General features: G+C 41.6%; 1 protein-coding gene, 1 non-coding gene and 1 pseudogene across 2 annotated transcripts; 1 reads left to right on the top strand and 2 right to left on the bottom strand.

Annotated features, from left to right (window-relative positions):
* Positions 1-4719: 4719 nt before the first annotated feature.
* On the bottom strand, positions 4720-4826 carry LOC111756723 (U6 spliceosomal RNA). The gene has a single exon (XR_002791137.1). It is a non-coding gene; the product is annotated as a U6 spliceosomal RNA (small nuclear RNA).
* A 5552-nt stretch (positions 4827-10378) lies between these two features.
* On the bottom strand, positions 10379-16628 carry Spp1 (secreted phosphoprotein 1). Its single transcript, XM_023564932.2, has 7 exons — positions 16506-16628; positions 15424-15491; positions 15286-15324; positions 13541-13621; positions 13240-13281; positions 11949-12242; positions 10379-11308 (listed from the first exon to the last, which is right to left on the bottom strand). The coding sequence occupies exons 2-7, from the start codon at positions 15475-15477 to the stop codon at positions 10799-10801; spliced, it is 1020 nt and encodes a 339-aa protein (XP_023420700.2). The 5' UTR covers positions 15478-15491; positions 16506-16628; the 3' UTR covers positions 10379-10798.
* Positions 16629-26406: 9778 nt separating this feature from the next.
* Positions 26407-26576, top strand: LOC111756712 (U4 spliceosomal RNA; annotated as a pseudogene).
* The last annotated feature ends 44546 nt before the right edge of the window (positions 26577-71122 follow it).

Below are 71122 nucleotides of genomic sequence, written 5' to 3'. Positions count from 1 at the left end.
TCCAAGGCTTCCCAGGGTTTGTTTGAAACCCTCTTCTATGCCCTCAGCTCCTGGGACTCTGGCCACTCAGTTCCCCAGATTGAGAGAGGATCACTGGGGGTGGGGCAGGCCAGCTTAAGACCCACCAAGCTGGTCCAGTGCAACAGGAAGCCACGAAGTTCCCTGTTCGGGACTGAGCGAGGGTCCCAAGCTAGCTGGGCTAGGGGTAAGATGTGGGGGACACTCATCCCAGGCTTCCCAGCCTCTGGAATGGATCAGTTCACTAACTTTTAATAACCCTGTGTCTTTTTCAGTTGAGAAAGCAATAGAAGTTCATTGATGGATTATGTTCATTTAAACTTTGAATATAGAATTCTAACTCCTCCCTTGACATTTCTCTTTAAATAAGTCTTTTTGTAGGACTGACCAATTAAAAATAAAAATGAATGACACTCGGTTAATTTGAGTTTCAGGTAAGCAAGGAGTCACCTTTTAGTGTGACATGCTCTATAGTTATGCTAAAACATGATCTGTTGTATTTTGAAATTCAAATTTAACTGAACACTTATATTTTATCTGGTAAGCTTACAGTTTAGAAACTCAAGCCCGTCATCTTATGGAGTAAGTTGCTAAAGTCCTGGATTTGTTGCTTTCCAACTGATTTGATTCTTAAAATATTTTTTACAGAAATATTTCATCTTTGATGTTTTATATTCTATCACATTAAGAGAGCCATATCTTGTGCCCTAATTAGTAAGTTAAATTGGGTGATTACATCAAGATGGTGATTACCAAATCTCTCTGATAAAACCTCCTTTCTCCTGCTCTCTTTTCTTGTTTTGTTTGTTTTTGCAGTGTTCAAGGTAAGCAAGGCTCATGGGTGCTAGGCAAGTGCTCTACCCCAGAACCACACCCCCATCCCTTCCTTTTGAGTCACTTGTGGGATGACCAAGACCAGGCTGGCACCTGTTCCCAATCACTTTTTGTGTGGTAATTTTAACATCTATCAGTGATTCAATCAATGACACTATAGCTTGGGAAAAGGTTTTTTAATTTCACCATTGCTTCTGCACTATTAGTTCCTAATCATCTATGAAGAATTCCCTTTCTTTTATTCTGTCTTACAGTATCACTATATACTAATGGAATTAAATAATTTGATTTGTTATAATTTATTACTTTTGTTGCTTTTATCTATTTATTTGTTTATTAGTACATGTTTGCAGTTTGTGCAGTTTACAATCTTACATATACATACCACAGCTTTTTTTTTTACAATCCCTTTACCCTTCCCTCTGTCTCCTTTCTCTCCCAATTCCCCCATCCCATTTTTGATTCCTAACAATATTATTAATTTTTAAAAATATATTTTTATTTTAAAGAGAAAAATAAAACAAAATTACAAAACACAATAACGGGTGGGGGGAATAACAATGGTCTATGCATTGTATGTTGTTTTCAAATCAGTACTCAGAGCACAGGCTAGCTGCAGTTAACTGTCTGAACAATACCAGCACGGACCTTTCTAATCTTAGCTCCTCTTATGGCCCATACCGTGTTGCACTCGTTGAAGTTGTTAGGCTCCTGTACATGGCATATGTTTATTCTACTTATTTACCTTTTACATCCTCCTCACGCCTTGTGATTTTCCCTTGAACTACTTCCTTATTGCGAGAGATCCATCTCCTCATCCACTTCTATCCAGCCTGTTACTATTGTCTTTGTTTGTACATTGCTTCACTCAAACGAGAGCTACCATATGTTATTTAAGGTTTGTGTCTGATTTATTTCACTTAACACTATGTTTTCGAGGCGTATCCATTTTCCTACAAATGTCTCCGATTTGTCATTCTTAATCATAGCAAAGTGGCAGTCTATTGTACATAAACAGCATATGTGTTTACCCGATCATCTGCTGATGGGTAAACAGGCTGTTTCCAGGACTTAGCTGTTATGAATTGCACTCTATAAACATTGGTATCACTGTAGGATGTTTTTTAAGCTCTATTGGGATATCTCGCAGTGGGTAGCTGGGCTGTATGGTATATTTAATCTCAGTTCGTTGAGAAATACCAATATTGATTTCCATCATAGCAGTCCTAGTTTACATTTCCATTGACCATGAAGAAGGGTTCTTTTTCACCACAATCATGCCAGTATTTGCTATTGTTTGATTTCCTAACAATTGCCGTTCATCAGGAGTAAGATGGAATCTTAGCGCTGTTTCCATTTGCATTTTTTTTAATGACTGGAAATGTTGAATGTTTTTTCATTTACTTGTACCATGCCGTTTTTATCACTATTGCTTTGTAACATGGCTTGAAGCGAGACACTGTAATGCCTCTTGCTTTGCTCTTGTTGCCTGGAATTGCCTTTGCTTTTGTGGGTCTCTTCTGACTCCATGAATTTTAGTATTATTTTCTCCAGATCTGTAAAGTATGCTGTTGGTATTTTAACTAGAACCGCAATGAATGTGTGCAACAGTTTTGGGTGTATGGCCATTTGATAATATTGATTTGAACTGTCCAGGAGTGAAGGACATCTTTCCATTTTCTGGTGTCCTCTGTAAATCTCCTTCTGGGTACTGTAGTCTTCCTGGTAGGGGTCTTTCATTTCTTTGGTTGGGCTAATTCCTAAGTATTTCATTTTTCTCAAAGCAGTTATAAATGGTATTATTTTCATAACTTCTCATCCTTTTAATTATAGGTGTAAACAGAGGCTAATGATTATTCATGTGTTGCTCTTGTATTCTGCTACTTTTTTAAAGTTGATTATTAATTCTATGAGTATTTTTTGTGAGTCTCCTGTGACAGGTATCATGTCATCTGCAAATAATGATAATTTAAGTTCTTCCTTTTCTGTATATATCCCTTTTATTTCTTTCTCTTTACTAATTGTTCTGGCTAATGTTTCAAGTACTATGTTAAATAGCAGAGGTGATAGTGGGTATCCTTATCATTTCCTGATTTTAGGGAGAATTCTTTAATTTTTCCCCATTTAGTATGATGCTGCTTATTTGTGTGTCTCAGACAGCTTTTATCATATTCAGGTATGGTCTTTCTCTATCAGTTTTCTTCATGGTCTTTTTCTTATCCTGAAGGGTGTAGAATTTTGTTGAAAGCCTCTTCTGCATCTATTGAAGTGATCATTTAAAAATTAACCTTTCTTCTAACTTATGTGATGTATTACATTTGTTGACTTACACATACTGAAACATCCTTGCATGTCAGAGGACACCTACTTGATTGTGCTGTACAATCTTTTTGATAATGTCCTGCATTTTATTTGCTAGTATCTTGTTGAAGATTTTTGGGTCTCTGTTCATTAAGGAGATTGGCCTGTGGTTTTCTGTCTTAGTTGTGTCTTTCTGAGTTGTTTCTTTTCTTAGTTGTCTGGTTGGGGATCAAGGTGATATTGGTGTCCTAGTTATTTTCCTCATTGCTGAGTGTGCAGAGGCTTCTGTTCACAGTTGGCTGCTCCAAGGCAGGCTGTGGTGGCAGAGGGCGCTGCTGAGGGAAATCAGCTCATGGCAAGCGGAAGACGGAGAAGAGTGAGTCAGCAAGTAGTACAGGTGCGAAGCGGTGGCATCCGCAGCAGTCTGCTCTCCTTTTATCCCCTCCAGGCCGTCTGCCCTTTGAACGGTGCCGCACACATCCAGGGTGCGCCTTCCCATTATCCATACTCAGCACTACGCTGAACCAGTCAGAGGGTTAAGTTAGTCATCACACTCCGAGCTCCAGCACTGTGCACTGTAGATCCAGTCACCTCTGAAAAGCCCACCTCTGCTGACTGCATGAGGCTTTGGGGCGACAGATGTTTTTAACCCAGTCTGCCAATCTGTGCCTTTTACTTGGACAGCTGAGGCGTTAACACTGAGAAATAGCACTGAAATATGCTGCTTGTTTACATCATTGCCTACTTTACCTGTTGGTATATCCTTTGTTTTCTTTTTCTGATTTGTTTTTTGCTGCTTAGGCACTGAGCTCACTAGATTCCTCTGTTTTTAGCTGTGTCTGATTTGTTTTGCTTTCGAGAATAGAATACTTTTGTTTTCTGAATAGCTAGTTTAGCACTCATGCATCTTTTTCATGGAAATACCTTGTTTCTCCATCTGTTTTAAAGGATAGCATTGCTGAATAAGTAAATCTGGTTTGGAAGCTATTTGCTGCTTACTCCAAGTTCTTCTGACCTTTAGGGCTTGTCTTGAGAAATCTGTTGTGATTCTAATTGGTTTATCTTTGTATTTTTTTTTTCTCTGACTGCTTTTAAAATTCCATTTTCTTTCTGGATATCTGGTAATTTAATAAAGCTATGCCTCAGTGAAATTCTTCTTTAATCATATTTGCTTCATGCTTTATTGCTTAATGTATTTCAAATTCTTTTATATTTACATTTATATTTGGGAAATTTTTTTCTATGATTGTTTAGCACATACTTAGTACTTACTTAGTACATACATCTGTGCTAGCTTCTAGTTTTCTTCAGCTCCACTTAGGCTTAGATTGGTTTTCTCATTGTTTCCAAGTTGCTGCTGGATTGTCTTCTCTTTTTCTTATTTTCCCTTTGGCACCTTGAGCTCTTTATTGGAAATCATATTTTGTCCTCAGTATCAACCATTGTGTCTTTGCATTGATAATTTCTGCAGTGTGTGAATTCCATTCAGCTTTTATTTCAGGCATTTCTGTCTGACATCATTTCCAAGCTTCCATATTCTCACTGAATCTATCCCTTAAATTTTGAAAAAATGTGACAAGCTTTATGAATTTGCATGTCATCCTTAAGCAGGAGCCATGTAAATCCTTTCTGTATGTTTCTGATTTTAGTCTATGTGCTGCTGAAGTGAGCACTTGGTCTTTTCTGTTGGCCTGCTTTTGGCCGATAGAAGCCCCCCTTCAGGTTTGGTCTTTGGTCCTGCGGAGGTATCCCTCTTTTGTCTCAGTGCTTGTTTGCATTCTATCATAAGAAGATGTCCTAGACGCTTTTGTTGCCTTCCACTCCCAGAGCAGGAGTTAGCCTTTTTTCTGACATGCCTGTCGGGACCTGCCTGCTGCTAAACCATGGCCTCTGGCTGCTTCGGGACCTGGAGAGGAGCCCTGCAAACACGCTTCCACTGGATAGCTGCACAAGGGAGCTCGGCCCCAGAGGGCACTGGAGACACACCGCAGAAGCCCTCTGCAGAAGCCTGCAGGGCCTCTTCCCTCTCCTTACTCCTAAGTCAAGGTGGACTGCACTGTACCCATGTCCAGTGGCTTTCACGTTTCCTGTTCACTCTCTAGCTTGTCCCCTGCTCAACAGTCCTGCCCCAGGGTTTCCTGCATGTCAGCCTGAGTGCTAAGGAAGCCCACCAGCTGTGGCCAGCTCTGACTCAGAGTAACACAGCAAACTTTTCTGCCATTCCCTAGGCTACAGCTGCACTTTCCAGTGAAGCATGAACCTGAGTTTTGAGAAGAGGGCACCTCTTAGCAAACGGTTCCTTATTTGAATACTTCAAGTCCTATGGCATCATCAGAGTTGTCTTTTATTGTCTCTCGTTAACCCCATTTCTAGCTGATAATGCTTTACACTGAAATTTCCCTGTTCAGTTATTGGTGTGTTTTCTGTCTGCTTAGTGAACTCAGCTGGATGGAGAAGTGTTTCCGGGATAGTGTTTGAATCATACCACAGTTCAAAGATGAGAATTCACGTTTAACGTGGTCACATCCTTGAAGTTCAACACCGTGCCAAGCTGCTGCCAGTGGGAAATAGGGTGCCTGGATTCTACGGCATGTGGGGACCACATAATTAACCTGTGGTTGACTGTGAAGAGATTGCACCTGAGGCAGTGTGTTGGGAGCTTGGGGGTCACTGCACTTGACAGATGGTGTCCACAGGGTCAGTGGTGGGGACCATCTCTCCTACTCAGAAGAGCCTTCCTGACATCCAGATTGTGACACAACTCACCCATGTGTTGACTTAATATTTTGATGGTTTCCCTTTGAATTTGGATCTGCGGTCTATTTAGGTTCCTGGGGTGTATGGTGTAAGATACAGATGAAGTTTTGTCTTTGTCCAGATGGATATCCCCTCATTTATTAAAAAGTGCCCAGTGCTCTTAGAGATCACTTTTATTGTGTAGTGACTTCTCATGTGCTTGGAACTATTTCTGGGATCACTGTCTTCTTCTGCCGGACTGTCTGTTCATATGGCTGTACTGCAGTGGTTTTATTGGAGAGTTTTTATTTCTGGTGGCTTTGATATTCATTAGGGCTAGTCTTGCCTTATTGCTGGCTTTTTAAAATATCTCTTCATACACTTGAATGCTTACTTTTCTATATGAGTTTTAGAATTAGCTTGCATAGCTCCAAGGAATGTTTACTTTCTTACTGGAATAATATTACATAATATTACTTAGGGAAATGCTGGCATCTTTATAGTGTTAAATAGTACCTTACAATTTGTTTTTACAAATTCTACTTTTCTATTTGTTCAAATCTTCTTTCTTGGCTCACAGGCGTGTTTTACAGTTTTCTTAGTATAGTTTTTGCACATGTCTTATCAAGTAGTTACTTTTTTTCAATATTAAGAGCACATATCTCCAAATAGTTACAATTTTTAGTGTTTTAGGTAAATTTTACATACCAGTACCTTACCAAACTTAGCATTTGTGATTATCACTATTAATTCTGTTTGAGAAATATAATGCTATATAATTCACATGTACTTTAATTATTCCCAAGTTTTATTCATCTAAAAGTTCCTTTTGTCTTATTATTGTTAGTTTTTATCCCTAGATGGTACCAAAACAGTGGAGATAGAGGACATTCTTCTTCATATTTGAGCTTAATCGGAATACTTCCAATGTTTGTCCACTCAGTATGAGGCTGATTTGGGAGCCAAAGTATAAAGTATTTCACCCAGTTAAGGAACTATCTCCATTTGTTTCATTTTATAAAATTAAGAAGAATGTTGAAATTTGTCACAGGCTGTTATGTTTGATGATTTCCACGTGAGGTCCCTGATTGGCTGAGCTTTGACTTATGCCTTTTCTTTCCAGGAAGACATGAAAATGATACAGAGTATGAAAGCGCTCATGGTGTGAACTTTGATCACCTGCATGACTGGTTAGTGCCACTCTTTCTCCTGAAGCTGGCAGTGCTGAAGCCACAGCAGTGTCCTAGACGCAGAAGGGAATGACTGACTCTGCTGTACACTGTTGCTAAGCTGCGATGTTTGGTATCAAATGTGCGTTGACCTAACAAGGTTTTCAGCTGAGGATGGATTTATCCAAATGCAACCCCACTGTAAGTCAAGGAGCATATATGTTGCATTTTCTAAGAAAATGACCCAACATTTCTAGATTTTTCATTTAATTTGGATAGCAATGTGCAAAGTAGTCTTTTTTTATTTTTTATTTTTATTTTAAGGAGATTAAGACAAAGGAGGACATAACAAAGCAGATCAGAACAGAACAATTTAAGCAACATAGTATTTCACCAGAGGACAACTCGGTATAACAGTAGCTACCATAATGTCTCTTTCTTTGAAATAGTTGAGCATACCTTAATATGCAATAGTTTCATAACAAAATAGTATAAAACCATTCAAGAGAATGAAAGTATTACAGGGCATTCAGAATCAAATAACAGAAAATAAACAATGGCTACTATATTATCTCATTGTCCATAAAAATTTGTTTATACTATCACACATAATAAAATCCAATAAGATACAACATGATAGAACCAACGGAAACAGAAGAACAAAAGCTTGGTAGGACTTCAAAACAAGATGATATTAAATCAGCATTGGCTATTATAATGCTTGTTTTCTTCATAATATCTGTTCAAACCATCACAGACAATAAAATCAAACAACCTAGAATAAAACCATTCCAACTAATGAATGAAAACATTATAAGGCTTCCAAGCAATATAATGGGGAATCGTGATTACTGCACACTTTTATGTATTCTTACCATTTCTTACACTAGGGAGACTATTAGTTTTTTTATACATGTGAGTTTGATTTATTTTGCTTATGAGTATGGTCTCAGGCTGTGTCCATTTATTTATAAATACCTCAATGTGATCATTCTTTATAGCTGAGTAGTACTCCATTGTATAGAAATACCACAACTTTTTTATCCATTCCTCAGTTGATGGACACTTAGGTTGTTTCCAAGATCTGGCTATTACAAATTGTGCTGCTATAAACATGGGTGCACATATATCACTATAGTATGATGTTTTCAGTTCTTCTAGGAATATTCCTAGAAGTGGAATAGTATTTAATAACCTTTAATGTGCCCCAAGTTTCATTGGCAGTTTCCTTGCCTTTATTTTATGATTTATGAAAGAAATCCTTCTACCATTTTTCTTTTCTTTTGGTACCAGGTTGGGCTAGAATCACAACCATGCGCTTGCCAGGTAGGCACTTACACCACTGAGCTAGATCCTCATGCCCCCTTTTTCTTCATTAGATTGGTTAGTGCTTTATCTATTTTGTTGTGATGTTATTTCCTTCCACTTTTTTTCTTTGTAGCACTTTTCTAATTTTTAAGATGGGAAATTCAATTTATTTACTTTTGTTCTTCTTTTTTTTATTGGTACCAGGGATCAAACTCATGACCGCACACTTGCAAAGCAAGTGCTTATGCCGCTGAGCTAAATCCGCAGCCCCCTTACTTTCATTCTTTTACTTATTTTGTTGTTGCAGAAATTTAAGGTTATAAGTTTTCCTTGAATTACTGCAATAACTAATGCTATGTAACTGACAGGAGAGTAAGCAATGAGAAATTTTAAGTCTGTTTGACAAGGGCAGATTGAGCTGGTTATAATGATGCTTCATCATGATGGAAGAATAGAAGGATAAGCTATGGAGTTTACCAGTAATTGTGAAATTCGTATTGTTCCATAGCTTCCTAGATTTAGTAAGTAGCTGCTGAGACTATGGGCTATAGGGGTTTCTATGTGCTTTTGGGAGTTATGGTGGAGGCCATATACTGGTAGCTATGATGCATGGCAGCCGTATTAAATTATTTGCTCGAGTTAAAGAAAATGTGAATTGTTGCAACTGAAACAAGAGATAATGGCAAATTCTAAAATTTCTAAAAGGAATATCTACAAAAAGCAGAAGAGCAAGATACAGGATTGAAGACTGTTCAACTTAAATCTCCAGAGCATCTAGGTTTACATGAGTATTTTATCACCTGAGACAGTTAAATTTTTTCTGCTATACAAGGACAGCTTGTTTCTTATCTGAGAGTGATGGGAACAGGACCTACCCCAGTCTTCATCAAGGGCGGGAAACCAACGTTTACTGAACAAGGTAAATGGGCAGTGATGAGAAACAATAAAATGAATTTGTGATCACATCTAGGTTTTCAGCTATGTTAAAATAGCTATGTTAAAATTAGATAAAAGCACTCCCTCTGGTGGATCCTGAGTGGCTAGAAGCGTTCGAGCCGAATACCAACCCCCACTTCTCCCTTGTTTCATCCATGGAGGATTTCCACTCAGGTGGAAACTGTACACTGGATTCTATAGATACTCCCTTCTCCCTTCTAAGTCCTCCCTGTTGATTGCAGTGGGAGCACTGTGCGCCTTACAACACAACCATGGGCTCTAGGTTGGTTCTCCAGGTTGGGTTAAAATACCTGACGCCTGTAACTTAAGAACAGAGGTTTATCTTGGTTCAGAGGCTCACAAGTTTCAGTTCATGATTGACAGGTTCAAATGCAGAAGCACCATGCAGAGGGGTCTGGCAGAGGGAAGCTGTTCATACCATGATGGGCAGGAAGTGGAGACAGAAGAGGGGTATACCTTTCCAAGTCATACTTCCAAAGACGCCTGTTATGGTTTATGTCAGTGGCCCCTCAAGTCTTATGCAATCATGGATGGGGCTGAATCTAGTGTTTGTGATTGGTTTGTTGTCTAGCACTGTGATTGATGGTATGAGTGCTACACCCGCCCAGGGCTGGAGCCAGCATACACAGTAAGGGCGAGAATAAGGGATATCCCTTTTTCGCTTGCTGGTTGGAGTCTCATTGTTCATAGGGTCTGTGAAAAGCTGCCCCCCAGCCATGCCACCCTGCCTTGCAGCCAGCTGAGTATGGACTGAAACCTCCAAGAACTGTAAGAAATAAACCTTTCCTTCCCTAATTTTAGGTGGCAGGTATTTTTTCTCAGCAAGGAGACAAAAGTAACCAAGACAGCATCCCCAGCCAGGCCTCACCTCCTAACAGCACAGTCGGATCTGAGTGGATCTCCAGATTACCTCGCTAATGGGCACAGTGCCTATGATCCAGTCATCTGGCAAAGGTCTCACCTCTAAGCATAGGAGACCTTTGGGTGACACCCCACATTTAAACCACGGCAAATGAGAACCCAAAAGAGAATCACAATTTGCATCTCAAAACTCATTACATTCCAGATTTGAGATTTATTCATACCAACAAAATAATCAGAACAAAATATACACTAATTTAAAAACGAAAAGATTATAGTGATATAAAATGTTATAATCTCTTGCAATTGTGTGAAAGTGTTTTTGTTTGCCTCTACATACATTTCCAATCATAAAAGAACAGCCAACATTAAAATGCAGTGAGGGCTTGCATTTCTTCCATTGAAAGAACATAGACAAAATGCTAAAGCTTGCAGGCTACAAGGGTATTACCACGAAGCAACAAACTGAACTAACGATTGAAAACATTAATTTCCAAAGCCACACACATATACATTCACCTCCTAAATAAACATTTCATGTTCTTTCTCAATGCTCTATAATGAATTTTTTTTCTTTTTACTAAGAGCAAATTAAGAAATTACTTTCCTCTCTTTTAATTGGCCTCGGAAGACGCACTATCTAACTCATGAGATATTCGGATTTTCAGGTGTTCGTCTTCCTCCTTACTCTTGGGGTCTTCGACGCTGTGGAGCTCCGGGCTGTGCAGCTCCGGGCTGTGGAGCTCCTGGCTGTGATGCTCCTGGCTGCGGAGCTCCTGGCTGCGGAGCTCCTGGCTGTGATGCTCCTGGCTGCGGAGCTCCTGGCTGTGGTGCTCCTGGCTGCGGAGCGCCGGGCTGGCTCTGGCGCCTTCCCGACTGTCCACCGCATCGGAGTGCTCACTGCTGTGGTCTCGGGCCTTCCGTGTGTGCTCTCTGGGATGCTCCTGGCTGTGGGTCTCCACACTCAGGTCGTCCAGCTGACTGGACTCGTGACTGTCCTTGCCATGGCTGTCCCAGTCAGAGGGCACATTCAGGTGCTGGGCAAGGAGCACAGCCTGGTGTGCTTCGTGGGACTCCTGGCTTTTCACATGTGAGGTGAGGTCCTCGTCTGTGACATCGGAGAACTGAAAAACAGGAGATGTATTACATGAACAGCCAGCGACAGGAACGTTACACTTCTTTTTTAACATCTGTTTTAAAGGTCAGATGTTACTGAAGATCGTCTAAATCTGGCTAAGAAAAAATAGCTTTAGCATGTACGGTACTTTTCATTGAAGTGGTCTAGCGTAGTATGTATATTGCTTTTATATGTAATGCAAACTAGGAGACAGGTCTTGTTATGTCTGATTTACATAAAGAGAAAATAAATTAAAATAAGACTAGGCAGAACCCAGACCCTTTACTTCTAGGTTCAGACTAGTCTGTGACTCTGCAAATACTTTAGGTATTTAGCTTCAAATGTGAGCATCATATTTTGCAAATAACTGCTATTTTATCAAAAAAATTTTTTTCTGTAAAATTGTAACTATAATCAATGCTTTAGAGTCAGGGCTTGAAAACCACAATTCTGTCTGAGAGATAAAATTAGGAAGAAATAGGGTGGACTTGAACACCACCAAGCAGAACAAGCTTTTGTAGTTAGTGCTCATAAAGCAGATTGCTGATAAACATTTAGCTTGTTGCTGAATGAGGGATACGCATGAGACTGGTCCCCAGAACCAAGCTCTGGTCATCACCCCTGGGTGTGTCTGCCGAGAGATTTACCTGACTGTCAGAAACGTGGAGCTTCTTTGACCTTGACCTCAGTCCGTAAGCTAGACTATCGCCTCGCCCGTCAAATGTTTCTATAGTGGGGACAATGGGACTGAAAATGGGGGTTTCCGGGCCATTCGTGGGGGCCTCGGTGACCACTTCATCAGATTCATCGGAATGGTCAGACTCGTTGGAATGGTGAGCATCATCCTCGTCATTGGGGTCATCGGTGTCCAGGTCTCCATCATCTTCATCATCCAGGTCGTCCATGTGGTCGTGGCTCTCATTCGAGGTGCTTGGGAGGGTCTGCAATCAGGCTGGCCACAGATTAGTGTCTGGGTCTTATTTTACCTTTTGGATGGCACTAGGCTTTTAGTCTCTGCCTTGTTTACTCTCAGAATCTTTGTGTTCACAGTATAATCCAAGGTTTGGGGAACTGATGTAAGCACTTTCTAATCTCCCTTCCACACAGGGCTGAAGGAAATAACACTGAAGGATTCTTGGTTTCCAATCAAAATCATTTTCATAGATGTTTTTAAAGTCAAATTCATAGTATAAACATTTGTACAACAGCATTTTTTTCTTTGTGTAAACACATATTTCAGCTTACTAAATTTTACTATATAAGATACAAATACATATTTGTGAGGTTGACTTTTCTATTTGAAATGAAAATTCTAAGATACCAGGACATCCATATTTTATGTGTACCAAAACCTGTAACAATTTCCCTATGTTATTATGATAAGCAAAAGGAGACCGCTACGCATGTCTATCCACACTGCAGCTCAAATCTTTCCTTTGAAGTGACCAGTTAAGTTCTATTCAGCTTCAAGCCAGCAAATATAATGGGCCATTTATCTAATTTTTCTAACTATGGGTACATAATCAAATTAAATTGTAAAGAAAATAAATTTATTTCCTTAGCCAACAAATATGCTAATGGTCCTAAGAATAATACTTATTAAATTATTTTGTCTGGAACAAAACTACTCTCATGTCAAAATTTTGGCCTTTGTATGATTAATGATATGCTTATAAGGTATTAGATGCTTTAAAAATATCTTACATGAATTGCACGAGCTTAATGTTTTGAATCAGTAGACATTTACTACAACACTAAACTTCTCCCAAAAGGTCTTGTATTTCTGATATTTAGTAAGTACATGTTTTATTTCTACGCAAGTTTTAGACTGACAATGTGTTGGAAAACTCGCTAATGAGGTTTCATCAGAAGAGAGCTCAAATGATGATTTTCTCCAGCTCTCCCATGTTTAGGATTTGAATTAAAGTAAGAATGTACCTCTTGTTTCAAGTCGTTGGTTTCTTCAGAGGACATGGCATTCTGAAAAAGGAAGGATTCCATCAGTGTGCACCATACATGCTCAGTTTTGGTTCAAAAGTAGGTCATTTAAATTCAAAGCAGGTCTTATTTTTAACGTCATTGGTGGAGAGCTTAACGAGGGAAAAGCCCACAAGACAGATCTACTGGTGTCGTAAACACATTTACCAAGAAGTGGGAAGATTCATGCAACTAACTGGCTTGGCCAGCTTGGTGTCTATCTGTTATGATGGATGTTTCGTTGTAAGAAGTCTGAAAATACCTGTGGTGCTAGGAGATTCTGCTTCTGGGATGGGTCAGATTTTAACCATGAAGATGCAGCTTCTGGGAGTTTGTTGTCGTGCTATGGAAAAAAAAGTCACATATTCTTCACTTTTAAGAAAAGAAATTGATAATTTAAGAGTAATATGAGGAAAATGTAGATAAGAAAACTGAACAGAATGAAACATTTTCAGGAATTCCAGAAGGCCACAGCTCATCTTCAGGTGTGTGTTCTCCTAGACTTTTCCAGATTTCCTACTGCTCTAAATCTCTGGGATTCTAGAAGGGAGAACTTTGAGCTCTTCATATAGCTCCTGAATGGTCTTGCTGTCATGGCCTCATGTGCCTTTTAAGAAACCCAAAGTATAATAAAAAGCAAAATAAAAGATGGATAATGGGAGGTGGTGAGGCAGATCTTTCTCATCAGGGAGGGAGAGCAAGAGATGGAGGGATTGGGAAAGGAGGGGAGGAAAGAGGATGAAAAAGGAGTTAAGATGGGCTTTCTTTACGTACCAACTCCACACATGAAAATGTTTTGCACTACGAACATGCCTGACAAAAAGACATGAAAAATGCACCTCGGCCATACTTTATTCCATTTTAAAGCCCTCATTCTTGCTTCTACTGTGGCCTCTGTCTTCCCTGAGCACGTTGCTTTTTCAGCTTGTTATTGTGATTCCACACCTGTGTTCTAAGTCAAGCAGAAAACATATGCACGTCCACATCCACCCTAGAGACACACAGGCCACACACTGGCTCACAGGATGCCTCTCCGGCTCTGTCACTGGGAAAGATCTCTGCTGCAACCCCAGCAGCCCTGGTCTGGCCTGGACTCTGTGCCTCTGGAATGGGGCTCTGTGAGCCTTTTTGTCTAAGCTCTAGGGACAAGGACTGTTTGTTGTGGGGCTGGCCCGGTTTCATGTATTGTGGAGGGGCAGGTACATCTATGGTGCTGCTTGAATAATTGTAATAAAGAATTCGGTTTGGTCTTATGCTTGGCTAGGAAAATGTGATCTCAAGTCATCTGACAAGCACAATAGATGCAAACAGCATAGATTTCTTTTCACAATGGGCTTGTTAGCAAATATCTTACGCGATATTGTGAGCATTGTGGCCATACAAGCAATTCTGATGGGCAGCTGAGGTGTATTTGAAACTCGGCTTTTCTCTAAATACATTAGAGGATGAAATTTTTGTGATAAATACAGAATAGCATGTTGGTTCATGGACAGAAAAAGTCATACAAGTCATACAACTCATTTTATGTGACAATACTTTGGGGCACTACTTTATTATATTAAAAGGCCTCAATGAGGCTTGGTCATGCACGCCTTTAATCCCAGAATCTGAGAGGTTGAGGCAGGAGGATTGCAAGTTTGAGCCTGACCTAGGCAACTTAGAGACTTAGCAAGCCCCTGTCTCAAAATTAAGAACCCAAAAGGTCTGGGAACATAGCTCACTGTGAATGGCCTGGATTCAATACTCACTCGCACAGACACACACACAAACACACACACACACACACACACACACACACACACACACACACTTTAGCTTCAAGAGACTATATTTGTCAAAAACTATACTGTATCTGGTACTTTCATAGATCTATAACAGGCAGTCAATAAATACTTGGAAATTAACAAGCCTGATTGTGACAGGTAATTAAAATTACAATAGATTTTTATAGCAACTCTTGCAATAAATGCAGAAATAATTTTAACTGGTGAACCAAAAGACACTTACCAGCTTTTCTTCAGAGCTGCCAGAATCAGCCTGCTTAACCTTTAAAAAAGAAAAGAGGAAAAGAATGTGATGTGAGTGTGTTTCAGGCACACAAGTCATTTATTTTCAAGAATTTTTTTATGATTCAGTTGTACTCACTGGGAAAGAGGAGGCGATGCCTAAGAGGCAAAAGCAAATCACAGTAACCCTCATGATGGTGAATTTTCCTGGAAAATATTTGTAAGGGACACTTGTCACCCTCAGAGGTGAAAACATGCCTTTCATACGTGCAGCATTCTGAAAGAATCACGAGCAACACATGCTCTGTGGAATCACTTCTACTTCTTAGAGAAAACTGTTCTTTTTACCATTTTGGTGTTCCAAGTTAATATTTGTATTGCTACCCCTCTCTCATCTTTGTTAGAAAAAGAGAAAAAATTTTAATGGGTCTATGCTTGCTGACTCTAAAATTTAGAGGACCCACTATTATCTAATATCACCAGCTGTCCTAAAACAAGTCAACAGTAACTTTAATAATCAAAATAAACTTGTGTGAGGGTTCTTATTTTTCAGGAAAGAAAAACACATAGAGAAAATTAAATCATGGAAGAAATTTTCCCTCTTCCTTTCTCCAAAATGCATTTCAGTCATGATTTTTGCCTAAAATTATGATGATAGTTCTTAGGCAAAATACAGTTATGTTGGAAGCTGGTTATTTAAGTGAGGTACTTTAGAAATTTGAAATGAAAAAGGGACAATGTCCTTTTGTGGTAGTGAGTCATAAGCAGTGATAGTGAGCAGTGTCACACAGGTTAGCGCTTTGAATCCAGAAGTAAGGTACTGTATTGAGAAAGGGCTTTCCCCCTTGATCATGAGATAAACGATGTCATTCAAAAAATAACATTGTCATTGGCTTATTTTAGCACAAGAGAGCCTTTCAATTGCCTTCACAACCATCCACACACTGGATATGATTCAGGAACGATCACTGCAAAGACGTTTACTTTTCTCTGACCAGAAGCAGTAGTTTTAGTGCTTCAGGACCCAGTGCAAGTATTTTTAAGTTTTGTATTTGACTGGGCCCCAAATGCCTTAGAAACCTGTGACCCGGGAGAGCTGCGCTGAACCTATTCTGCTTACTCATGATGCCACAGTTAAAGCTAACAGTTCTGCAGTGGAAGCTGCTCTCCCCGGGAGCCAGCTGGCTGTGTCAGCCACTGGGCAGCCAGCGGTGGGCTTACCTCTGCGGGTGTCCTGCAGGGAAGGCTGCGGCTGCCCAGGAGTCAGGCGCTGGAGGATGCTGTCTGCGCTCCTGCCTCCTCTCGCTGCTGCTGACAGCCCGGGCCTGCGGAATTTAAATGCTGCTCTGGACGCCTCCGCAGCCCAGGGAGGCGGGGACACAGTCATGAGGTTTCTGCCAGGCCCAGCCCACCTGCTCCCACACTTCCCACTCTGGTTTTGTGGTTGAAAAGGAAAATAACAGCCCCCAGTGTGTGTGCACACATGCATGCACACACACACAGGCACACATATACACATACTTATACTCTACAGTTAAATCATCTCATGGATAGAATCCTTAGCTAGCTTTTTCATGGATGAGGCTGGCGGTCAGCATCCTGGAAGAGCACCTAGGGCTCCTTAAGAAGCAAGAAGAAAGGAGCTTAGAGTCCTCACCAATATTTCAGTGGTGCCTGCGGATGAGGGCAAGATTATTAATGTACATCCCTAAACGCAGATAGGATGAACATTTTTCTGTTCGAGTTGAGATAAAGGTCATATCTGCAGCCACGTCCGCTTCTGTCATTGCCTCTATTGAAGACCACAAGGCTATTGTTCAGCCACACAATGAGTTCACATACCTCCCTCTCCCCTGTGCGGCTCAGCAGCTCAGTTATGCGCTTCCAAGTCTGTGGCCGCTCTCTGATAAGACACATGGCACCAGTGACCTTGAGGCTCCCGCGCTTGCCTGTCCAGATGGCGTTCCATTAACCTTTCAAAGGCAGGGATCTTCCTCATACCCTCTCAGTTGTTTAGAGGTGATGAATCTCGGCACTGTACGGGTAAACTATTCAGCTGTATAAAGCGGTAAGATGGTGGTTTGCTCCAGAAGCTGCAGAGGCAAAAAGTGCCACCTAAGATAAGGAGCCCCACGGGAGGACAAAGCTTCTAGAAGCAGACCTTGGCTTTGTCCTTAATGACCTGTAAGACCTTGGGCAAACCATGTAAACTGCCTGCATTTGTTTCTTCATCTGTAAAATGCACACATGATCATCCAGCTCACAAGACTGTGAAGAAGATTCAGTGAATTAGTATACAGAAAAAAATTATATACTTGGCACGTGTAGTGTTAGATACAAATAACCTGAAAGGCTTGGGGATTGTGTGCATCTGTTAGGGTCTGCTGAAGTTCGTAGCAGGAGCAGATGATCATGATTTGTTATGTCTTTAAATAGAATAGGTTATTAGGAGGCGGGGAGGTGTAAGATCTTTAAATTGTGCATATTAAAGCGTAATTCACACCTCTAAAGGAGTAGACTCGGTTTCTGAATTGTCTTTTTCAAGTTTCTCTCCAAGGATATGTAATTACTCATTGAGAAAAAAGTCAATGTCTACAAAAGAAACACTTTGCTAAGTGTTTAAAAGGCAGGCAAATGAGAGAAAATTGCAGAGGAAGTCTGAATATTAGAGCAGAATTCAGGGGTTACAGCCCTCCAGATCTATTTTAAATGTTTAGTATTACCTGAAGATTATTTACTTGCTTCATTTACCCTTTTCAGGTAGGAGATGGTTGTTACATTATTCATTTGCCTTATGCCTGCATGGTAAGCCTTGCATGTGAATTATGATTAGAGATAATTGATCCTACTATTACACTGGTTCCAAAGTGTCAGTCCTGTTTGCCAAATACTGCTTTTAGCATAAATGCAGAATAAATGATTTCTTACATCGGCAGCAGTATGATTAATCCATACGTTTTATGAACATTGTATGTGAGGAATTTGTCTCTTTTGAGTTGCATGCATTCCAAATGAACTGATCTAACTGTTTCGGGGGTTGTTACTAAAATCGAATCCATTTCTCTTAAGTTTAAAACACGCAGGCTGTAAAGTTCAGAAGCTGACTTCTGCCTTTAAAACCATTCCTTTTCCTCCAAACACATTCGCCCCATAAACTTGTCATGGCTTTAAGTAAGTGGAGGGAAGCCCCCCCAGAACTAGAAACAAGGTTTCCGAGGTGTCACTGGCGCTCGCCCTGCGCCCACCGGGATGGCTCAGCGTGGACGCAGAGCTTGGGAGGAGACCTGGCTGGAGCCCCTCGGTGCTGAGAACCCTGCCCCTGCCCTGAGCCCCTCTGGTCATAGCTCCGAAGCGCCACTGGGTGGCAGCGTTTCTGAAAGGGATTTCAGACTATCTACACGGAGACGTGCTCCGATTCCGGTGGGGGGGAACTTGGGTGTATGCAAGGCCAGACCTCTGACCCGCGGTGGAGCCCTCCCTCGGTTCTCGAAATTCCAGGTGAGGACGCGTTTCTCGGCGATGACCGCGGAGACCACGCTAGCAAAGCGTTCTGTTCAGCTCTGTCCACGCCCTCAGCAGTCCCAGGGGGACACCATGGTCTGCTTCTGGGCTTCCTGCACCCACGCAGAAGGTTAGGGACACCGAGGCCTCAGGCAGAGTCAAGCCTGGTCAATTCATGCTTGAAGAATGTGTCTGGGACGCTTCAGAGCTGAGTAGATGCAGCGATTTGTAAGGGACGCGGTTCTGCAAGGTGAGGACAGGACGGTGTGTCCTGCCTGAGCAGGAGGCCCCTGCTTCTCGCCTTTTGTCCTCATGCAAGCTGCTGACATGTTTTCTGCCTAAGCTTTTCCAGTTGTCAGAACCCGTGCGTTAAACAGTTTAAACCAGAGACTCTCCTGAGCTGCAATATTTCCGCTGTTTCCGTTCCTGATCAGGCTGGAATAAAAAAGTCAAAATGTCCCCATTCCTTGTAAATTTTGAACGTGAAAATACTTTAGTTGTTAAACCGGAATACAGGAAGTGATTTGTGATCTTAAAACACAGACACCCCTAAAAAGATGGGTGGAAACATAAAAATGACATTTAAAATTGTATATAACAAAATTTCAGTGTCCAAATGTGACTTAAGTTTTGGACAATTCTATTATATTGACCTCAAGTTTATTTGGACTTTTATATTACAGTTTACTTAGCAAGATGTAACTATTTCAACTTTTTTAGCTCTATAATTATTTTCCCCCAGATTCAAGGTTCAGACATGCCTCTGAGCACCTTGACAATACCACTAATCTGATTAAGCTCCCCAGAAGCTGCATGTGATACTGGTCATGGCAAGCCTCAGGAAAGGTGTTACTGATCAGAGGGAAAGAACAAAAGTGAGGCTCAGAGGGACTGTTGTCAACTTCAGGCATGAAACTGGAACATTTCAGAAATGCAAAAAAGGAAATATCACTGGACCTTTCATTCCATTACTCAACAATTTTGACAACAACATCCATCTTCTGAAAAAGTGATCTTATCATTGGCAAACACTGACTGAAATGAAAAAAAAATTTTCACTTTAGACCCAAAGAATTGTTACAAAGTAAATAACAACTATTCCTGGTTTAGGAGTTATGCGTCTGCAACTAGTTAACTGAATTGGTTGCTAAATGAGGAATTGTATATAATATATACATCACAATATTCAGAACAAAAGAATTCCAACTCCATAACTTTGCTATTATTTGCATAACACTTGCATGCAGTACTGTAATGTGCAACAGAACGTAAAACTACCCTAGAGTACAGTACCATTTACAGAATGACAACACTGTATAGACAAGGTAAGTCCAGTCAGTAAACAGGTAGGTTGTTAAACAAAAAACAGTTGTTTCAATAGATTGTTGGTTACCCACTCAGCTCTCCATGTATTACAACAATTTCTATACGTATAGTTTTGGTTTATGAATACAACATGTAGACACCGTGCTTGAGTTTATTGTGTATTGATATCTAATGCTTGCCAGTACTCAAGACTCCATTCTTTTCCTTTGTTTTCTCTTTCTTTTCCCCTCTCCTTCCGTCCTTCCCTTGCTAGGGATGGAGTCTAGGGCCTCATGTATACATGAGATAAGCATCCAGCCTCTAGCATCTTTTCTTTAAAAAAGCATTGCTACTATCTCTGAGGGTATTCCAACACACTTTAAATGATAAATTCTTTAAAGTGGACTTAAATTATTAACTTTCAAAAATGTCACCATTCTTAATCTTGAAGAGTTCATATGAAAATCAGTTAAGAAATTTGAAGCTTATGTAGCCAGTGAGGTGAAGCCAGTGAGTTTCCCGGGTAAGCAGGAAACTGTGGGTGTGGGCAGAGAAGACAGTGGCGGAGACCCTGAGTCTGCACTGGAGCTGAACAGCATCATGGGATTGGGCTCAGGTAGGAAGGCCCCCTTCCATGCTGTAACCATGGCAGCAGCATAGAACTCCACCCCTGCAGCATCCAGGGGAATAATACAATGCCTCCTGACAATGACCGGCATTTTGCAGAATGTCTTGAGGAGAAAGAAGAGACATTCTTTGAAATTAATTTGCATTATTGAAAATCTCATATGTGGGTCATTTTTGGTAGAGGAACCATGATAAAGTTGTTATAAAAAGGGGAAGATTGGACCAGGATGTGGCTCAGCAGTGTCGCATTCGCCTAGATGGGAGCCTGTGCCAACAAGAAAAGGTACAAAATAAAAAAGAAAAACAAAAGAAAGAAGTCAAAAACTAGATAACACACAAGGCAGCCAAATTAAACATTTTACTGGCCATACTTAGCTAAGGTGATTCATTTGTTTGGCAATTCTTAGTAAGGAATAATTTATATTAATGTTCCTATTCCACAGCATAACATTCATGCTTTAAAATACATAATCTGAAATTGTCTATAAATGAAATTAAATCAGTTTTTAGTCTCTGAATTTCTCAACAGAATATGACATGTGTGGTGCATTCTTCCCAAGGTATTTTTTGTGCCAACAAATACTTATTCAGTGAATGAAGAAAATGTATATAATTATCATAAATGCATATAATTATCATAAAATGTATATAATTCTTATGTGAGCTGAGTCAATCCTGATTACCTTCTGTTGTTTTCTTTTTGTTTTCCTTTGAGACAGGGTCTTGCTGTAGAGTTGGAGCTTCCTCTAACTCACTATGTAGTCCAGGCTGGCCTTGGACATGCAGCAATCCTCTTGCCTCAGCCTTCCAAGTCCTGGGATTGCAGGTGTGCACCACTGCAAAGTGTGCACCACCCAGTTTTTGTTGTTTTCATAAAGACCTAAATTGAGCTTCTCCTCCAGCTGCCATTAAAAGGAGCGTTCAGGCTGAATGGGTCACACCTGAGAAGTTTAGGCAAGATTCCTGGGCCAGAAGGGGAGCAACTGGGTGAAGCCATTTCTTACGGGACAGGAGGGCTTTGGGTGCTGGTGTCTGCCCTGACTCCAGCCTTAGTTTTCACCAGCTTCTTATCTTAGAAACCCTACAACACACATGCAGTCACCATTCTAGTTCAAGTCTCTGTGCCTTGGGTCACACTGAGTGTTCCTCATGTCTAGACTGTCCCTCTGGTCCCTCCACAACTGCCCTTGAAATGTAGACCTCCCCTCTCCGGGGTGAGTACCAAGCATCAAACCAGCCCTTCAACAGCCCTTACCAACCTAACTAAATAGAAATAACCACTCCTATCTTTTGCCTGTGGTATATACTGCACTTGGTCTAGCCAGCACCTGCAGTACTTCCCTTGTCTTAAATGTTTATCCCTTTGTACTAAAGAGTAAGCACCCTGCAGGCAGGGAATAGGGTACCCATGCTTGCACCAACAGTTTCCAGATAGGCACTCAAGAAATACCTGGGGGACAAGTGAATGGAGTACTTCTCTAACAATGTATCTGTTCCATGATACCTACATGTAAATTTGCAATTAGTACCAATTCCTAGGACCTGGAGGTACTCTTGGTTCTTGAAACAATATATACATACACTGTTTAAAAATGTTATTAAAGAATTTGAAGAGTCTGGATTTTCCTCATTTAAAAAAATTTTCTTTCTACAGGGTTCTGGTAATTCCTTTCACTTCTCTGAGTTTAAGTTTCCTTGATAGAATAAACTTGGATTATTTCTAAAGCCTGTTTTAGCCGTAAAATTCTGTAATGTTATGTTTTTTGGTTTGTTTGTTTTGGGTTTCTTTTTTTTTTTTTAGTTCATGAGGAATAAAATGTTGACATTACAACAGGAAGAGCAAATGGATGGTCAAAATAGAGATGACCTCCAGAGTACGAGAAGTTCAAATTAACCAGAAAGAGGAGATTTTGACAAACACAAACAAACCTCTAATTGACTAGCAGACAGTAAAGGTGAACAGTTAGATACTTTTTAGTGAAAAACGTGTGTGTTTTGCTATCTTTTAATCATCCATAAAAAGGTAGTGAACATTATTGTAATATTGTTAGTAAAGAATACTAATATTTTAAAAAGCAGGGCAATCGCTTCCCTCATGTAACTTTAAGGTCCATCTGTCATGTGCTGAGAATTTTTGTCCTTATCTGTTGCAATATAAGTTTTCTTGTGATCTCAAATAGGGTTCAGAGTGTGCTACACTAAGAGTGGCAGACTGAGGAGAAACCAACCAGTTTGGCTTGTTTCTTTCCTGGAAAATGACTCCTGTGGTTTCAGGGGCAGTTTCCCTGCCAAGTGGATCAAGCATGTCAGTCCTGGCCATAACCCGGAGATGTTTTTAGCCTTTTCTTTCCCGCATGCCCATCCTCTTCATTTCCAAGCACTGTGGGCACCACTGGCCTAGACAACCTATTCATTTCAGTTCGTGTCTGATGGAATTGTTTAAGAGTTATTTAGAACCCAAGTGTGTGATCAAATTCTGGGCTTGTCATCCATTCCACACACAGAATCTCCTGCTTGTTTTTACCATAGGAAATATTTCCTTGTAATTATTATCCCTTCCATGCTTACTCTTTCTGTGTGAGAATGCAAACCCAAGCCACCTGAATTAAGTTCATGGGCCCAGGTATCACAGTTCATGAGAATTTGTTCGGTGCCCGCACCAGGTGCTGAGCAGATAAACTTTGGCCATGAACCTGGGTCTTGGTATATAGCTTTTGGGGATGGGGTTTACCAACTGACAGAGAGCTCCAAGAAGGAAAGTGACTGGGTCCAACCCAGTTAACCTGAGTAAAAGTGGTAGACTGTAACTACTGACAAATAAAGCCAGGATCTCATCACTAGAAAACAGAACCTAATCAAAGACATTTTCATACTAACCATAAAAACTCTTTACTCTATTTGACTACAATCCTCAATGAGTGCACATATTAAAAACAAAACAAGACAAAACAAAACAACAACAACAAACCAGGGCAACAAAATGCTTCCCCCAAAGCAGATCCAAAGGGCACTAATGGAGAGGAAACCATATACTAAATGGCCGAGTTATACAAAAGCATCAAAGAGGAGGCAAAGAAACTTGATCTCAAAAATGGAATAAACAAACAGAGGAATTAATAAACAAACTTTTCTGACTCTTTAAAGAAGAATCAGATAAGAATTTAGAAGAGTTAACCCAAACTAATCAAAATATGAATGGAAAATTTACCAAAGAAATAGAGTAAATTTCCCAGCATAGACAATGCATCTAACCATGTACTTTGATTTAATATAATTGCCTTATGTGTTGTTCATCATACAGATAAGCGAGGCATATTGAACTCAGAATAACTGCAATAAAAGAAGAAGCTCCACATGACACATCAAGTCAAAATCACAGAAGTCCAGTACAAGGAAAGAATCTTAAAAGCTATCAAAGGAAAACATCTCTAAGTGGAAATCCCATTAGGATTATAGTAGACTTTTGAACATACATTTTAAAGGTCAGGAGCAAATTATTTCAAGCTCTAAAAGAAAACAACATTCAACTTAGACTAATATGTTCTGCAAAGCTATCTTTTCAAATTGATGGGCAAATTAGGACATTTCATTGCAAAGAATACCTTAATAAAGTTTATGACCATCAAACCAACACTCCAAAAACTTCTCAAGGGTATCCTAGACAGAGCTAATAAAGCCCAAAATACCAAAAAGTCTGATGCAATGAATACATCAAGCATGGTGAGCAGTTAAACAAAAGGCAAAAATAAAGAAATCAAGAACAAAATTATGACAGGAACCAAGTCAATAGTTCTAGTAATAACTCAAATGACCTCAATGCCCCAGTGATGAACCTACTGAAAAAGAAATTAGCAAAACAGTATTAAATTAAATACTGAGGGAGTTAACCTAACCAAGAGGATTAAACACTGAGGAATTAACGTAGTCTCTGTAACAAAAGCTATAGCACAATGTAAAAGGAGATTGAAAAAACATCAGAAAACAGAAAGATATCCCTTGTCCAGGAAAGCAGAACCAATATTGCCAAACTGTCATCCAATACTACCAAAAATGATATATAATTAATGCAATCCCAATCAAAAAACTAATAGCATTCCTCACAGAACTAGAAAAAATGACCCTAAAACAGATACAGAATCCAAATAGAATAGCAAAAGCAATCCTGGGCAACAAAAACAAAGCAAGAGACATCACAATCTCTCATTCCAAGTTATATTACAAAGCTACAGTGATAAAAACATCATGATAAAATAGACATGTGGTTCAGGGGAAAGAGTAGAAAATAGACATAAAAATAGACATGTGGTTCAGGGGAAAGAGTAGAAAATATAGAAACAACTTTAAAGGCACAGTAAGTCATCTGATCGTTGACAGAAGATCCAGAAGCATGTGCTGAAGGACAGATATCCTCTTTAACAATTGCTGCTGGGAGAAACCAGCTACCCACACGTGGAAGATTGCATCTAGATCCATATCTGTCATCACACTCCAGAGTAGAAACAAAATAGAAATAGACATTAATATCTAGATATTAAAACAGAAACACATAACCTGCTGGAAGATAAAACAGGTAAAACTCTTCGAAGACATAGGCACAGGTAGGGACTGATTGTAGAAGGCATAACATCAATAATCAACAAGTGGGATTATGTCAGATTCGAAAGTTTCTGCACAGCAAAGGGAACAACCAATTCAGTGAAGAGACAGACCACACAGTAGGAAACACTGCCGAGCTACCTACCTCTCTGACAGAGGACTAATATCTAGAATCTATAAAGAAGTCAAATAAATCAAATGACTGAAAATGAAAGACCCGTCTGAAAAGTTGGTGAAATGAATACACGGTTATAAAAAACAGAAGTACAAATGTCAAAACATACATAAAAATGCTCAGTGTCTTTGCAAATTACGACAACATTTAGATGTTGAATGGGTAAGAAGAATGGGTAAAGAAAATACAATATTTATAGATAATGGAGTACTATTCTGTCATGATGAAGGATCAATTTAAGCCGTATTTTGGAAAGTGAATGCATCTTGAGACCCTAATGTTAAGTGAAATATATCAGAGAAAGAAGCTTAAATATCATATCACTGTTCTTATATGAGAGATCAAAAATATGTCATTTAAAGTATCAATAACTTAAAGTACAAATACTATAAAAATTTAAAATATAAATAATGAAAATGTTTAAGTATAATTTTAAAAATTAAAGTCTAAATAATTTTAAAAATTCAAAATATAATTTAAAAGTTTAAAGTATAAATAATTTAAAGTATAAATAATTTAACTAGTAAACAATAGGAAATAGGGAGATCTTTTTTAAATAGGAAGAGGATGCTGAATGGAGGGATGAGAAGAAGGGAGGAGGAGATACAATAATTAAGATATATTATGTGCATGTATCTGCTTCCCACAAATATAACCAGTACATACTATAAACACGTACAATGAGAATATAATTAAAAACCATGCTGCAAAGGCAGTGAGTTTCAGTGGTGGTAATGAAAGAAACCTTCAAACAGAGTGAATCATTTTGCCTCTAACAAGTTAAAAATCCAATAAAACATAAAGCTTTCTTTCCCCCCCTCTGTCGCCCACTCAGTTAATGTCCTGAGAGGGCCAGGAGGCATCCGCTGTAGAATGTCCGTGATGTACTGACATCTTGCTCTTTTCAAACAGCTCTGCAGCTTTGCCCTGTGGCAGTGTTGGAGCCAGTGAGGTTTATCTGAGGCACGATTATTGCTAATTACAAACTGTCCTCAAATGGCCCTGAGACACCAGTTCAAATATACCTACCCATGGGTGAATATCATTTGTGTCTTCCTGAATATGTAAAATGCATAGATCTTAAATACTGGCTTACTCGATTCTCTGGACTCTGAGTGCGTTGATCATTGTGTTTTAATTGGCACTATCTTCCTAGAGAAAGGCACGTTTCATAGCCCTACGTTTTACTAAATTTGAGTTCCCTACAGTATCTACCATGATAATTATGGCAGTTGCTGCTGGCTACACACCAAAGGCTCATCCTATTGAGAATTGGTTTCTGAGGCAGCTGCCCAGCTGAGGCTCCATTGCTTAGCCACCCTCACCCGCAGATGCAGCTGTGCAGCCAGCTGTGATCATGGAACATACCGGCTTGAGTCGTCTGTGGACCAGAACTCTGATGCTGTATATTACATGAACTAGCAACACGCTTGTTCATGTACTATTCACAGCCCCTTTGCTTTTATTTCGTAATTAAGCTTCCCGTTGGGGCAGCACTTTAATTTTCTGGCTTGCTTGGCGACAGGGAAGGTATTGATGAAGTTAGGATTAAGCCATCTAGCTATATTTGGTAGCTTAAATGTCATGTTCTTTGCAGCTTTGGGGTGACTTTTGATTACTCGTAGGGAGGGCTATGCTTACAAATTAATTTTAGTCTTTATTGCCTTTCACCGGGCCAAGTAATCCATGTGTGACAAATTCTAGGAAATTTGCAGAATTTTAACACACTCTGCATTCCCAGTATAGGGATGACCATAATTAGAGGAAGCAGTTTATGGCTGGGAGCTGGAGTTTTGACCCTTTCCCGTGGATTTCCTTGATATTCCTGAACCCCAGAGGACTTTAGGTCTGTGGTCATCGCTTGGCCAGGGGTGAGCCAAGGCTCTCTCTTGTCAAGCAGCCCAGAGGCTCTGTGTGGCTCACCAGCACAGCTGGCACACCCACTTGGCTGGATTGAGGAGGCAGTGGAGTCTAGGGTCAAAAAGCATCCTCTTCTTGTTTTAGACATTTCCAACACACCTCAGATTGGGGTTTCAGCTATGTTTTTGTTTATGTGGAGTTGGTTCAAACCTAAGGAAAGTTGTGGTGTTCTAACCTCTTCCAAGATTTGAAACATACATCTTCTCTCATCAAGCTTGGTCTCTTAAAAATAGTTATGTCTCAGAGATGATGGAATTCTAGATAGAGAAAAAAGTAACAACTTTTCATTTAAATCTTGTATTCCTTGATGTTTAAATGAATAAAAAATATTTTTCTCTTTTAACAAGAAAGAAAATAAACATACTGTCACAGTGTTTTTGTAAAATTGAGCAACCGATTTTCTTCTTGTGGTCGTGTCTTCCATCCTGAGTGTCTGCCTGGTGAGTAGGAGGATTAGGAACAGGAAACAAAATCAGTTAAACTTCCGTCCTAGTGTTCCAGGAACCAGTGAATGTGTGGTTATTTTGTTTATAGATCTTTTGGTCAGAGGGTTTGAGTGCTTTCCACAAGAATGTATGAGACATAAAAGTATATAATGAACAGTTAAAAATCATTGAAAAAATAAAAAAAGTTTTGTAGAATTCATTCCAAAGCATCAATAAAATTTATGTGTAGATATTGAACAACAACATGAAACATCTAGGTCTGTATATTAGGCTTTAAGTACTTATTTTATTCATTCTGAAATAGCATAATTTAGTATGCAATGCTAAAACACCAGTTCTAAGTTGTTATAATTTAAAAATATGCATTTATATATCTTTTCATGTATTTGGGAGCATCTTTGAAAAAAGAGACTTCCATTTAAAATCGCACTTCCAAACCATGTGTTACCCTTCCTAGATTCCTTTTAAAGATCCACTATCTGAACACTGGGGACCATGGACCGTGGACTCTCGGGGGCCTAACCAACTCCAAGCCGAATCCTTGTCGGGACATGGGCATAGTTTCAGTTTATAGACCACCAGTACCTGTGTTAGTGCTCCCCAAGTGGAGCTGAGTAATTGGGATAGGTACCATCAGCCTTCGAAGCCTAAAATAGTAACTACCCAGCTCTTCACTGGAAGTGTGCTCACATTTCTTCCGGGTGACATAGTCTTCTTAGTTCAATTTATTCTTTAACCCACGTATGTGAGACAATCCTCCAGCCTGGCTCTGACCCTGTCGTTTTTGGTTGTATCCAGTCACCTCTGAGGTGTGGTTGCAGTATCCCATGTGGTGCATAGGTGCACGAGGTGAGTTCGAACCATGCCATCTGACACTTTCTTTTTTATTTTTACTCATCTTGATAATGCTTTGCATTTCAGTCTGGATAAGACACTAAATCAATGGTAGAGTGGGTGACTAAGAAATTTCTCATTTTCATTAACTCAAACATCTCCATATCATTAGGGTACTAATAACAATATCAATATCTTATATGTGTATTTATCTTTAAAAATTTTAAATGCTTCCTGATTAACTGTCAGAATAAATGCTTGTAACAGTGGTTGCTTCTGGGAACCAGATCTGCTTGGGTAGGGACACGATGGGAGGGAGACTTAAATTCCACAGGAATAACTGAAGTTTTCACACCATGTACCATGAGTGTGTGGCTTATCTATTGTTGAGTAGCAAATTAGCGTGAGCTTAGCAGCTTAAAGCAGCATGATATTGTCTGAGTGTCTGTAGGTCAGGGTGGAGGCCTGGGTCCTCTGTATCTGCACCTCACAAAGCTGCTGTTGAGGTGTCACCCAGGCCTGGGTCTACTGCGAAAGCATACATAGCGTCTTAGCATTGTGTTGTCTTCAGGATTTGGTTTCTTGAGAATTATTAATCTGATGGCTTACGTTCCAGTGAACTAGAGTCCCCCTTGCTCACAGCATGCAAGCCAGGAAGGCAGGAGGGAGTCTGATACGGAACAGAGGCAGAGTTACAGACACCCTGATCATGGAAGTGCCTTCTACTGTCTGTGCCCTGTGCTGCCCCCTGGAACAAGCAGGTAGGCATCCCAGACTCAAGAGGAGGGAATAGAAGTGGCAGACTGTTGAGGGCCATAGTTAGAACTCACCACCATGAGGTGCACATGCTATATGTTTAGTGAAATTAAGTAAGCAAAAGCACTTTCAGAAATCCAACCTCCTTAAATGAAAACACAGGTCTCAGTGTAATATGTGAGAAGTGGGTTCTGCCCTCGTGAGCGGAGCCAGTGTCCTAACCAGGGCCTGACAGGAGCACTCTGCCCCCTTGCTGCCCTTCTGCCTTCTGCCGTGCAAGGACAGAATCTGCCTCCCTTGAGGAGAGGTTGCCCATGGTGCCACTCTGGGGCAGGGCCAGCTGTCACCAGATACTGAACCTTTGGTGTGCCTTAATCTTGGACTTCATGCCTCCAGAATTGTAATAAAACAAATTTATGTTCTTTATACAATGCTCAGTTTCTAGTATCTTGTTACAGTTACACAAATGGGTCAAAACATCAGGGCTGTCAGTTGTAACAAATAAAATTTAAGACGGTCAGTTAAATTTGAATTTCAGACATATGATGAACAATGTTTTAATACAAATAGGTCCTAGGTGTACAAATGTTTTTGTACTACACTATTTGAGACATATGCATAACATATGGTTATTATTTGATTGAAACTGATTCTTAACTAGGTGTTATCTAGCTGCAGTCCTATTCCATGGGCAATGGCAAGGGTAGTGCAGGCTTTCTGCGTACGAGGATTGCATGATAAAATTAAACTTAAAAAGTACCAGCCCCTACTTCACTAATTTCCACGGTATCTCCAGATCCTCATTCTTCCTCTCCACTCCAAGCGTTAATCCGTTAAAAATCTGTTCCAATATCTGTTTGGTGTGAGGTACAATGTCAGCTGGTAGAGACAGAAAATCACACAAGGGTCTAGCCTCATGCTCAAGAAGCACAATACATTTTTGTCAGTTTTGTCATAAGAGGTTTCAAGGGTGACTAAAAGTGAGAAAGAGCCAAACTTGGTGAAAGACAGAGATTCTTAGAAATGTCTCTTAGTTCTGAACTTTAGTGCTTTTGTGAAAGGTGGTTTTTAACACATCTTCAGGTTTTAAAAAAATAACAAGATGTAATGAATGCTTAAAACAAGAGTGTTTTCTAAAATTAAGAAATTTTTAACAATGTTTAAGAGTTTGAAGATTGCATTGTTTTAAAATCCCCATCATTTTTCCTGTTAGTTTGAAATAATCTTCAAAATAACTTTGCAGAATATAAAGAAATAATGTGATTTTGTAGAATGTGATTTACCAGTATGAAATTTCCAAATTTGGCTTTATAATTACCAGGAAAGCAGAAGGACCCCAGGCGCTAGGTTCCAGTGCTGCCCCTTTCCCGGCTCTGCCTGAGCAAGGTGGCTGTGGCTTCTTGGTATTGTTGTTCCCCTGAACCTATTTGACTTCCAGGGGCTTTCTTGGTCCACAGGGTCAATACCCTGTGTTCAATTTTTCCTGTCTTATGTACTTGAAATGTTTTTTTAATTTCCCAGTTAGATTTTAATTGATAAAGGGAGCATGAGAATTTTTAAGACAATATTAGGAAACCAAGGATCCATATTCCTCTGTCCTGGACATCTTCTTCACAGACTGTCAAGCAAACAAACTGATGACTTCTCTTAGCATCAGTGCTTTCTCTGTGCCCCAGACTAGAGGCTGTGCAGCTGCTTCCAGTTTCCTAGGACTGATTGGCCAGTGGAGCAGGATCCGGAAACACCAAGCTTTTCAAAACTTGTTCCTTTGATCACAAGCAACCTGCTGGTTTTTCATGGAAGGAAGGTGCTGTACTTTCTAGATCAATCACTCATAATGAAAATGTGGAGAAAAGAGAATAAAGAAAGGTACAAGGAGAAGAATAGATTTGGACGGTATGGTAAGAACACAAGAAGCCAGTGCAGGTTCAGATAATGTAACTGTGTCCTTTGAGAGGAGCAGTAAAGAGGGCGAAAGTAATCTCATGTTCTCAGACACTGCTGGTAACACTGAAGTTTGTTAATACAGCTCCGAGATTTGCATTAAATCACAAACCATTAATAAGCACAGGAAATTGTGGTTGATCCACTGTAAATGTCAGTAATCCCAACAACTCAATGAACTCTTTGCAGTGAAGGAGAGGAAATAGTTTACAGCGAAAGCAGTGATCCTAAGAAATGGACAGACCTGGTGGCAGGGAAGAGGCAACTCCTGTGGCCTGAATGAGGCAGGTGCAACATGCCTGGCTCCAGGAAATCGCCTACAACCTCCTTAGCTGACCTGGTAGCAAAGTCAAACCCTAATTCTGGCGTCAAATGCAAATATTAAACATTCCAGGTCCAAATGCTTAATGCAGTGCTTTCTTTCACACATGAAGTTGTATGATATTACCTCTCAGGAACTATGCCTGCGGTTCTAGAATGTGTGCGAATCACGGGAAAAGGTATCTTAGATAAATTAGTAAAGCTATCTACCCATTAAATACAGGTGTCTGTGCCGCCTTCTAACTTGCTTTATCTTACAGACAAACATAAGGAAAAGTAGTGGCAACAGAGAAACTGACAAATAGGCAGGAATAGAAAACATTTTAAAATGGAATTCCTGCTGGCAGGCCCAGCCAGCAGATGCTTGATGGGGAAAAATTCAAGTGCCTGTCAGAGTGGCGGGAACAGGGGGTAACTATGCTGCGGGGAGCTGTGCTGCAAAATAAAATCACTGCCTTCAGATGAGCAACCCCTGGGAAATGTTGGGTGGTGCTGTGTTGACAGTCACCTCTGTTTCTGGAGAGGCTTTTGCTTATCAAAGTCAAATGACTTTTCTTTGCATATGGAAAATTATGAAACATTTGGGGAAATAAGCACCCATCCTAGTTGGGCAACATCACCTTTTCCATAAGAAGTGCAAACAACAGTTTTAAAAATAGTTTAGGATATTTGATAGAGAATTCCTTCTGATAGATGGTGGTCCCAATATGCATGTAAAAAATAACCCAGCCACAAAGGCTGCCAGTTACATTTTTGAGTGGACCCAAGTCTGTCATTTTCGGTGCTGGGACAGCCACTCTGCAGCAGGCTGTAAATCCTGCCCTGATGACTTTGATGAGTGGCAGGGCCCACACGGTATTTCTCATGTGACAGCTCTGGAAATGAGAGACTTAGCTGAAAACAAAAGGCCAGTCAGCATTTATTGGTAACTGTGTTCTATCGTAGGAAAACAAAAATGACCATATGCTTACTTGCTATCACCATGTCCCTCTCAGATCTGAGTTAATGTTTATTGACTCAATTAACTGGTGCTGTTATCTTGTAGGTGCTGTCATCTGGGCAGGAATATGGCAGCTGCATCCTTCTTTCAGGTAGACAAGAAGTACGGCATTATGACTGAGCCAGAAAACACCAAGTGGTAGCTCGTCTTTCTTGAGCTTCTACATAGCAAATTCATAGATCTACCTGTGACACCTGATGCCAACCACAGACTATGTTTTAGCATTAATTCCTCTGCCCAGAATATAGACACAACCCTGGTCTTAGGTTGGTTTAGTACCTCAGCCTTAGATATTCAGTGCTTAGCACAGAACATCTGTTAAAGATTATTATATAGCAATGCTAGAGTGTCATAACAAATGCTAGAACAAGAGCATGAGGTTGAGCGTACAAGCAATGAGGGAGAATGGTCATTATGTGCCTGGTCTAGGGGGAGACGGACTGGGGACCCCCAGAGCTTACACGCTGCCTCTACCCAGCTTTTGCTTGCATAAGCAGCACATTGCTACCATATTACTACCTGGAGATCATGAATACCATTCTGCAAGAACTCAGAGCAATGCAGAGCCCAGGGTAGCTAAGGCCAATCACAGCATTTTAATGAATTCATTAGTTTATGAGTGGAGGAGGGGAGAACGTGGATATAGCCACAGCAGAGAGTTTGACAATGAGGCAGCAATAGCACAGAGCTGGTAGAGGAGAGGAAACTGGGCTCATGTGAGCAGCTCTTCCCTTTCCAGAATGGCCACACGGGCTGCATGAGCTGCCATGGGTAAGCAGGGAAGACGTCTTTTCCATCGTGGTGGGAAGCCACAGCTGTGCCCCCGGCATCCTGGGAGATGTGGTACCTCTCTTAATTACCTAAGAACCTGGGATATGCTCCATTTCATAGGCCTAACAAAACAAAAAGCAAAACAAAGCAAAACACAATTCAAGCCAACAAACTCAATAATTGCAAATAAATTACTGTAGCTAGATAGTGCAATCAAAGAACGCCTAGCTAAGCAGGTGATATGAAAGCTGGCCAAGGAAGTAGCGCAAGAAATGCTCCCAAGACAGTAAGGCCAGCTCTAAGCAAAATCCTCAGAAAACAAAGGGCCTGGGTGTGTTCTGAGGAGCACAGTGCTGCTGTTAGGCTGGGGGCTAGTGAATGTTCCCCAGTGGAAGAGAGCTGCTGGTTCTTAGTGTTTGTGAAAACATTTGCATTCAAATACAGCTGTTGCAAAAAAAAAAATACAGCTGTTGTGAAAATATCTTTTTGCCTATTGCAGATCATGGAAAGCATGCTCCTGTGTGAGATACAGTAGCTATAGCGTGCTGTCTTCGGGGAGAGTAATTTGGAGCTAAAGAAGAAGGTTTTGGTTTAGGCAGTTTTTATTTTCAATACGTAAAGTTTGGTTTGCAAGAAAAGCTTGGCTTTAACTTCCTGTTTGAGTGGCAAAAGGGAAGTCCAGGAAGGTCCCTTATGACTGGGTGATAATGACAGCTTTCCACTGGTGATCTTTATTTTTCCCCAGCCCATAAACATAACCTCAGGAAGATGAAACCCTCAGCACAGCGTATGTATACATTTTGCTGAATTCACAAAAATTGCATAATTTAAATCCCAGTCTTAGAAGTTGGGAATCACACTGGAAAACCCAGTTGGCACCGATGTGGATTGCAACTGTAAAGACAGAAGTATTTGAGATTTTAAGTAGTTTGTTTGGAATAGTGATTGTTAAAGGAAAAATCAAATAATATTCAAAGATTCATTCCTTAAAGTCTGGTTGTGGGATGGGGGTATAGCTCAGTGGCATGGTGCCTGCCTGGTAAGGGTGAGGTCATGAGTTCGATTCCTGGCGTTAAAAAATCTGGTTGCTAGTTGCTATCTGCAAATCCTTGTTGTGTAGGCGGGCAAAGTAAAGCACATGAGTCCCCCTTACCCACAGGGGTGTGCTTTAAGAGCTCCAGTGGCTGTCTGAAGCCGGACAATACTGCAGTTTTCCTATACATATATGCCTATGGCAAAGTTTAACTTATGAACAGGCACTATAATGTTTTACTAGCAATAACTAATAACTAGAACAATTAATACACTAAACTAAAAGTTGTAGATATGTGCTCCCTCAACCGTCTAATTTTACTAAGCAGATTTTAGCAAGCTTTTTTCTTTCCTTAAGAGTCAAACACTGTCTCTGTTTCATTTTTAGTAAGCATGCTATAGCTTCTCTGGTATGTCTGCATTACCAGTATCACTCCTCTGGTGTCTTGAGTCCGTTGTTAATAAAGTAAGGACTTCTTGAACATGGGCTCAGCCATATGATGACAATGATTTGATTAACTAAGAAGTCTAATGCATGTACCTAGTGGGTAGTATATATGGTATAGATACCTTGGAAAAGAAATTATTCACCTCATAGGCAGGAGGGAGTTGGACAATTTGATATTCTATCATGCTATTCATAAAATTTATAAACTGTCATTTCTATAATTTTCTTCCTAGTGTTTTTGGATTGAATTTGAGTCATTGAAATTATGAAAAGTAAAACCACGTTAGACTGAGTAGCCCAGTGCAGTTGTAATTTGTATATTAGGTGATATAGTTAGTATGCTCTAGAGGTAGGGGGGCATTTAGGGTGAAGAAAGGAACTTATTCAGCTCATTTTCATTCTTTCCAGTGTCTTTCACATTAATATACCAGGATATTTATTATAGATTATGTCAAGGGTATTTATTACCATTTAGGTGGCAATCTATCAAGACACTATGGGTACTAAGCCACTAGCTTGTGCAATCACGGATCCTTCCTATGAAACTTAGAGCTCAGAATCAACACGTGGCATCTAAGCTCCTGTTCTCTGCTACATTAAGTCAGGACAGCATTGCGTGTCTGCTGCAGAAGGAAGCTGGGCCTACTCACAGGGCAGCACTGAGTTGCTTTGCCTTAAGGTGAGATTCAGCATAGAGTAGCTTCCAAATGGCAACTGTCTTCTAAATGCTGTTCCTCTTTGTGTCTGCTCAAGGTTCATTTTCCAGGCGTCCCAGGATCCCCCAGGCTCATAAAGGAGAAAACTGTGCATCTCAGGGAGCACTCACTCAGAGCTGTCCAGTCATAAGGACACTAGGACCAGCTGTGCAGATAGCCTTGCGCCTCCATACCCACACTGGCTGAAGTTCTCACCTTTACCTCCTCTGCTTCTTGCCATGTGATTCTTTGTCTAAATTATCTGCTCCACTCTGGACGATGCTTTATGCCTTCATTGACTGAAACATCAGAAAGTTTGCCAGTAGCAGACCATGAAGGAAGATTTAGAGTTATGTAGCAGAATCAAGGCACTGCTGACTGCTAGCCCGGAGTGCGAGTTAGTCATAGCCGCCTGGTCCTGCTGTGGCCCTCACAGGCTGCTGCTCGCTATTTCTCAGCAGTATTTCCCTCTGGCTTGCAGGGATGGTTGTGTCTGTTCCATGTTCTCCCATGGTGAGAAGTCTTTTGACTCTGTGCACCTTGGCATCTCTCTGAGTCCTAATCTCCTCCTCCTCTGCGTCAGATCAGAGGAGTCTACCCTCACTTAAATGAACACACTTAACCCTCATCAACTCTTTAAGAGCCTATCTTCAAATACAGACCCATTTCCAGTACAGAGTAGAGATACCAACATACGAATGTTAAGAAATACAAAAGCCCACAAAAATTACCAAGTCATTTCCCCTCTTCTGTTCAAGCTTCTTATCCCCAAATTGCAGCGCTATTTGTAAAACAGAGCAAATTTTTGTTTTCCATGAAACCCTTCTCTGTATGTTGAACACCAAAGTGCTACCTACTTTTGTATGCCAAGTTTTTAGCAAAACATAACTCAGATGAATGCTTTGAAGTTCTGGGTTCTCCTAGACATAGATCAATTCTAAGGTTGCCGCCTGTCCCCGTCAGTCTTTGTGCATGAGGGAACAAGTGCGTATCACTCCCTTGGTCCTGATGGTCCCACAGGGCCACAGAGTGGGTGGGGGTAGCTGAGATGGTGGTTTTTTTTCTCTGTTTTTCTCTTGAGTTTACTCATTGAAGTTAAATAAACATTTGTTAGTGCTACTAACTCGGGGAGAATGAAATGTTTTGTAGTTGGTTATAACTCAGTTTCAGAATTTTGACAGAAACCAAAGATTATGCAGTCCATAGCAAGTGCTGTTGCAATAAGCCAGGGAAATGTACTCGACTTTCCAAACCTCTCCTCCTCTAATCTACCTGTAGCCAGTGCCTCCTTTGGTGCTGCCCTTTAGGAGATTTCTTTTTAAATTCATTATTGCTCTCATCATTAATCCACTCAAGCCAGTTTTTTGAGAAATTGGACTCCATTATCTCTAATTTCCACCACACTCTTAAGGACAGATGTTATTAACCACATTTTACAGATGATAGGTTAGAGGGCACATTCTTAATCATCTTCTTGGGTCAGAATCTGCGTTTGACCTCCATGTGTCAGTTCTTATGTTTTTACCTCTTTCACTGCACAGAACAGTGGACATCAGATGCTTTCAGAAGGGCGTGGATTTTTATAATTCTTAGTGGGCTTTATTCTCATTTCACAATCCCAGAAAATTACCCTTAATGCTGATCAACTTTCCATTTCATCTTGGCATCCCAGTTAATGGCCAGCTCCTTGGCCAACTCCTTCTGGTTTAGGCAGAGCAAGAAGTGGCTCATGTCTGTTGGGGTCACAAACAGCGGGTTGAGGGGCACAGCAGTGGGTGGGAGGCACTGGAGGGAGGGAGAGCCGGGTCTATGCCAGCATAGAGTAGATGGAGACATTGCTCCAGGAAGCCGCAAGCTGGAAATGTTTTCCAAAAGCAGTGAAACATTTATAAACCAAGAATTAGTTCAAAAGGTGAACGAAGATCATTGGGAAAGGAATAAAGCAAGATGGGTGGGGGCTGAAGGAAATAACCACAGGCTGAAGAGTGATTCAGGAACAAAATCTCTGGTTGTGGTTATACAGCCTTTTATGCATATTGTAACATGTGTGATGAAGACCCAGTTAAATACCAACAGGACTAGGGTTTTTGTGTTTATCTCTCCACACACAGAAACTGTCCATTTTCCCTGAGGTGTGATACTGTGAGAGCACCCCGAAACTATCCCATGCATAGAGACTACAGGTGGAGACCTTGACACCAAACAGAAAGGGTGAGTGAGAAAGAGAAAGAGAGCAGAGGTATAGGTGCCTGGTTCTCACCCGCTGGCCCAGCCCCGCTGTACCAGCACCAGCCGGTGCTCGTCGGAATCTACCCCACGCCAGAGCCACAGTGCTTCCTGGCTTCCTGACCCAGCAAATACAGAAGTTAAGCCTTTCACAGCAAGTGTGTGTTTTGCAGTGCTGCCCTGAAGCACTCTGCTTTTATACTTGAATCCTCCTGAAACAGAAAGGATTTCTCTGTGAGGTGTGAAGTCGCAGAGCGAAGAACTTCTTGCTGAGAAAACCTTACCTTTGTTCACAGTAAAATGCGACCACTGGAAGCGCCTTTCCTGGTGCCTGGTGGCACTCAGTTGAAATTCCAAAAGCACGGGCCTTCCTTGAACACCACTCTCCGTATACCAAGGGGTGAGTTATCCCTCTTTAATAGTACCCTTTGGGAGATGCTAATAAGACAGAAGAGACGGAATAAGGGAGGAAAAGGAGTGGATGTGATCAAAATATATTATATGCACATAGAAGAACGCCACATTGAAACCCTGTAGAATTAATACACACTGATAAAATACATTTTAAGACTGCAGCCCTTCCAGGGGGAGAACCACCAGCAGCTCCTGAGATCCATGCCATGTTGGAACTTAGGACCCTGGGAAACCAAATAACCAGCCTGCCTCCCTGCTAAGCAATAGTGAACCTACTGATGCGCGACCCAGAGTCAAACATCCCACTTCCCCTACCCACTTCTCCTGCGCCCCTCCCCCCTTAGCAAATGGGAACCAGAAATCTGAGCGTCTCCTGGGAGGTTGACCATAGCAAATAAGGGGGATTTCCTTCTACCATCTCTTTGAAGGCAAATATTTTTATTACTGTTTTGCTACATTCTGATTAATGGTACTGCTCTATTCAATATTCTGTTCTGATAAGTTCTATAATGTGTATTTCATCTCATTTTCATATATGTGATTGAAAGAAGAACTATTATAAAGGTAACAAAATATACTGTGATACCTATTACTGTTATCCCGGTAACCTGCTGTGAAGTTGTGTACCAATTTCACTGTACGATCTTAGTTGGCTTTATTCTGTCTTGTTCTGTTGTATTTTACCACTTTCAAAATAAAATTTAAAAAAAAAAGAAAATAAAATCGTACCAGAAATGAAAATGAATAAATAAATAAAATATTCTTCAGACAGTGTTTGCTCTCAGAAGGGAAAAATTACTTGGTTTGATTCTAATTTTTGAAAACATTCAGACTGTGTGGTAAATACTACTGAACATTTCTAAATCTTCAAAAATTACTGACTTAGGGTAAGGAAGAGTTTCACACTCAGGCTGGAGCATCTGCCGGGCCACTGTACACCCTCTGCGGGGCTCTGCCCACATTTGACCCCTCTCGTTCCTGTGAGGACAAGCATTGTGTGGCTTCCTCCCACAGTTGCTGCCCTTAGGGTTCACTGGGAATTCGGCCACCAGGGTAACACTCACATCTATCAAGCACAGACACAGCTACCTGATCTCATGCAGTTCCTTGTCCTTGGTCACTCGTAAGATTCCTTTAAGACAGCCACGGTGATACTTCCATAGAGAACGAGCCTCTCCTAATGGGAACAGGGACACAGAACCTTTTACTGAATGCAGGGGTGTGCAAGTGTGGGTGCCCAAAAGGGTGGAGCGGGGTGGGGGGATGCAGGAGCCGCAAGGGTCACACAGTGGGATGGCCAGATGGCCACTCTTGTCTCCAGTGCTTGCAGAGCTTTTCCAGCCAACTACATTCATTCTCTATTGCTCACCACAGCAATGAAAGCTGTTTCTAGGATGAAATGAGGTGATTTCATCAACGCTGTGCTGGAGATTGAGAGAAGGATTTCACAAGTACTTGCTGAAAGCAGCTGTGGAATGTGGGCTCTGGATTACAGTCCTGCAGATACTGATGCCCTGGTGTGAATTACAGTTTGGGGTGTTGCAAATATTAACTAACTTCCTAGGGTGTTGATTGAAGTCAGAATAGTCTCTGTCTCCCTTTTTCTCTCTCTTTCCCTCTCTCCTACTCTCTTTCCTCTCCCTCTTTCACCTATAGTGATTGTTGTAAACTATATTCCTGATGATTTAAACAACCTCACATACATAACACAAAGGCACACTCTTTCTTTCACCTTTAAGTGGCCCCAGGGTCTGCCCGTAACATGCTCCCATCCAGCCTGCTCTCCCGCCAAGTCTCTCTACTCCCACATACTTGTATCCTCCCAGGCCCCTGACACACAGTCTGTACTTGCCACAGCCCCTTTGCATTGTTGTCCTCCTGTCTGGAGTCTCCCACCCTCTGGGTGGCTCCTACTCAGTGTCTTCAGCTGCTGTCACTTCTTCTTCCTCCTTGAGGGCACCCAGTCACCTTCCACTTTCTACCTTTTGCCATCTTCTCAGTCTTTACACTGTCTTCCGTTTATTTGGTCATATAACTTACACTTAGTGGGTGTTTCATTATACATTAATTTAGTGGTTTCTGACTTTCTCATGAGAATGTGAGGTCAACATGGACCAGAAATGTTCTCTGGTTCATTGCTCCATTGCTGAGCCCTGGGCTGCTGCCTGCAAGTGGCGGGTGCTCAGGGAGCCTCTGTGGAGTGAGTGACAGTCCTGTGTGTCCACATGGTGTCTTTCCTTTGTATTGCATGTGTGTAAGTGTCACAGCCATGTGAGTCACTGGCGCTCTTGGAGGTGATGTGTGAGGGACGCTTTGGTATGGAGTCTGTCCATGTCACAGAGGAGGCTGGTGGCCTTCTGGGGAGTCTTTCAAAGGTGGATCTTGATAACCACGCATTTTCCCCAACTCCTACCAATGCCATGGCATCGTACGTTGAGGTCGACTGTGGTGTGTGTTTGCTAAAATCTTGACTTTCCTGTCACACAGCTGCCAATGTGGATGGCACATAGCAGGCCGCCTTGCCTTGTGGGATCAGAGGTCAGGACTTCTGTCTAACAGGACAGGACACACATCACGTGATGCAGTGAAACTGAATCAGACTTCTTTAGAATTTTACTTTCTGTGGTCAGTCAGGACACTGAATCTTAGACCTGCCACTTTAACAGAATTTTAGTGCATTGTGTACTCTAGGAAGTGGTACTCAGCAAGCATCTAATGGTTATTTGAAGCTTTGTAACCTCGATTAACACTACTGTGGCTAGTCCCTCCCCTCTGTCTCTGCCAATCACTGTTTCACTGCTTCGTTCTGTGAAGTTGCTGACTGAAGATGCTTAGTGTAAGTGGAGTTCTGCAGCAGTCATTCTGCATCTGGTTTATTCCCGTCCGTGATACCTTCAAGGTTCACCCATGTCAATGCACATTGCAGAATGTCATTCTTTTTAAAGGCTGAGTAATATTTCACTGCATGGGTGTACCACCTTTTATTCATGCATCTATTGATGGACTTTTAGGTTGTTTCTGCTTCCTGGCTATTGGGAATTAGGCTGCAGTGGACTTGGGGATGTGGACATCTCCTTGAGATCTTGACTTCACTGCTTTTAGGTAGATGTCCCCAAGTACTACTGCAGGATCACATGGTAGCTCTATCTTAGCTTCTTGAGGAGCCTGCATGTTTCCCATTGGCTCCACCATTTCAGATTTTCACCAACAGATACAAGCGTCCCCATTTGACCTCATCCCGTCCAACACTTTAAAAAAAAAACCTGCCCTTCTGAGGTATGTGATGATATCTCCCTGTGGTTTTGATTTATATTTCCTTGATTATTAGTAACATTAACCATCCTTTCATACATTCATTGATCATTTGTGTGATTTCATTGGAGAAATATCTATTCACATCTTTGGTCCATTTTAATTGTATTTTACATTATTTTTAAATTATTATACATTTAATTATTATACTATGTTGCCCAAGCTAGCCTCAAAGCAATCCTAGGATGAAGATACTCTCCTGCTTCTGCCTCCTGAGTAGCTAGGAGTACAGACACACCACCATACCCAACTAGCCTCACTTAAAAAGTTGGATTATTTGACTTTTTCCTTATATGTTGTAGGAGTATCTTACACATATTTTAAAGTCAATTTCTTATCAGCTATATGGTTTAGAAATCTCTTCTCCTTCTTTTCATTCAAGATGTCTTTCTGCTCTTATTTGCTGTGCAAAAGCCCTTTGTTTAATGTACTCTTGCTCATTAAACTTTGTTACATTACCTCTTTTGCTTTAATCCTTAAAAAAGTTTTCTCTAACTAGTGTGTTTGCAGAACGTGCATTTTACCATCCTCCTCTTTCCTTTTAACCTATTTTAACTCAAAAAAGAAGTCAGTAATGTGTGGCATGGGAAGCACATTGTGTGTTTACAGGAAGACGACACTTCTTGCATCCTTGCTTCCTCGGTTTCTCTTGACTTTTCTTTGTCCGTGTCTCTTTGTTATCAAAAGACCTTCAAAAGGAGTGGTTGCTTCCCTTTGTGGGACCATCGTCAGCACTTGGCTGACAGGGAGGAGTTCTTTGCAGAGTGATGGCTGTTGAGTTCGGAGGCTCTCTAGACAGTTAGACATGGGCTGAGGAGAACAATCTGGGCCTCAGGAATCCTTGCAAAGGAGCACACCTGTCTCTTCTGAGTTGTCTGTCTTTAAAGAATTTCCTCAGAAATGGATGTGGGCTGGGAGGGAAGTTAGTGCATGTGCAAGGGGGAGAAGAGGACATGGTTCAGTTTAGGATTAAGCTGTGGAAAAGGAGGAGAGAGAGGAAAGGGAACTAGATGGCACCATCAATCTCCAAGCTTCCCATGTGCTGGGAGAGGTGACCAGGAATCAGGAGTTTAAGAACTGTGTGGTCAGTCAGGATTCAGGTGTTGCCACATTTGGTTCGAGGCCCAAGAGCTGCCATCTTGAAATTCTTCAGTGGCTTGGAACAGCATCCCGGGTCCTCATGCTGGGTGGGGGCTGAAGGTGAAGGGCTGGTCCCGTGTGACTTTCAGATTAGTAACGGCATGCAAGTATTAAAGAGAAGTCTTCACAAGTAGCTTTGTATGCCAGGCATCTATGCACAGGCAAAGTATGATTTCTGCAATGGATGTAAGGTTTAGCCATGGCATGTGATAAAGTGATACCTTGAAATAAACAAGGGTTGAAAATTTTAAACTTTGTATTTTGTGAAATTAACCACGTCATCAGTTTTGTCTACATTTTCTTTAGATAAGAAAGACATACATGATCTTTGATCCTATGGTGAAAAATGGGTTTTAAGGTTTTTAACAATGGCACAATGTCCCAGGCTACTGTTGCTACAATGCACAGCTGATGAATGTTAGTGTGTGTAATCAGGACACAGGTCACAGAATCCATGTGCATCTCTGTCATCTTACAGCTGATCAGTCAGCAGCAGCTAGACTTATTTTTAAAATTTTGTGGTGAGTAAATTCTTACTCTTTTAAAATTGTATGGCATGATTTTCCATGCTTTCAAATCCTAGACATAAATCCGGAGAAATCTCTGATGTGACTGAAAAGCTTGTATCTAAAAATTACTCTATGTATGCTGCTTCTAGGCGCTCTTCTGAGAAAGCTTTAGTTCATACATGGACTAAGCTAAGGAGGAGGGGCCCTCCTACTGCAGATACACAGACGTGTTAGAGAAGGTGCTCGGGATATATGTGGTGAACATGTCTGCTAGGATTTAGCATGTGTGAGTGCTGGATTCAATTCCCTGCACCAGTAACTAACTAACTAACTAACTAACTAAAATAATAAAATGGTTAAAAAGAGAAAGAAAAAGAAGAGGCCAAGAAACAGCTCAAATATAGGCTGGTAAGCAGGAGATGCCATGAGATATCCCTGCAGATCATTCTCTGGTGAGCTAGGAGCCAGCTCACTACAAAGATTCTCAACTTACATGTGAAAATTATCCATCTAGAACCACAAGGTTCAATAAGCAAGAGAGTTCACACTCTCAAAACCTGAGAACATAAAGCAATAAGACCCTAAAATACATGAGAATGACCAAAAGAGAAGATGAGCTACAGGCCTTCAATGAGAGGAGAGACCAGAGAAGGACGGAAGCCGCAGTGGGCGCAGTGGCCCTCTCGGGGTTCTCCCGCTTCTCCTTTTGACTCCTTTAGAAATGCGTGGCTGCACGTACTGGCAGATGACAGCTGTCACCAGAGCCCATCTGTGGAGCAGGTGAGGGGCACAGGGTGTGGCCTTACCCGAGGTCGTGCCCCCTTCCTGCAGCCCCCAAATCCAGAACCTGGCTGCTGAGCCTATGGAAGAGCAGCTCCACACAGCCAATTCAGCCTGGTGCTGAGGGCCACCACAGCTCTCCAGTAGATCCCGAACTCCCAGTAGCATTCGCTGGATCCCAGAGGACCCAATGGAATCAGCCTGGGACCCATGGCTCCTCCCAGGACACTCGGGGTCTCTGCTGCCTATTCATCACAGCTCCATATCCCCTTCCTTTCAGTCCTGTCCCTCGTGTGGATAACAAGAGTGCATCTCAAATTCTGACGCACAAACGTTGCCAGCTCTTGCTTTGACCCTCTGGTGTCCTTGTCTTTTCTCTAGTCCGTTGCTCTGGTCTTTTCTCCTTGGTCCTGTTTTCATCACTTGTTCCTGTTATTATAGTTTCTTTGATTTTATTCTCCTCCCTGAATTATCTCCGTTCATGCCAAATTCCTTCCTTTGAAAATATTTTTTTCCTTGATGGAATGGTGCATGCTTATAATCCCAACACTGGAGAGGCTATAGCAGGAAGATTGTCCCAAGTTTGGAGCCAGCCTGGGCTGTACAGTGAACTCTAAACTAGCCCAACTATACAGTAAGGGCCTGTCTCAAAAAATACTTTTAGGTTTCAGTTTTTCAAATTGGAAGCCTCATTCAGAATGTCAGGTGATTTGGGACCACAGATTCTTATTTAAGTGAGATACTAAGTAGCATTAATCATGTATCAAACAGTGTCTCACACCCTTTGCAAAATTCACACATTTAATTTTGTTATGGGCTGAGTGTGTCCCCTTCAATTTCAGATGTTTCACAAAGTGCTGGGCCAGCACTTTCTGGGCTCTGAGCAGATCTGTTTCTCCAGTATCTCCACGTGTGATTGTATTTGCACAGAGGGTCTTTTAATAAGTGATTAACTTGAAACAGAGCCACAGGGGAAGCCTTAATCCAGTGTTCCTGGAGGAAGAGAAGGAAAAGATGTAACAGCCCTCAGAGAAAGAAGACCCACAGAGAAAGCGGCCTTGTGGCTTCTTGACCTTGAACCTCATTCTCCAGCGTGATGAGACACAGCTTTCTGTTGTTTAAACTGCGCGGCCTCTGATGTTTTGCAGAGGCAGTCCTAGCAGGCCAGCGCAAATCCCGCAGCAATGACTGCACAGTCCCATTGCGCAGGTAAGAACAGGGGCACAGGAGGGTTTTTGGTCTCATGGCCAAATAGAGGCTTTGAAAGTGAAGCTTGGGTGTCCACCCCAATAGCAGCACCTAAGCCCAAGCTCTGGGTCAGCACTGTCCTGACTCTCTGAGCAGATGCACTCTGTCTCTGGAGCAGACGTGCTTTCAGGGGATGTTGCGGTACCTGGCAGCTGCTGTGAGGCCTTTTTTAAACTAGGGCATTCCCTAGGGCCGTCTCCAGCTCTGCTCATTGGAGCCTACCCGTTTCTCCAGAGAGGAGACCTCAGTTTCCTACTGGTGGAAACACTGCTGGTGCCTCGTGTTTGAAGTTAAGGGCATGGAAAGCGAGAAGCCTGCAAAGTCTTAAGTTCCCACTGGAGAAGTCACTGAGTCTTAGACAAGAGTGGTGGTGCAGGCCTATAATCCCAGCCCTTGAGGCTGAGACAGGAGGATTGCTGAGATCACTAGCCCAGCCGGGGCTACACAGTGAGTTCAAGGCCAGCCTGTGCTGCAAAGTGAGACCCTGTGTCAATAGCAACAACGAAGAGGAACTCGCTGTTTCTCACTTTTGCTCATTCAAGTGTTTGCAAATCAACAAATGGAGCCTTTCTGATGAGGGTCTCCAGGGAACATCCTGGACAGTGGAGCAGGTAAGGGGCAGTGGTCTTACACACAAAGTGAACAGAGGACTCAGGTTTCCTTGCACAAACCTTCAGCAGATCCCGGGCACCGACCTCGCAGCTCAGTCCTGCGTCCTGGGCTCTTCTGACCCATGGAGCGTCCTGTTCTCTCCACTGCTCGGGCTGTCTCTCCCTCTGCTCAGGCATCTCAGCTGCCACTGCTCTCTCCGCTTCCCATTTTCCAAAAGCATGCTGAGCTAGCTCCTTGGTGCAGTGGCATTTCCTTTCCTGGCATTGCCTCCTAAATTGACAAGATTTGCCCTTACTCTGTGGCTGTGTGTGTGAGTTTGGGGAAAGAAATAAGCCTTTAATTTGACACGTTTTCCTAGGCTTTCTCACATCGCCTGCTCTGCAGTGGCTCAAGTGCTGGTGCTTGGTTTCACTAGGCTTTTATTTGCCTTCAAGTGGATTAAGTTGCTTATGCCAGAGAAGGAGGCACTCAGACAGAGGTGCATACCATTGAACTTTGGAAAAATAATTCCCTTTTGTTTTTTTTCCCCCCTAGTAAAATCAATCTACAAACTACTCACTAGATTACCAAGCAAGCAGCCCACAAACATGCAGTGTTCAAGCCATAGACTGGGAGGAAGGGACTCACCACTCCCATCCAACTATACCCAGCCCCCAGGACAGACACCTGCGGAGTTTGATTACCATTTCTTATTTATTAAAAGCACTAACTACTGAGTGAGAGTATTCTAGCAAGCAGGGGAGGAACAGAGAGACAGGGACAGGGCAGGAAACAGGCACAGGGAGGGGAAGTTAGTGTTTTTACTGTAGTTCCTGTGGACCTGTACTGTCCCTTCGAGAAGGAAGGGCTCCTAGGGATTGTCAGTCACACCTTAAGCATAGCATTCTTGTGCCAAAACCCAGAGGCTGGAAACTTGGGTGTGTCGTTGTAGTTGCTTTAGTTTTGCTTTTTAAAAATCTCAGACTTCATCCCTCACTCAGAGGACATAAAAATCTGTGTGGTTTCATTTAAGTCACAAAATATTCACAAACACAGGGTTATTATGAGTCTTATATTTAAATCAACACTGGCCCTCATGGGAAGAAGACAGAAATCAGCTATTCCCGATTCACGCTGTCCCCCTGGTAATGTTTACTACTCGCCACCACTGCTGAGTCTCACCCCCTTGCAAAGGAGTTGCTCAAAAACCTGCAGCACGGTGCACTTGCTACCAGAGTACTGCAGAGAAGACTGGAAGGAAGAGGGGCAGGAAGTACCCGTGCGGAGTACCTTTTATACTCAAGCATCAAAGTGAACTGTGAAAGTCTCTTTTCTGGGTCAAAAAGCTAAGGGTAACCCATCTCCCTGGTACCGAATCTAACAGGTTTTACTAATTTAAGGTTCATGTAAACAACATTTAATCGGGCCAACCACAGAAGAGCCTTAACGGGTCAGGTTTTACCTCTGATCACTCAGATCCTTATTACAGTAGTGTTGTACTTCCCCAAAAAGGCCCCTGAGATGAAAAATGGGGCAAAACCCCTGAGATGGAAGATGGGGCAGAACGACGTCATTTTTAGGAAGAAGCACTTTTATTTCAGCTGGCCCAGCGACACAGTGCAGATGGAATTTGCAAAGCTGTGCAACTGAGTTAGAGTTTTGACTGATTTTTATAGTTCATTTATGATTAGCTCATTAAGTACATAGTGATGAGAAACAGAAATAAGGTGGGCCTTTGTTCCCTTTTGCTTGAGGTCAGAGGCATTTCACAGTGGGTGGTAGCCAACTCATAGCCCTTGGTCTCCCAATTCCAGGAACATTTGTGTCATAAATGGAACAATGGTTGACACAGCATCTTTGTCTCTTACAAGGGGAACAAAAGTTGACATAGCACACAGGTTACTAAGGTGGGGGGGATGACGCATTACAGAACAGCATAACGGCACGGTCAGTTAATTTATAACTATGTGGTTGGTGCTTGGTTACTAGGGTAATGAGCTCAGTACAGAATGACAATATTGCTAGTAACTATCCTTTTAAGTAACTATTTTTGTTAATTATCTTTTAATCACTTATTTTTAATTTTCCAGCATCTTAGTATAACAGTAGAAGGTCAAAAGCTCTTCTAGCGACACTTTCTGTGGTGCTGCTTCTTGTTATGCTTTTTCCATTTGCAGAGTTAGGGCCCCTAAAGTTATTCAAATATTGGTTAAAGGGAACAAAATCTTTTTGAATACTGATTGAATGGATGCTGAGAGAAATGACTGTTCCTAAACCTGACGTGCACTGGACCTCTGATTTACTAAGGAACTCTCCCTGAGCTGCACGGGAGCCGGCCTCCAGCTCTTCTGGAAAACATCCAGGTTTCCAGGTTTCTCAAACATTTGTGACCTACAGAAATCATCAAAGTATAATGCTCTAAAAGGTTTATTTGTAGTTTTTGAAAATTCTGCATCTATGACCGGTCACTGCCAGCAGAGGTGTGAGCTCACACCGATGGCCTCACCTGTGCTGGTGGTGGTGGTGGTGAACCCAGAACTCCTCCACTGTCAGATCGCAGACGGAGGTGTGGAAACAAATGACAGTGAGTCACAGAATCGCAGGAGCTCTGTTTAAAGGGGATTTCTGGCTTCTCCTTTTTTCCTTTCTGGTCTCTGGCAATGAGACATTCGTATCAGCATGCTTTATTTCTGCTACCCAAAGTGACAGAAAAAATAACACAAAAATAAAAGCCAAGACAATAGGAATACAGAAAGTTAAATATATGGGTAGATGAAACTCCTAAATTTCTATTCATGTTATTGGTTTTACTTATTTTTTCTTCAGGAATCAAACTGAGGGCCTCACTTGCCCTCTATGTATGCTGTTTAACTAAGTCTTTTAATTCTTTTATTTTTTAGTTAAGTTTAGGGGTGATTTTAGGCATACATAATGGTCATAGTCATCACAGGGAATTTGTACCTGTACGTGGACCTCTTGATCCTTCTTTTCCTCCCAATCACCTCTGCTCCCTTCAACCTCTCTTCCCCTCCCTTTTTACAAAGCTTTGCTTCCATTTTATACTTTTTAAAATCGCTTTTTCCTTTTGCCTTCCTTCCTCTCCTCCCTAGTTCCTCTTTCCTTTTGAACAATTTTTTCCATTTCATAATATCTATTGTACATTTTGATTCTTACTTTTTCAGCTTCTCACACCAGGGAGAATGTGATTTTTATACATGTGAGCCCAGTGTATTTCACTTAAGAGGATGGTCTCAAGTTGTATCTATTTACCTAGAAATGTCTCAGGTTTATCCCTCTTTGTGACTGGGTAGTACTCCATTGTAGAAAAAAACCCCTGCTTCTTCTTTATCCATTCCTTGATTGATGGGTATTTGGGTTGTTTCCATGATTTAGCTATTACAAACTGTGCTGCTATAAATACAGATGTACGTACATTGCTGTGATATGACATTTTTAACTCTTCACGGAAGATACCCAGAAAGCAAATAGACAAGTCAAATGGGACTTCTAATTCTAGGGTAGTTTTTCTTTTTTTCTTTTTGGAACCTCCACACTGATTTCCCCAGTGCTTGCACCAGTCTACACTCCCACCACCAGTGGAGAAGGGTTCCTTTTCCCCACAGCCTCGCCCACGTTTGTTATAGGTTGATTTCTTGATGGTACCCTTCTTGCTAGGGTGAGAAAGAATCTCAGCTCTGTTTTAATTTGCATCTGTCTAATAACTAACGAGAGAAGGCAGAACCTTTGAAGACATAGGTGTAGGCAAAGATTTCGTGAACAAAACCCCAATCACACAGGAAATAATGAAAAGAATCAATAACTGGGCTGGGGGTATGGTTTAGTGGCCCAGCAACTGTCCAGCAAGAGTGAAGTAGTGAGTTTGATTGCTGCTATCAAAAAATCACTAACTGGAATCTCATCCTATTAAAAGGCTTTTGCGCAGCAAAAGAAATCACCAACAGAGTGAAAAGACAGCCCACAGAGTGGGAAAAATTTTTAGCCAGTTGTCCTTCAGAGGATTTATATCTAGTACATACAAAGAAGTGGAAAAAATTAGATCACCAAATTAAAAAACTCAGCACAAAATGGGCATCTGAGATGAATATGCACTTCCAGATGAGGAATACAAACAGCAGTAAATATATGGAAAATGGCTTCTCCTTATTTGAGCCTTCTCTAGGCATCCCATTGTGAATCAAGTAATGATTCAGACTACAGCCTGAAATCAGAAGCTGTTTCGTTAGATTTTTAAAAAAATCTTTAAGTTGTAGGCCAGTGATTTCTGAATATTTTGCAGGAATTCAACAACTTTGACTCCTTCTTTTTTTCTTCCTTCCTTCTTCCCTCCCTCCCTTCCTTCCTTCCTTCCTTCCTTCCTTCCTTCCTTCCTTCCTTCCTTCCTTGCTTGCTTCTTCTTTTCTTTCTTTGTTTTTTTGAGAGGGGAGACCCTGGGGACAAAACCCACAGCCTTGACCATGTGAATCATACTCTACCATGGAGCACATCTTCCGCCAAAAAAAAAAAGGTCCCACAGAATTACCTTTGAGGATTCTGCATTTTAAATACGCTTGTGCTGAATATGTAGGGGTCTGGAATCACTTAGTTTAGTCTCTTAGAACAGATTATGGACAGCCAGGTAGAGCCCAAGTATAAGCTCAATCAGGTACCATGTGTTTTGCTAACTAGAGAGAAACCACTGAATTTGTTGAAACGATGTGATGTCTGGGTGTTTTTAAAAGATCCAAAAAACCATAGCTTCCAACTTTAGGCTGAAGAAAATTCTCCTGATGGTTTTTAGCCATTATGCAACTGACTAAAAGAGAATGGGAACAGCAAGCAGAATGCTCTTGCGGGCCTGTAATCACGCAGGAAGCCACAGGCTTTGTGCACATGACTCTCCCTGTCTCGGGGCATTGAGAAACCCACATTTAATTAAGAACTCAGGGAGTGAACAGTGCTATTTTATAGCATGGGTGATTTTACCAATGTTCATTGTGAAAAGACTACATGAAAAATTTTACTTTTAGTTCTTGTTGAAACAAGATTTCACTGACTTACAACCAGAAGGAAGGCAGGAGCTTGGCAGGAATGGCTCCTTTCAATGTTTCCTTGTGAAGTCTTTAAAAGGCAAGGTGCTGACATAGCTGGTGAGACTCTTAGGAAGAGACTTTGGAGGGAGCAGAGTGAGAGCAGGATTGACGGACCTAATGGGAAAACACAGGGAAGGTCCTTTGCTATAATGCCATCTCCATCTCCGAAGATTATACTGCATTACCTTTCGCAGGCTGGCACTCACTGTCGGAGTACGATGAACACCTGCCTTCTGACTCCTTCCGTGCCAAGACTACAGAGTGACATGTATGGAAACAGACCCCATCCCTGTCTGTGGGTTCTACATTCAACCCATCTCAGATTGCAAAATGTGGGGAAAGCGTATCTCTGTTCAATATGTACAGAACTTTTGGTTGTTATTTCCTAACCAACATAGTAGAATGACTATTTACACTGCATTGGGCATTAGCAACCTAGAGATTAAAGTATACAGGAGAAAGTGTTTAGATTATATGCTAATCTTGTATCATTATGTGCAAGTAATTGGTCTTTTTATTTGTTTGTCTCTTTGAGACAGAGTCTTGCTATATAGTTCAGGCTGGCCTTGAGCTCACTTTGTAGCCCAGGCTGGTCTCAAACTTGCAACGATCCTCCTGCCTCAGCCTCCCTAGTGCTGGGATTACAGGTGTGTGCTACCACACACGGCTTGTAGGGGTCTTATAACTAACCCCTCAAGGATGTGGAAAGATGGATATATGCCAGGAAAAAAGAAATCCATATTCAGGGGTGTCATTCAGTAAATGGAGTTTGTCTTAGCAGAGATGGTCTGGATAATGCCATATCCAAATCCAGTAATTTTTAATGGACCTTTTTTTTCCTTTCCCTTGGAATTGGGCAATAACAAGCCTCTGTTTCTGGTGATTTTCTCTCTGCTAAGCTGCTGATTGTTTAAGTGCACATGCGTCTCATGAGAAGGCTCACTCTGCTGGCTCTTTTGAGCTGAGCATGGCCACTGAGACCTTCTCTGCACGTAGTGAGGCTGTGGGACCTACCCTGAACACCCTTGTAGACTGAAGGGATCTGACTTCCTGCTGCAAAGCATCCAGACCTTCCTTTGACCTCAAAAACCTCAAATTCTCTGCCAACCGTTAACAGAACTATCTGCTTTATTCATATTCTAGTCCTGAAACCTACAAGCTATTAACACTTCTCTGGGCAACAGAGGCTGGCATTCAAAAAGGAGAGGGCAGATGCTATTTCCATTTGAGTAAAGGACCATTTGCATTCTTTTACTAATGAGTCCGTTTAGCAAAGGGAGAAAACTCATTATGATATCAAAATTTTTGACCATGTAGCAATGACTAGATTACCATGGGCGTAAAAAGACAGTGAGGCCAGCTGCAGTTTAAGAGCTGGGTGCAGTATCTTCTCTTCATGGGAGTAGCAAACACACATAGCTCCTGCACACTATATTGCTATGGATCCAGCAAATTCCTTTTGATAGCTCTAGAGGCTAATTTAAAAGGCAATTTGTTTTTAAGTAGCAGAAATAGTAGGCTGCTTTGCCCACCTGCCTAAGGGCTATGTTCCCTCGATTTGTTTCTGTTACGATGGGGTTTGGAGAGGAGGATCACCTCTGTGTCTTACCAGACATTATGCTGGTATATTTATTACTTTTGTGAAATAACATGAACTGGACCTAGTGAGTGGAAATTATCAAACGTGTCTTTGTAAGACACAGATGTGATGGAGAGTGAGCCAATTCAATTTCGCAGGGAAGTTTTTAGGAAACTAATTATCGCTCATATTTTGGAATATTGCATCTATGGTAAGACATAAATTTCCTTCCATGGCTTACTGCAAAGATGGAGAAACAATATTCTATAAACATTTTTGGATTTGGGAGGCATTTTATGCCATACTCAAGGATTCTGTTCCTTCCATTTCCGGGAAAACCTTAAGGCCATCAATTTTGAATGGAGTTGAGATCAAGAAAAGCAACAAAAGTCTCTTCAGCAAGTTTTCATTATATTTATGAGCTATTTGACCCACCGTCATTAAATCTTTATTTCATACATGGATACTGTAGATACTTTATTTCATACATGGATATTTCTGGCAAACTCACAAAGCAGAACTGTAGACATTTGCAGTAAGACTTGGTCTCCTCTGACAGCTACTAGAGGCTGGGAAAGCACCTTTTACCTTTTTCCGGGATTTGTGAAAAACCAAAAAACCTTTGGATGTAGGAAAATACATACCATAAGCATAGACATGCAAATACCATTTCAATGTGGAATGCAAATGATATTATGAGACAGGGCCAAGAAAAGTCAGAAGACACAATAAATTGCACGAGCAAGTAGCTCATAGAAGTTGTTCTTACTGCTTTCCTGCTTTTTTCTTGGACTCTACCTACAGATCCACCGGAGGAATTCTCCATGACCAGCTGGAAGAGAAAAAAAAACAACAGGCCCAGTTTATGGATGGATGGCAAGTGAGCACCCAGAGAGGACAGAATGGTCCTGTCCTACAGTCCACTAGGGATGACAGTGAGAGATAGGAGAGAAAAGGCTCTCGACAGGGCGAATCTGGGCAGTTGTATTAGCCAGCCGTCCATGACAGAAATCAGTTAAAGGATGAGAGATTTATTTTAGCTCATAGTTCCAGAGGCTTCAGTCATGGTCACTTGGGTCCATTGCTTCTGGGTTTGTGGTGAGACAGAATCATGATGGGGACATGCAGTAGAGCAGAGCCACTCACTTTGTGACATCCAGGAGGCAGAGAGTGAGGGCTGGAGATCAAGGGGCTGGGGACAGACCAGAAGATAGAGAAGCAACTCCAAATACACGCAATCACTTTATCTTTGACACAGGAGCCAAACACCTTCACTGGAAGAAAGATAACCTCTTTAATAAATGGTTCTGGAAAAACTGGCTTTTCCCTGCTGAAGATTAAAACTAGACCCATGTCTTTCACCATGCACTAAATTAAATTGAATTGGATCAAAGATCTAAATATTAAAACGGAAACACTAAGTCTGCTGGAAGATGAATAGGCAGAACTCTTGGAGAAATTGGTGTAGGCAAAGAACTTATGAACACAACCCAGACTAGAAGATAAATATCACAGAGAATCAACAGCTAAGATCTCATCTTATTAAAAAGCTTTTGTACCGTATAAGAAGAAACCAGCAACACAGTGAAGGCACAACCCACAGTGTGGGAAAAAATTTTTGTCACCTGTTTCTTCAGACAAAGTCCTAATATCTAGAATATATAAAGAACTAAAAAAAAAAAAAATCAGACTTCCCCCAAATTTAAAGACCCAATCCAAAAATAGGCATCTGAAATGAACAAATACTTCTCAGGTGAAGAAATAAAAGCCACAAATCAATATATGCCAAAAATGTTCGGTATCACTGGTCATTCAAGAGATGCAAATATTAAAAATGCTGAGATTCTATCTCACTCCTGAAAGAATAACTATTTTCAAGAAGTCAACCAATCACAAATTCTGGCGGGGCTATTGGGAAGAAGGAACCCTTCTCTACTGTTTATGAGAGTATAGACTGGTACAGCTCCTGTGGAAGTCAGTGTGGCGTTTCCTCAGAAAACTAAAACTAGAGGTTCCACTTGAAACAGTTGTGCCCCTTCTTGATATCACCCCAGAAGAATTAAAATGATGACATTGCTGCTATCTTTCCACACCCTTGTTGTGGACAGCACAGTTTGTCATAGTTAAGTCTTGGAAACAGCCCAAATGCCCATCAACTGATGAATGGATAAAGATGTGTTTTTATGGAATGCAATGGAGTTCTACTATACCATCAAGAAGGATGAGCTTGAGATATTTCTAGTTAAATGGATGGACTTTGAGACTGTACTCTTAAGGGAAATAAATTGGATATGCCTTTTCATGTATTGCATGGTTTGTTTGGTATGAGAAACTGACAGTGTAAATAAGGACCAAAATGTATAATAGATATTGGGAAACGGAAGGAAAACATTCGAATGAGAAGAAGAACAAGGGAGCATGGAAGGGGAATAGAAAGAAGGGATGGAAAATAGAATAGAAGGAAAAAATGGAAACAAAGCTTTTGTAAATAAGGAGGGGAAGAGGGGTTAAATGGAGGGGAAGGGAATGGGAAAAAAAGAAGCAGCAAGACAGATCATGTACAGGCACAAACTTCCACTGATGGATGTTATCATTATGTGCATCATAAATGTACCAATAAAAAAATAGCCAGCAAATATATGAAAATATACCTGACATCACTAATCATCAGGGAAATGCAATTTAAAACCATCATGAGCTATCATCTCTCCAGAAAGACAGCGATTGTTGGCAAAGACATGCAGAAAGTGGAATTCTTGTGTACCACTGAATAATATAGGGGTTATTCAAAAAATTAAAAATAGAACCTCCATATGGCTGACCAAGCCCCTTTAGGCATGTATTCCTGGTGCATATATATAGTTGGGGATTTACAGCGTGCAATAATTTACAAAATGACCAGAGAAAGAGCTTCAGAATGCCTCTCTGCAGTGAATGGCACCTTCATTGCCTTACGGACCTCTTACCAGTGTGCAATTCCGCACGCTTCCCATAAGGTCTCCCCACCAGCTCCCTGAATCTGGGGCTGCGGCATCAGCTTTGATGCTGGCTGCAGCACCAATGAGAGGCTGGCTAGGGCAGCAGGACTGCTGCTTCCCATTTTCAGAGCCTAGGAATCCGGGTCCTTCGCTGTCGGTGACTAAGCAGTCCTTGTCTCATCATGGTGCCCAGTAAGGGCTCCTTGAAGGGCACATCTAGTTCTACCATGCCTGGAAAGGCTTGAGGAAAAGAACTGGGCTGTTGGTAGTCACTGCACAGGTGTAAGCACCAGGGGACAGCTGTGTTTAATGTGCACACCTCGTAGAGTCCTGGCTGATATCACAGCAGAAGCAGGTGGCACAAAGTAGAGCTCTGTCCAACCTCCCCACTGTGGGTCCTGGCAATGCTTGTTCTAAAAGCTACCATCATAAGTGTAAAGTACAACAGTGCTGACTAGTAGCCCTTCTCATCCTGCAAAACAGACTGTATCCACTGGACAGGACTGGCCCTGCCACCTGGGCTGTTCCTGTGCTCGGCTTCTCTAGTATGTCACATGGGTAGAGTGAGGTGGTGTCTGTCTCAGGGCACCTAGCCAAGCTCACTTTCTGTCATGTTCTCCAGGCTTGTTCATGGTAGTTGACAAGATTTTCTTCTTTTTTCAAGGTTGTCTAATATTCCATGGCACAATACACTATGTTCTCTCTCCTCATTCATCCCTTGAAGGATGTTAAGGTTGTCACCACAGGTCGGTTTTTGTGAACAGAGCAAAGATGAATCGGAGGATGCAAGTGTCCCTTTGAGGTTTTGGAATCTGGCTGAGTTCATATCCATTTTAACAGCTTTTGTGGGGGATCATAAAGGTTTTCTAGGTTTCCTAGGACCATGTTATCTGTAAACAAAGATAATTTAAATTCTTCCATCCCAGTTAGGTAGATGCATCCTTCCATATTTTTCCCCCTTCTCTTCTTTCTCTTCCTTCTTCTCCATCTTTTCTCTCCTCCTCCTCCTCCTCCTCCTCCTCCCTCCCCCCCTCCCAGTTACTCTGGTAGGGCCTCTGGCAGTGGTAAGGGTGGGCATGAGTACTAGCCTCATTCCTGGTCAAGCAGGAAAAGCTTTCTGTGGGCATTTCATATATGGCCTTTATTTGCAGAATCAAAACAGTGATAACACAGCAGGAAATCTACAATACTTGCTATATTGTATATTGTTGTCCTCTAAATAGTTGTAGGCTTTAGCTGCAACCTTAATCAAGCAACACAGTTTGTCTGAATCAGCTGTTCACAGTGGAGTGGGGGCGTTTTCTCCTCTCCCCAGCCCGCGCGCCTGTGGCTGGGGCTTAGCTTCCATCCTGGCCCTCCCTGATCCGTGCTCTGGCTTTATTAGGTTGAGAGAGTTTCTTTGTATTCCTACTACTTTAGTTTATCATGAAACAGTTTTGAATTTTGCCAGGTATTTTTCTGCATCCATTGAAATCATCATGCAGTTTTTATTCCTCAGTCTGTTAGTGTGGTGAATCACACTGGTTGGGTTTCATATGTTTATGTATATGACTTCTCGGGATATGTCCCTCTTAATCATGGTGTCTGATCCTTTTAATGTGTATTTTAATTTAGTTTGCTGATATTTTGCTGAGGATTTTTGTATCACTAATCATCATGAAGATTGGTCTATGGTTTTCTTTCTTATATATCTTTGTCTGGTTTTGCTGTCAGGATAAAGATTGGCTGTCCACTTCAGTTTTTTGGAAGAGTTTGAGCAGGATTGGTGTTAATCTTTTTAGTATCTGGTGGAATTGTCTAATAAAGCCATCAAGCCCTAAATATTTTTTATGGTTGGGAGGCTTTTGAATATTGAGCAAATCTTCTTCCTGGCTATAGATCTGTTTAGATTTATTACTTCTTCTTGATTTAGTGTTGGTAGAATCTGTATTTCTAGTGTTTTGTTTTTTTTTTTTTTAACTGTTTCTAGTGTTGGGGCTCAAACAATGATATCCCAAAGGCTGGTGATTTGCTATGCTGAGAAGCTTTCACGGCTGTCCGAGATTAATTAAGTTCCTTCTGATGTTCTTTGTTTATCCCTCACTAGTGTAGAGAGACTTTTCTACAGTTTCCCCTTCTATCTGACCATATCTGCCAAAACAAGAACATGATTGCACTCAGTTTCCTGAAATGCTATTAATAAAAGGAGGTTAGCCTCATACACCAGAACAGAAGACTGAAAGTCACACATTACACATCCAGCCAGAGGCACTTTGCCCCAAGCCATGTGACTTGATCCTCTGCCTTAACAATAATCTACTGTCCTTCTAAAGTTGCCTGTAACCCACTCCCCGCTCTGTTCTAAAGATTGGATTTAGGCTTTTACTATCTACCCTTTCTTTGGATCTTCCTTTTCTATATGGCTCTAGTTTTTTGGTTGTTGTTGTTAGCAGAAATATTTGTATATTTTTTTTATTCTTGATCTATCTATATTTAACTTTGCTTTATAAATTAAAATTAAAAACCTTCCAAAGGAAAGTGTGAACTTCCTTACACGAAGTCCAGTTTGTTGGTGATTAATTATTTGACTGTTCCTGTGCACCACAAGTAATGTTTCTTTCTTCTTTCTGGTGTTTGCCATTTGAGTCTCCTCATCCTTTTTGTTGTTGTTCATCTGTGCTGCAGCATGGGTGTGAAATGTTCTTTGGACTTTGTATCCAGCCCCTGGTGACACCGGGAAGCATGAACTGGCCAGAGCTCTTTAGGTTTCTGGACACCTGCTTGTGAAAGGGGCTGTGGGACCTGCGCTCCCCTCTTTTCTGCTTTTTGGTTTCAGGCATGAAGTTAGCAGAGTGCTTTACCTCATGCTCTCTGCTGTGACTGCTGACTGGTCACAGCTGGAAAACAATGGGACCAATTGATTATGGACTAGAACTCCCGAACTGGGAGTCACAATAAACTTTCTCCTTTGTAAGTTAGCTATTTTAGATGTCTGTTATAGTACCAGCAAGCTAACTCATGCAGCCCAGCTGTTTGCCAATTTTGCTGATATTTTCAAAAAACAATCAATTTTTACCATCTTTTACTTTTAGACCCAAAGGATAGTTAGATGAGGATTTATTGTTTGATGATTCATTTGTTGTGCATTTTTACTTCACCTTCACTCTACATGTTTTAGAGGGACCACAAAAAAGAAATACAGAAAACAGTCCCTGGCTATCCCATCACATGCATTTTTTTTCTTTTCTCTTTGCCATGAAGTATCCACTTCATGTACCACCCCAGATGTTCCTCCTACCTCTCTTCTTTCCTCTCTTCAGCATCTTACAAATACAAATTGGTTCAACTTCATTGAACACAACAATTCCATCTCTCTCCAGCACCAGTTACCAAACTCATCAACTCAAGTCATCCAGGAGCCTGAGTCCTCCAGGTACAGCATGCTTCTAAGGCTGCTTCAGTCATGTGGCTTCTTTTGTTCTCAAGAGATGCTTGCATTCAATAACAGTAGCGTATAAACAAATATACTTCTAAAAACCTTGGACACCTTATAAACAACTTGTCTACAGAAAATTTCTATCACTTAAGAAGTGCCTATATTTTAATTGTGTAGGGGTAGAGCACCAAGTAGAAAAGAGGAACACAGGAGCTGTGGGATCCATGAACTCTGTCTCAGGGCAGTAGGCTGGTTTCTGTTTGGCTACTCCATCTGCACAGCAGTGTGGAGCCTTTTAGTGTGGTCACGAGTTGGATAGTGATGTTTCTATTAACGAGCAACCACACACAGTATGAGCAGTGGTCCTGTGAGAGTGTAAGGAAGGTGAAAATTTCCTGTCATAGTGACGCTGTATCACATTGTATTACTTACGCAGTACACCTACTGCTCTGACGGTTGTGTATAGACATTCAGTTATGGATGGTATGTAACACCAAATGGTAATAAACTGTGTTACGGGTTCATGTGTCTGCCGTGTTGTACATTATTAAAGCATATGCTCCTTACTTATTGAAAACAGTTTATTGTTGCACTGGTGGCAGTGCCATACATCACATGGGTACTGTGTCTCTTGATGGCATCATTTGCTCCTGTGTTTTGCTCATGCTTGTCCCATGGACCACATAGACAGGGTGCGATGTAGCCACACGCCACATAGGCTTTTCTCAGTCTGTCATATTCACACAGTGATGAAACTGCCTAAGGATGCATTTCTCAGAGTGCATCCTTGTCCTTCAGCAGTACATTACTGTAATTTATGAGGCTACTTTCTTTGTCATCAGATGTTATTACATTTATGAGTCTGAGAAGTTATCTCTGGAAGGCAATTGCAATAAAATATAAGTGCAAAATAAAATAGAGCACTTCATTAACCTCTTTATATCTCATTGCTTTGAAGAGGAAGGCTCCGTTTCCCCCAGAATATCCTTCATGAGTGATTGAATGGGCATCCATCTCCTCATTACCATGGGAAATTGAGAACAGGTGCCACAAGTACTTGAAAAATGCTATAAAAAACGTTTGCCTTTCGTGGCAGGAAAGTAAATGGTAGAAATGCTGTAAGATGGTGCAAAAAGGCAACTCTGGCTTTCTTCTAGTAAGTATGTTTAATAGAGGTAAGCAGCTCTGTTCAATCTGAAGAGTTTCTAGTTTAATTCTCATGGCCATCTACTTAATGAAACTCCCCATTCTACAGCACATCTGAGGGGTGGGCCGTGTATTTACATTTCAAAAGGCATCTGGAGCAATTTTTTTTCCTTTGCAGAATTTTGATGAGCCAGGAGAATTAAATGGACTGGAAAGATTGATTCTTCTGATGACTTGTGAGCAATCTCAGCAGCTTCCTAAGTGGCTGTTACCCAGAATAAATTTCTACCTTGAAATAGCTTAGTGAGTTTTGAAATTTAGACTTATATAAATTATTGGATTTTTTTTTTTTTTACCATCTTCCAGTTGTGCTGGATTTTACTAATTCGTATGCTCGTGACATTAATTCTTAGCTCTGTGCACTTCATGAGTTAAACTGCCTCATCCCCGTTCATCTTGGAGAGCGACTTTATTTTGCGATAGGGTCTTTTCACAAGAAATGAAGTTAAGTGAGGCCGTTAGGGCAGGCCCCAGTCCAGTGTGACTGATGTCTGTCAAAGAAGAGAGCCGGATGTGGTGGTGCATGTCTGTAATCCCAGAACTTGGCAGGCTGAGGCAGGAGGATCGATGGGAGTTCAAGGTCAGCATGGGCTGCAAAGTGAGTTCAAGGCCAGCCTGAATTGCATAGTGAGATCCTGTCTCAAAAAGGAAAAAAAAAAGAAGAGAAATTATTTGGATTCAGACAAGATAGAGGAAAGATGATGTGAAGAGACAGAGAGGACGCCATCCACAAGCCAAGGACAGAGGCCTGGGACAACCTGTTCCCTGCAGCCCTCAGAAGAAAACAACCCTGCAATGCCTTGACTTCGGGGTCTACCTTCCATCAGTGTCAGAGTTGGCCGCCCTTGTTCAAGCCACCCAGCGTGTGGTGCCTCCCTGTGGCAGCCTGAGAGAGCTAACAGCGTGGGAGTGTGGGCACACTGCAGAAAGTGTGGAGGAGAGATCAGAATGGTTTCCAGAGGGGAACAGGGTAAGATGGAATCTGAGCTGCATATAAGCAGCTCCAGAGTCATGTCTGTGCCTCCACATGGCCATGAAGTGCCCAGCCTCGTGTCTTGCTTTTCTGAACCTCCTTCTGTGAGGCAGCAGTGTTTTTTTCCACAGCTATACAGTGGCAAAAGTAAAAGCTACTGAGTGCATCGTTCAGGGCTCCCTCCCCAGAGAGGCACTGGCCCTCTAGAGCTGTATGTGGCTCTCAATGAGTGGCCAGGTCTGCCTCTCCTGGTCCAGGACTCCAGGATGCCCTTCATTCTTTTCTTTCCTTCTCCCTCTATCCCACACCCTCAGCTTTTTCTTCTTCCCTTCCCTTTCCCTCCCCTCCCCTTCCCTTCCCTTCCCTTCCCTTCCCTTCCCTTCCCTTCCCTTCCCTTCCCTTCCCTTCCCTTCCCTTCCCTTCCCTTCCCTTCCTTCCTTTGTATTTTCTTTCTTTTCCCAAAGTAATTTTTTTTTGGTCTTTTTCCTTTTTATCGGTACCGGGGATCGAACTCATGACCGCCTGCTTGCAAGGCAGGTGCTTATGCCGCTGAGCTAAACCCTTAGCCCCCAAAATAATTTTTAAAATGAAGTATAACACAGATATTTGCATGCACAGATAATTGAACAGTCCATGTTGCTTCCATGCCTTTTGTTACATCTTGAGGACCCCGCCTCTTGAGATGCCCCAGTTTTCTGCCTAGAACTGTCCAAGGTATGGTCCAACATAGATTATTATTTTTAAGTGCACTTGCAGCAAGTTGAACACGTTTTGAGCCATCTACCTTTAACTCATGTTTCCTAGGAAAGCTTACACTGAGGACCTGGTCTCGCAGGAATAAAGGATTTCCAGTAACAGTTTGGTGTCATAAACACCCAAATCTAATATGCTCAGCCTGTGACACAGGACATGACTCCGTCAGCTGGAGGATGGTGAGCCAGTGACTTCCTGCAGGACAGAGGACAGCGTTATCTGTTCTGGTGCATGAGGACATTGTTAATTCTGCTGAGGGAGAAAAATTGCTAGTCAAATGTGGGGCCTGACAGTAAATGAAACTGATGGATTTTCTTTCCTTGGTTGTAACTAATGGGGTCAGGTCGGAGAATCAAGGGTGATTTGTGGCACCTTTTTGCATTGCGTGGGTGTCCACCAGGCTGGCGAGGCAATTTTGTCCACAGACAGCAGATCTTTGAGCAGCCCCACATTACAGAAGCTGCTAGAACCTGTGCAAGTGAGGACCACATGGCCAGTGGTCAGGGACCGCAGGGGAACAGCTGGAGTGGGGTCTAGCTGCTGGTATCCTGGCATGCTGCAGGCTTCCAGAGGTAGCGCTCTGGAACCTAAAGCATATTAACAAACTGGACCAGCTGGGAATCATGAGTCATACAGCCCTTCTGTCTCACCTGTCCCAGTATATCAGAACCTACAGTGCTGGCCACAAAGGAACAATTCCAAGTCCTTCCTGGGGCATTTCGCTGCATTCAGCTGACTGAGAGAAGAGAATGCTCATCAGTCACCCTTTAAATTTTCAATGTGCAATTAGGAGATTGGGTTCTAGACTCAGACTGCCCAGGTTCGGGTTCTACCTATTCAACTTCATCCAGTAACTGATGACTAAATTATTTAACATCTCATGCCACATTCTTTCATTTATAAAAGAGGTAAAAATATACAGCACAGTGTTGCAAGGATTAGGAATATGTACTAGCTTAGAATCGCCTAATAATAACACCCAAGAAAAGGTTACTATTATTACTACCACTATAGTTATTTTATTACAATGGTTGCAGTTCATATAAATTCCAGCACCTGGTCCAACCCTACAAATTTATTTGCTTTTCTTGGTGAAACTAAGAAATTAAGTTGGATATCAAAATATTTGTGGGAAAGAAATATTGCTTTTCTCCCCTTCTATTCATTTATCCTCCTGGAAACCACCTAACATTTTTCTCTCAGGGACCACGTCCTCTTTTTCCTTAGAACAAGTACTTCAGATACTCCCAGGAGAGCCAGCATCACCTCCAGCTCCAGGGCTGGGCATGAGTTCAGGCATGGAACCAAAGCAGCACATTCCCTTGACCATGTCACTGTTCACAGCAGGCGTGGGGCATCATATGTAATGGGAGACGCATGAGTTACCAGGTCTCATGGAAGAATCATGGGTGTTTTCTTTGTGGGACCTGAACCTGGGACAAAGGCATGAAAATCTGGAGTTGCTGACAGCCATCAGCAACCTACCGTGCTTGAGAAAAAAAGGCTGTGGCATAAATGTGTTATTCTTTTGGCCACTTAGCACCTTTGAACGACTTTCTTATTTTGAAGAAGTTTCCAATTTATGAGACTACTCTTGTTTGTAACAGTTTGACTTTTACCTTCCTAATCTTTCTTGCCCTGGGGTGCATGTGTTCTGGGATCTTACTTTGTCTGACTTTTAATCACAGTCAGTGAAATGAAGCACTTTATTCCAGGAAAGTAACCACAGCTTTATACTGTTTCTGGGGGTTCTAGCAGGATCACCCAGTGCCTGGGACTGGGGGTGTTGGGTAGGTTTGCCTGGAAATGGTCTTTCCCATGGAATGATTCTTACTGTGATTTGCAGTTGAGTTTCTGGCTACAAGGCCCCAGTGTTGGTTCTTAAGCTTCTGCACAGAAGGTAGATGCTAGCTAAAATGTTTTAATCTATTCTCTGACTTAAACTAACCGTAGTTAGTTTCTGCGTTTTGCAGTTGTAAACGCTGAGTAACACAAAATTAAAACCAGAGAAGAACAAATTCAGGAGGTGGAAAGAAACTAGGTACTAATCATATGGATTCCTGCATTCAACCACAACTGAAGCCATGAACCCCATTAATCATTTTTAGTTATATGAACCAATGAGGTTTCATTTCTATTATTTCCATTTGGGTTGGATTTTTAAAAAACTTGTATTTGAGTAATTTCAATGGTTACAACACCACACTCTTTTCCATTTTAATGTTCCACATTTGTCTTTTTATTTTAACATTAAAAATAAATGATGTATGAGAAAAACATATAAATCTCATGGAAACTATTTCTATGATCCAAGTATCCATCAGCAGTTAGTTATCTGTTTACTGTTTAACATCAACTGAAGCCAGAAAAGAATTTGATGTTATTAATTCCATTCTTTTCTCTGTGAATTCCTCAGTTTTCCTTGCAAATCCACATATTTAATTGTGAGATGTGAAATAAAATACCTTTCTATCTGATTTTTAAGGTCCCATTCAGTTATAAACAAAGCTAGAGACTGATTTTCACATTTAAGCATAAAACTCAGAAAAAAAGAATAAAACTCAGACCACTGCATTGTGAAGACAGAAAGCACACATTGCCTAGGTTGAGGCTCGCCTCCCAGTGGACGCATTTCCCTAGTCTAGATTGTAATTGGCTGAGATATCTGCCATCGGGCTCCTTTCCTGTCATCGTTTCTGAAGAAAGCATTTTACAGGACTGCTCCCACAAAAGGTTGTTGCTTCTAAAAGTTAGTGGAACACAATGATAGTCTATTTTTTCAGAGTTTCCACCATAGCATGGGATTTGGATTTTCATCAAACCAGTGATCAACCAAGATGAAACCAAGAGGAAAATGTCAACGTATGTGAAGGGACTTACTTATCTGACTTAAAAAAATAGAGTCTGTTGACATCACACAAACATAACATTGGACTGACTTGTGCTCTTTGGGCTTAAAAAGGTAGATTCTTGTAATTACAAAAAGAAGCATGAATATTGTTACAATGAGTGAAAATTATAAGAACTTTTTTTTTCTTTTTTATCGGTACCGGGAAACAAACTCGCTACTGCTTACTTGCAAGGAAGGCGCTTATGCCGCTGAGCTAAATCCCCAGCCCCAATTATAGGAACTTTTAAAGAGAAAAAGTATTCATAACATTATGTTGGAGTGTGCCTTTAATTACTTTAGCTAGACATAAATTTAATGTTTTTTCACTTTTGAGAGAACTATATCCATGTAGTTTTCTAAAATCCTTTTTAAAATTAAATTTTCTTGTTTACAATTTGATGTTATGCAGTTCACAACTTGATATCATGGGATACACAGAGAGATAGTATAATAGTTACTACAGTGAAGTAGGTTAAAATTTGTTTATCTTGGACAAGGGACTGTAGTCTTGACTTCTGCAGTTAATGGTTAGGAAATTGAGTAAAACCCAGGGTTCTCGAACTACTGCTTGTTAACTAGTGTTCCTTTTAGGCAAAAATTCTACCCACCTGTAATAAAAAGAATAAATCAGTCCATTTCTCAGGAAATAAAAAGGCATTCAAATATGGTTTTTAACTTGTTATTTTATTTTTAATCAACACACAGTAATTGTGTATATTTATGGGGTGAACACAGAATGTGGGGGCCTCAGGTCAGGGCAGTGATGTACCTATCACCTCACATGTTTGTCTTTCCTTTGCGCTGGAAACATTCAGAATCCTCTTTGCTAGCAATTTTGAAATATAAAATTATTGTAACAGAACCAACCCCAACCCCAGTCAGTAGACTTCAGTTTCTTAGTTGCGCAGGTAACAGTTCCGTTCCAGTTCCAGTTGTTCCTCTCTTAGAAACAGCTAGTCACTGTGACACACAGCTGATCACTATGATTCACACTGCATAAACCAATCACCAATTGACAAGACATTCTGCTTCTGTACTTCCTGCTTGCTTATCCCATAGACCACCAGAAAGCAGGGCCTGATATTCTGGGGAGGCTCCCAATCAGTGCCCATTGATGTGAACAAATCTGCCTCCAAATCCTGGGTGTTGTTTGGTGTTTCTGCCTGCTGTTGCAATTTGACTGTGCTGTAGAACTTTGGAAGCTATTCTCCTTCCCCATTGCACCTCTGAATGCCAATGAGTGCGTTCTGGTAGCTTTTTACATCTTATTTTTTTTTAATAAACTTGGCAAAGTACAAAGTTGGCAAGTTTAAGTTAGTCACCAAAATTTAGGGAATTTTACTGATTCATATAATTAAGATATCACCTGGGAGGCAGTGGCTTGATCACAGTGCCTTGGATTCTGGGTCCTAAATTCCTACTTGAGACTCAGACAAGTAAAATAGTTCCTTAGAGAACCAGAAAGACAAAAGTACAAGAAGACACAGACATATGAAGACCAAAAAGAAAAGAAATTATTTGTGCTTTTTCAAAGTGGTGTTGCATTATTAAGGCTTCCTGGTTTTCTACAAATACAAAAGACACAATGTGACTGCAGATTCATGAAATACAACTTCCTGGTCTGCTAGTGCACCTTCAATGTCAATTTCTGGCAGAAGTTAACATTTAACAGGACCTTCACTGGGTCTTCTAATCTTTTCACGGTTAGATAAAAGACTTCATTTACTTAAACAAGCTTCATTAATCTCATTATTAACTTTTAATATGATGGATCAGGACAACCACGGAACCAGTCTCTATGAAAGGAAAGAAGGAACATTTCCTTTCCTTTTCAGGATATGGATATCCGAGGTGCACTAAAGCTTCCTGAAATCAAGATTGCCCTCTATAACTGTTTTAAAATTCGGCCTTGTAACTCATGAAGCCATAAAAACAACGGATAGCACTTTGATAGATGACTCTGATGAATTTGGAGGTGAAATGGCAACTGTGATGACTCACCTGCAAAATAATGTTGATGTGAGCTTGAAAAGCAGGGCACCCAGGCTTTGGGGGGCTGCAGCTGGTAGATCAGTCACCCCTCACACAACCCCTATAAGTTATCCTCATTAGAAAGATTTCAGATTAACTCGCTCGGATGTACGTAAATGTCTTCAGAAGAGTCATTAAATGCTTCTTACCATACAAAACAAAAAGATTTATAAACCTTAGGTGGAGTTTAATGTATTTTTTCCAAATTAAAATATATCTCCTTTTATCTATGATGCTATAATTTTAGGATCTCCCAAACATTGCCTTCTAAATGCATTTTTGCTGAATTCTTCCTCTGGCCAATGTGGGCCACTTCTGTGTGAAGGACATAGATCATCACTATGGATGTAGATACACGCAGCTATTCCTTGTTTAATGCCCTATCTGCTTAATGACTCTTTGGACTTCTGGCCAAGGTGTGCATTAGTTTCCACTGCAGTCCAAACTTACGAACGCAGCTCAGACTGAGTGACACATACCACACCGTGGACTCAAGACCCGTCTTTTTTTTTTTTTTTTGTACAGTTCTGTGCATCTTGTATATAGAGCTTTAATGTCTTTTTTCTTCAGCATGTCTTATTTATGTAGTACTGTAATTTTTGCTGATTGTACTATACAGTGCAGCACTGTGGTTTTCTGTTCTATTACACATCATGTAAGAGTTAGGCAAATAAAAGCAAAGTCATCAAGCTGGAGTTGCCTCTGACCACTTCTTTGTTCTGAATATTGCCCTGTACTTACTGGGTACAATTTGTGTAGCCACCAACTCACTTAACGACCTACTTGCAGGAATGAAATTTGGTCCTTAAACCAGAAATGTCTGTATTGGTGAAATAGTCGGTCTTCGTGTAAACCTACATTTTCTCATTCATTAAGATGATCTCATCTTGTACAGCTTTTGTTTTTGCGTATGTGCAACCTAGGTTTTGATTTTCTAGTTTCTTTCTCTCTTTACCATATGGATATAGAAGATGCATCCTTCCTTCCTTCCTTCCTTCCTTCCTTCCTTCCTTCCTTCCTTTCCTGGCACTCCTTGGCTCTGCCTAGGGATTCATTCAAATGGCTCTTCACAAGCATCACCAGCACCCCTGGCTGCAGTGTTCTCACTGCGCAGCAGAAGAAGTGGCTTTACTCAGAACTGGGCCTGAGAGCCAGAGACTGGCTGAGTGATGTCTGTGTTGAATCTGCCTTGTGATGCTCTCCTGAGTTACCGTTCCATTAACTGACCAAGTCACAGAGCACCTTTGCCCAAGGGTACTTTCTCAGAGTAAACAAAGTTGGCTGGAGAGTACCAGGGAGAAGTAACCCCAGAAGGAGTCACAGGTCTGTGTTCCAGCTAGCATGCCACCAAGAATGGCTTAATTTTATCAAAGTTCAAGGGAATAAATATTAGATGCCTGCTCATACCCAGCTCAGCATCAGTCTCAACCTGCTCTGTTTATGGCAGGGAGTGCTCAAGAAGCCAGCAAGAAGCCGTGGAGCTATCAGCTATAAATAGCAGAGCCTCTGTCAGAGACAGTGAAGGACTGTGGCTATTTGGGTTCCTGCAAAGGCAGTGTCTAGTTCAACTCACATTTGCAAATACAGATGAGGAAAAAAAGAATAAAGAAAAGAAAAGGAAAGAGCCCCCAAGAGGACAGAGCATACCGTGCTGGTGTTTAGTGTTCTGCTTTCATTCTGGTTGCGGGATGGGAAATTTCTACTTTGCCTAGGTTGTCTGCCATCTCAGGGCCATGCCAAAAACATCGCTGATGTCCATGCTCTTATGAAGCATCTGCCACATTCCAGAAACTGAGGCAGGAGCTCTGGAAATGCAAAAGGATCACGTTCCCGCCCAGCGGAGGAGAAAAACAAGAGAACTGAGAATTTTCAACTACGATTGCAAGTGGTGAATGCTATAGAGGGCAATTTGGAAAGGAGGTTGAAGAGTCAGGGCAATGGATTTATCCTATTTTCCCAGAAACTTTCTAGTTTAAGGCTGAAAGTCCTGTGTCCTGGGAACCCCCTCAGACCCAGGCAACGCAGACAGCTGCTTACCTTAGTGAGAATCCCTGTGGGGTGGTAAGGGGAGGGGTAGAGAGAACAATATGGAAAAGAGTTTTTGAGAGGTGAGAAGTTGAGGTTGGATGAGAAAGGGCTGAGGCAGGCAGAAAGTGGTAGATGTGGTAGAATGAATAGTTGCTACCAAAGATATCTGTGTCCCAGTCATCAGAACCCATAAAATTAGCTTATATGCAAAGAGAATTTGCAGATGTGATTTAATTAAAGCTCACAAGACAGAGTCCTGAATTTCCTGGACAGGCTTTCAGTGTAAACGTCAATTTCCTTATAAAAGGGACACAGTGGGAGATTTGATGACAGAGAGAAGATACAGGAAGCGAGAGGTCAGAGTAATGCACCAGGAAGGGCTACAGCCTATAAGCAACTTCAAAGGCAAGGCGGGGGCTCCTCTTCCAAGAAGAAACAGTCCTCCCGACACCTTGATTTAGGCCAGTGAAGCTGATTTCTTATTTCTGGACCCCAGATTGTAAAACCATAAGTTAGTGTTGTCTGACCCAGTACATTTGAGAAAATCTGCTACAGTAGCAATAGGAAACAAACACGATGGGAACCCAGAGAAGCCACTCTGGGCAGGGATGGGCGAGACAGTGGCTGTAAGGGAACAAGGCGTGGTGGGAGAGGGTGCCCCAGGGGCAGGCAGGGCTGGGGCATGAATGGTCTCCTAACTCAAGTTAGAGGATTTTTCTTCCATCTCAGAGACAACCAGGATATACCTAGTGATTTAACACAGGGATGTGCTGCGATCGCTTCTGTGTTTTAGAAAAATCTTCTGGGTTTCGGGATGGAAACCAGGTTATGAGAGGAAGGAGGCACAGAAGGGTGTCCATGTAGAACAACTGAGGATTTCAGGCAAGAAAAAAATGAGTCATGACTGTGGAGGGGGATGGGATGGAGGGACATTTCCAGAGACTGTTTGAGGTAGACTCCACAGGGCTCGGTGAGCACTCTGTGACACGGCAGAGCACTGTGGGATTTTCACTTAGGTGCTGTTCAGGATGGGGCTGTCCCAGTGGGGATGGGAACACGAGAACAGCATGTCCAGGCTATGGGTGCAAATGATGGCTTAGCCTTTGAGGAGCCAGTAGTACATACAAGTAAAACTGTACGAGTTATAATCAAGAATTTAAAAAGTCCCAAAGCAGAAGTCTCCGGTGGGGCTTTGGGAGCTGGGAGGAGCACACAGGGGCTAAGTAGGTCCCTGGTGATGCTGGTTTGCCCTCATGCACCGTCTTTCTTTGTCGGGGACTCCAGTCCATTTTCTGAGCGTCCATATCCAGCGCATCACTGGGCTGAGGTTCAGCTCATCAGTCTGTATGACATCCCCGGTTGTGAGGGAGCCACACCACTGGTTTCTCCATCTTGTCCTTCGTGGCTCTCCAGTCTGTGCTCCTGGTTCCTCCCTCAAGATTCTCTGCAGTTCAGTTCTCCCACGGCTGTGAGGGGTCAGGACTTGCTGTTCCCCTGAAGGCATCTCCCGTACTGGTTCTGCTGAGACAAAGGCCCTCAAGAAGCTCTCTGCCCTCCCCCTTCTGCCTGGAAGCAGGTGACAGCATTTCCCATGAGAAAGGGACCCTCCTCACACAAGGAAGGAAAGATCATTCTTGTTACAAAGCTGAGACAGGGTCGAAACGCACCTGCTCAAACAAGCCTCCCAGAGTAGCCCTCACCTCTCAGGAGTTTCCTTGTGTGTTTCTTACTCACTTTCCCACAGTTTACTGCCTTGAGAAGTCTAGGCTCTTTTCTTTCCTGTCGTCACGTTCCCACACATTTATTTTTCTGTCATTAAAAAGGACTAAAACTGCGCATTGCAAACCTGTGCCAAACTGTCACACTGTACTCCAGGAATTTGTGCAATTATTGTGTCAGTTAAAGATCCATAACTTCAGGTCTTCATCCTTCCTGGGAGGTCTCTCAGGTGCACTGATAATTGTTTCGTAAAGTTTATCTGCCTTTCTCCTGTTAGTTTGCTTTGTCATTTTAATTCTCAGCCACCAAACCTAAGAGGATAGAGATGTTCTGCTTCTACCACTTCCCCTGATGACAGCTCCAATCAGGCTTCGATCTACTCTTCAGCCAGGTCTCCCTTACCCTCATCAAAACATTGGTAGATGCTGATTATTGAAATGAAGTATTATCTAACAGCAAATAAGAAAGAAGAGAACAGTGCTCATATTTAAAAGTATGTATCCGATCTTTTAAAAATTAAAATCTTAAGCAATAAAATCTAACTATTTTAATGTTAAATCACATTTATAAAGTTATTTCAGAACC

Source organism: Cavia porcellus, unplaced genomic scaffold, assembly GCF_034190915.1.
Source record: "Cavia porcellus strain 051 isolate PalLab524CR breed Dunkin Hartley unplaced genomic scaffold, mCavPor4.1 scaffold_5, whole genome shotgun sequence".
Taxonomy (NCBI): Eukaryota; Metazoa; Chordata; class Mammalia; order Rodentia; family Caviidae; genus Cavia; species Cavia porcellus.
Note: the sequence above shows the minus strand (reverse complement) of the source record. Positions and strands in the feature narration are given on the sequence as shown.

Coding starts and splice junctions, on each gene's coding strand:
- Spp1 (XM_023564932.2), bottom strand. CDS start 15,477: ATGAGGGTTACTGTGATTTGCTTTTGCCTCTTAGGCATCGCCTCCTCT. Junction 15,325..15,423: donor GCATCGCCTCCTCTTTCCCA/GTGAGTACAACT, acceptor TCTTTTTTAAAG/GTTAAGCAGGCTGATTCTGG. Junction 11,309..11,948: donor TCCACGTTTCTGACAGTCAG/GTAAATCTCTCG, acceptor CCTGTTTTTCAG/TTCTCCGATGTCACAGACGA.